This window comes from Thalia democratica, chromosome 4 (genome assembly GCF_965202585.1).
Source record: "Thalia democratica chromosome 4, ktThaDemo2.hap1.1, whole genome shotgun sequence".
NCBI classification, from domain to species: domain Eukaryota; kingdom Metazoa; phylum Chordata; class Thaliacea; order Salpida; family Salpidae; genus Thalia; species Thalia democratica.
In genome coordinates, this window is record NC_139168.1 from 24,676,009 (window position 1) to 24,748,097 (window position 72,089).

Here is a 72,089-nt window from a genome sequence, read left to right on the forward strand (position 1 = left end):
ATGTTAAAATTTAGAATAGCTTTTGTTTAAGATACTTTTTAGGAAAACTTTATTTAAATAAAGAAAATGATAAACTTCTCCAATAGATTTTATGTGTTGTGTTTATATCACAATTAGTGTTATTTTAAAAAAATAGTAGAAATTTCAAATACATCAAAATAATATTAGAAAAAATTGAAAAATAAATTTTATAAAATAAAATCTATACAAGTTTTTTTTTGTTAAAATTAATATCAAATACGACTAAGCATTCACAATTTTTTGTCCAAAAATTCACATTTAAAGTAAATATTATTTATTTAAGAAAATAATTTGTTTACAAAGCTCAAAAAATTAAGCCCGAAAATAGATTGAGTAACTTTTTGAAAAAGCTATCCTCATAGATTAAAATTTATATTACGTTCGTACTTATTTTTTTGTCCAATCTTTTAAAAAGTTTTTTACTCCTTTTCAATTTAAAATTTTCTTTTTTACATTGTTTTGGTTTTTATTTTAAAAAAGTTTACAAAAAAATAAACTTGTCGAAATAATGTACAATTAATTGATAAATGTAACGATAATAAAAATTACTTGTTTTTTGTTTTTTTTTTTAAATTTATCATTTTAAGTAGTTATTCACAATGACAATAATTTGTTAAACGTTTTATTCATCAACAATACAGCAATGCAGAAATAAACTACAAGTTAGTTTTATAGTAACTTATTTAAAAAAATAGGATTTAAAGTGTTTAAAGTAAATATAAATCAAAGCTGCTTAAAACTACGTACTAATTATACTTTTTTCAACTAAATATTACTTTTATACAGAATTGACAGTATAAAAGCATATTGAGTTTAATTAGTTTAACTCATAAACTCTTCTACTAACTAAGATACATGACTTTCAACAAATCATGCTTCTAACTTACCTCTTAGTTTTGTTAACAACTTCGCAAATGTGTGCCTCCCACCATTGTACAAGATCACACCAACTGAAAACCTTCACCTCGCCAAACAACACCGAAATCACCTCATTGAAGTTTATCGCAAACTGGAACGGAAGTTTGAATATTCTGCTGGTGTCCACCTACGGCAGAATACACATGCTGGACTTTGATTGGGCGAAAAAGCAGGTGGGCAAGATTGTCAAGCACAAGGAAGTATTAGTTTTCAGCTCTGAAAAAAACGGTTACTACAAAGACGTTATTGGTTTCTGCCCGAAAAATGAGTTCGGCCGCGTCCGTTTGGCGGGGTTTTTTTGGAAGTGTGCGGGGCGCGGTGCGGCAAGCACGAGTGTCGCTTTTTCAAAAGAGGGGAATTCCACAGCGTCGACGGTGCGGACTCGAAGTTTTCAAAGAAGATAGTTCACGGTTGGTCCCGTCTGACTGTTTACGCGCCAAAAGTGGCCAGCAACGCCTGGATGGAAACGGAAAAGCATGGCAACAATGATACGTTTGTAGCCATGGAAGCGCTGCGGCCCAGGAAGGCGGTACTATTCAGAGCGGACCGGGGAGTGGAGGGGACTCGAGACCACCGGCAGAAGAGAAGGACTTTCAACAAGCCCGAGTTCAAAAAGATCGTGGACCGTGAACAAAGCAAAAAAGTTTTATTGTTTTTCAACGACTTCTCTTACTACGACGAAATGACGGGCGAGTGCAGAATGACCGACTACGCCAGGATCGCTCAGGTGTGCAAGAACGACCTCAGCGACAATTTTTACAGCTACTTGACCCTTAAGTTTCGTTGTGACGTCACAAAGAAAGTAGGAAGGCGTGTCGACGTTCTTCCTTTCAATAAACTGGTCGCCGTGTCGGACGTCGTCACGGTCAGGGAAAGCGGCACGAAATCGGAGGACGCGGTTTTCGTTACCATGGGCGTCCACAGCAGTTTCTACGGGGACTTCGGGTCGGTCGTCGCCATGGTGAAGCTGTCGGACGTGGAAAACTATTTCGACAAAGGGGATTTTATGAGCAAAAAAAAGCTTTTCGACAGCTCTGACACGGAAAGAAAGTCGGAAACACAGAGATACAGTTTTTTGCCTCTTCCTAAAAAAGAAGACCGACCCGGAAACTGCAAAACTTTTTCCAGTTCAGGAGAAGAACGAAAATTCGGTTGGAAGGCAGATAAGTTTATGGAAAGTGCGCACGAAAGCAACATGTTCGGAACTCTTCTGACATCTCCACCTTTCGCACAGGCGAGCAGAGGCGAGGTTTACACTTCAGTGGTTGCGGTTGCCAGGGGCGACGGGGTCGAGGTCGTTCTGGGGAGCAGCAAGGGGAAAATGGTTCGCATTTACGCGACGCCGGAAGACCCCGGAAAAAGTTTGGTGTTCGAGGAAGTGGAAATGCCGGGTTCGGAAAACTGCAACAACAGTTGCTTCGTCAACGTCACTGTGCTGCCGAGGGAGAATCCGGACACGATCGTCGCCACGTTGGGCGGCAAGCTGGTGCTACATCGGATCGACAGGTGCGAGGAGCTCGTTGAATGGCGAACGTGCAGCAGCAGGGTGGAATGCGAGTGGATAGGCGAGAGTTGCAGTAAAATCGAGAGCATCAGAAAAATATTGGAGAATCGTAAAGAAGTACTTTTGTGTGATTCTAAAACAGCTGGCAGTAGTCAATTGAAAACAAGAAGTTACAGTGGGAACGTGGTTTATAATTCACGTACTACTTTACGAACAAAAATTATCGACCAAACATCTGCAACTTTTAGTTCAGATAACACAACTAAGCCGGTTTATACAAACATCAAGAACAGCTCTTTCAAAACAGGTAAAAGCGATCTTTTAATTGTTTCAGTTTTCTGCAGTTTGATAATTGTAGCTTGCTTCGTAGTAATATTTATACAGTATCAGAATAGAAATAATAAAAAAGACTTAGTATCTGTTGATGGATGAAAATTTAGTTAAGTAAGTTAAAAATATACTTTAAAGTAAAAACAAACTATGAAAGTATTTTTAGTTTTTGACATAAAATTATCACTGTGCGTAGTATGGTTTTAGAAAATTGTTTAACGAAAAGATACTTGTTGTTAGGATGTTTTTATGGTCAAAAAACACATTGCTCACAACAAACACATATTTTCAAATTCCGATAAAGTTTACTTTCAATCGCTTTGAAGTACCACTTAAATTATACTGCTCAGGTGAAAAGCTTTTATTGGTAAAAAAATATTAGATGAACGATGGTTAGTATGTTGCTTATTTTGATAAAATGTTTTATCGTTGTACTAAACGACTTTTTAATTCGACTTAATTGAAAAGTTGAACCAAAGTTAATAGCTTTAAAATATTTAAACTTTAATAAACGTAAAGTAAAACGTTTTCGTACAATATTTGCATTCAATTAAATATATCAAAACTTTTAAAGCCTTTTCAACAAAATTAAAAAAAGTTTAAAAAACATTTATGACATATAGCATGGTTTAAGTATACTATTAGGTGAAAACTTATATATTAAAATGGTATGCATTTCCAAGTTTGGTACATCACTACAAATCTTAAAAAGTTATGTTATATTTTTATAAAATTTTAAAGAAGTATTATTTTTAAAATTGAAATTTTAACTGGTTTTGATTATATATCTTAAAAGTGTTTTACATAAACCTGGTCGAAAATCATAAAGCTTGATTTTTGAACTTTTTATTGTGTCAATTTATTTTATTTTATAACTACGGTCGCTATCAAAAGTAAAATTTTATATATAGAGTGAATGGTATTATAAATTTATCACTGTTCAATGAATTACACGTTTCAGCAAATGAAAGCTTTTCTAAAGGACATTTTTATGGAAAAAAAAAGTTTTTGAAAGAAATAGTTCATTTTTTGTTTTATCGTTTTAACTAAATCGTTTTATTCTAAATAATTTTTTCTATAAGAACACATAAAGTAGAACTTTTTAGATTTTTTTTGATTACTTCTCCATAGCTTTCATGAATGTTCTATTACAACATTTATTTAATAAAATTTTAACTTTACGTGTAAATATAGCTTAAACTAAATTGTTCTCGCTGTTTATTGTATAATTCTTTTTTAATAAACCCAAATCAGTTGATGCTATAGACTAACTTATAGTTTATTAACAAGTTTTTTACGATTTAGATAAGATAAAACGTTTGTACTTTATTACAAAAAAAAATGTTAAGTATAAGTAGCTGAAGAATAAAACATACAGTTGCCTGAATGTTTTATATATTACAGTTTAAAGTAGCTAAAATGATTTACACTAATACTCTAACATAAAATGTCGGTTTAAAAACTAAAACTATAGTTTACAAAACTGTAAAAAGTAGTAATTTAAATAATATTAGGATTGTTAGTTGAGTACTTTACTCAGTAGAACTAATCAACAAAATGCAAATAAATAAAAAAACATGTTTACTGTGTTTATAAGGTATTATTCAAACTATAAGTTTAAACAGTTATGTACATACGTTTTATTTATTAAATGCCGTATAAATTGTGTTTTGTTTACAAAAACTTCAACAAATGTATTGAAATGATAACAAGTTAGTTGTTTTTATTTAAAAAAAGTAATTAAAGTTTTGATAACTCAAGTATGATGTTTTCAATGAGTGCAAAGTTCGTTTATAAAAATCTTATTTTTACCATGTAGCAAATTGTAAGTATTTTATTTATTATTCACAACTCAATAAGCATTAACCTCGGTTTGTATTTGTGTCAATATAAAGTTTTAATTTTACTGGAATTATCATCAGATAATATAGAAAGCTTTCTTATCATTAGCTTAACATATTCTAAAAACAAAATATTTTTAATTTAGTAAGAGTTGTTTCTTTTTATAAATATTTCTACTTGAAAGTTTCTTTAGTTTTTAATACATATTTTTATTACAAAAATAAAACTTAAAAAACCATATCAATTTTCAACAAAGATTTTTGTTAAAAACTAGTTCTGTTAAAAATCTACTACAATATCTAGATATGAGTGTAGTAGATTAAACAAAAAGGATTATGTAAATTATTTGCTCCAGTAGACATGTTGCTTAGCTAAGAGATTAAACACTAATAATAACAGCTAATTAAAAAATATTTAAAAATATAAGGATTTGTTTAGACATCACTGCGCTCAATTAATAAATACGCTATAGAAAAAAAGTGAACAAATAAACAATTACAAATTTAGATACGAACTTATATAACATATAAATTTTCAAATTTAATATGGATGATATTATTTGAAAATTTGCTCGTCAAAAACAAAAATATATTTCAAAGTAAGGGCTTGCCAAGAAGAGAACAGGTCAAATATGCACAAAGACATATTTTCACGAAGAAACTTTTGCTCAAAGGGTCAATTTGCACCAGAGTAATAAATATAAAAAAACAAAAATAAAAAAGATTACTGACTGAGAGTAAGGGTTAGGGTTAACAGTAATAGAAAGAAAAGTACAAACCTAATAAAATTTATTGGTCAAAAAAAAAAAACAAAAAAATAAAAAATTAATCAAAAATAAATTAGAACAAAACAAAAAAAATCAAAAAATAGTTACCGAACGAGGGTAAGGGTTAGGGGATATAGTGATAGTGAAAGAATAAATAAAATAAAGTTGAAAAAAAGAAAAAAAGTTAACCCGAGCAAAAAATTCTGCCTGCATATTAGTCACCTACTCTATATACAAAAACAAATAAACTTTTTAAAGTAAATACATTACGTTTTGATACTGTTTATTTATACTTATGAAAAGATTGGAATTTTAAATAATAATATTTTTCACTCGTGTGGCAAAAGGAAACATTTATTATAAGCAGTTATAAATACTGCATTAAGATGTAGTACCTGAGTTTTTTTATACCGTAACATATGTTAAGATACTTAAGATCTTTAACTTTTGTAGTGCACAGTAAATTAAGAGACTAACTACTTGCTACATGGAAAAATTAAATCAATAAAAGCGAACTTTGCTTTCACTGAAAACTTTAATTATTAAAACTGTATATAAAGCTAAGCAAAACTATATTGTAAATTAATAAAAGTTTGAGCACATAAATTTTTGAAAGAGTTCATTATTCACCAACCTAAGTGATTTCAAAATCATTTTAATTTTATGACATTTGCAGAATACTTTAGTAAAGACGTATTTAAGAAAAACAGTCATAAAAAAAGAGAAATTAAATGATAACTAACAATACTAAAGCCTTTTAATGTTATTTTAAAACCAAGTATTCGAATAAAGTTAAACTTAAAAAAGTCTATTAAAACAGATAATAACACTTTTCAATAAACATAAGCCTTATACCGTAACTTGATTGTAAAAAAACTCCATTTGTGTGCTAACTAGTTTTTGTTACAATTTCTTCTAGAAAATAGAAAAAGTATGTCTACACCAAATTGTGTTAAAAGTCTAAATCAGACTCGATTATAATTTTTTTTTCCAGTCAAAATTGTAAAAAGCTGTATTTTAGTAGTAAAAATTAATCATTTACTATAAAAAAACGCGAATTTAATTTCATAACATTAAAGTTCTTACTTTTGTAAAGTTTTCTTACAATTTTGTTCTTATGTTTGTTTAATTTTATTTGACAAAGCGTTTAGATTTTCTAAAACTTCTTTTTGGTAAAGTTCAGAAACTTCTGTTCCGCATTGCTCAGTTAAATACTCACAAAAGTCAGCTACATTTTCATAAACCCAAAACTTTTTGGCATTATCAAAAACACTGAAGTTGTCGTAGTAGTCAAAAGTTGCAACGCAGACTTTTTCCTCGGGTAAACCTTTTATGACGTCAATAATGACGTCAGGAATTACTTCACTGCAATCGTCCAACGTTATAAAAACATAATGAGTTACAAGATGGTTTTGTTCTTTGACTTTGTTCAACCAATCTGTTTGGTCACTGAACCGAAGGTTAAACAGGACCTTTGACTTTTGTTGAATTAATTTGTCTCTCTCATCACTCATTAAACTTCCTTGTGTGAGAAGATTGTCAACTTCTTGGGCAAGGTAAAAAACAAGCTTTTTAAAATGTTCATGTTTATTTTCAACACAGCAGTTTTCTTGTGCCCAAACAACAAACAATTTTTCATTGAATTTTGTCAGCTCTAATACTTCGTCTGAAAATAAAACAATAAGTTTAAATCACAATCAATACAGTTATTTAAAAGTTAACTATTAAACTAATAATAACAGTAATTGCAGCTAATTTAGCAATTTGTAAACTTCTAAGAACATTGTAAATATCTATTAACATTTTTTCAAACTTGCTAACCAACATAAAAATTTAGTAATGTTTAAATAAGTATTAGTTTAAAAAGTATATTTTGCTTGTACTTAAAACTTAAGTTTACAATAAAGTTAGTTTCTATGTAAATTTTTTGAAATTGAAATTAAAAAAAACAAAACTAAAATATATACTTTGGTGTTTTCTCTTTTTTCTTTTGAACATGTATAATAAAACACTACACAAAATGATAAGAACTGTAGTTCCAGCTATTAAACCTAAAAAATAAGATTTATCAATATTTATATGGCAAAGTTAAGAACATTTTAAAGTTTTTATCTGAAAACATTTTTAATGGTGCTCTGCTTTATATTAAGCTTGATTAAAAAAAAGTATATATACCTTAATGCATTGTAGTTAAACAGAAAGTGTTTAATGATACATTCAACTAAGTTAAGAAATTGATATTTAGTTTGTTTCAATAAAGAAAATTAAAGAAATAAACATTTACAACCTTTGTTTGCACAAGACTGTTATAGACTATTTTATAAACTTTTTTATTTATTTTGGCTTAATTTAAAAACACTTAAAAAATAATTAAAATTTTTTAATTGATTAATTAAACAACATTTTTAATAAAATTCTTTGAACCTGCAAACAAATAATTTTTATCTTTGGACACATCAATTACCTCTGGTGTTTTTGATGAAATAACATTTTCCTCGTTTTCTAAAATTTTTAATTTAATTAGAATTACTTAATGCTTGATAAGTAACTGGTTAAAAACTGTTAGTTTAGTAATTAGACGCTCTCAGCTTTCGACTTTAATTGAAAAAAATCTATCTAAGCAAACTGTTATTTTTAATTTTACTTGTTTTGCAGTAAATATTTTTTTTTTTGTAAAACAGTTTAAAAAAATAAAATGTTGTTTTTGTATTCGTTATAAGTTAAAATTGTATTATTTACGTGTTACCACAATTTTTTTAATGATTTTTTATTTATACAAAAACAAAAGCTTTGAAAGTTAATTATAAAGAATTACAATAGTAATACTGCGTAAAAAATACATTAGTATAATCTCATACCTTTTTCATTTACAATATAGTTTTCTTCATCATAGTTACCATAATAATCGATATATACATCATCATAATATTCTGAAAATTTTAAATGTTGATAACACAAAATAAGTTATTAAAATAGATTGTTTTGAAAACTTAAAAAATCTGCTAACTTTTGTTTTTACTACAAAAGCACAAAATTTTCTTAAGTTTTATATGATTTTAAAAGTTAAAAACTATTTATTATCAAAACAATCTATAGTTCACAAAGGTTAGTTTAGACAAACAGTAAAACATTTTTTTCAAAACTAGTTTAGATTTTCGTCAAAATTGATAAAACTTTGAAACAAGTTTAGATCATAATGCATTCAAGTAGTTACTTTTCTTAACTTAGAATAATGTAACAGCTAAAACTTAACATTTAACTTAACTAAGGAATTTTTGCATTTAAACCTGATAAAGGAGAAGTAACAAAGCAAAATACTGCTTGGTTGACTGAAGAACCTTCATACAAGGGTAGAGCGTACAACGCTATTGAGTATTTTTCCTCGTAGTAAATGATCTCATTCGGTTTTCTTCCAAACTCGTATGTGAAGTTTATGTGCTGTTTAACAAACAAGTCTGAACAAATAACTGAGGATTTAATTTAGTTTTAAATATGCCAATACAGTTGTTTATTTCAATATACCTGCCCGTTTTTTAAACTGATAAATAACATAAGATTTTCTCGTAAGGTAGGACTTACTTTCTGTAAACAAACGTAATACAGCTTAACTTTGCAACTTAAAAATAGGATAAGTTTTAATGACTAAGTGCTTAAAACATTAATAATTGCATATACAATTGTAAAGAAATTTTTCGAAATATGTCTATTTTTGTTAGATTAAATTTTGTTTACTTTATCAGGTTAAACTTTAATTATTTTATATAGTTTTTTTTAAAAAGACTAAGCTCATAACACAACATTTAGGTCAAAGTAATTTCACATTTAATGTACTCGTTAAATATACAGATTACAACTAACATTTTCGTTCAATAACTTTTGCTCAATCTCAGACTTAATAAACTTAAATAATCTTCTGTTAGAAAAACTTGACTCATCAGATTGAATTTCCAAATAATAAGCTTCTACATACTTTATAAACTTCTTCGCTATAATTTTATAAAACTTTATGCAATTTATGTAAAGTATTCTTCAATGTTTTTTATAACTATAATCTGCTTTTTAATTTAGGTCACAATATTTGAATTAAAACTTTTAAAGTATTTATTCTAAAACAAAAAATAAGGTGATAAAATATTTATAAACAAAACTAAAAACTAAAAACACCTACTCGTAAATAAAACAAACCGTTTTGAAACCAATTAATTTTCATAATCAATTTTGTTTCATTTTTGATATTTTCAATAAAAAAATTCCCTTCTAGAAAGCTTGGTTTTGGTGCGGCTAGTTGGTTTGATGCTTTGTTTTCAGGTATACTTTGAACAACTATTGAAAAAAATGTTTGTTTTTTTTGATAATTTAGTTCTCAAAGAAAAACGACTAAAATGTACAGAAATATACCTTGAACATTGCAAACATTACTAGAATTTCCTCTGCAATCGACTGAAAATGAACATTTTGCAATGCCTAAACTGCCAATAAAAAATGTCAAAGATAAAATCGACATATTAAATAAAAAGCAAGTTTTTAAGTGTAAAATTTAAGTTAGTGTTATTTCGAACTAATATACATTACTATGTAATGTAGCAAGTATCGTGTTAAAACAAACACTCTTATCTGCTAGTTGTTTGTATTGTACAAACATATACAAAAACGTTAAAAATAAACGGGAGGTGTTATTATCAACTCAATACTAAAGTGATATAAGTCATAATAGACCTGATTTTTTTAGTGTCGTAAATAAGTTTTGCTTACAATAGTTTTTTACAACATAAAAAATATAATACTATAGTTTAATTCAAAAATATAGTCTGCAAGCGTGGGATTTACTGAAGTTTGAACTTTAATTTTTGATTAAAACTTCAGTAAACCCAACGATTGTAGACTAAATTTAAATATTTATATATATATATATATTATAAAAAGTATTCAAGAACTTTAAAGTAAAGCTAAATCGATGGATAAGTTTGCATTAAAAATAACTTTTTATAGATTATTACATGCCTGTATTAGCTAAAACTCAGTCAACTACAAAATTTTTAAACAAAAAAATTGTTGAAGTAACCTTATTTTTTAATAAATGTGAACTATCATCGTAAGTTTTAATTAATTGGTTTTTTATTTTAGAGTTTCAATATCTAAAACAAACGTTTTTAGAGATTTTACTTTGTTAGGCAAAGTTTAATATGTATAGATATACTAACCAACACCCGATTTAAACAAAACAGCGTATAAAATATTTAGTACAATCTCTTAATTGTAGCGCATTCGGCCAATAAAGAAAAAGTCTGTAAATTACGTGTTCTACGTTAAAAACCTATAAAACTTTGAACTCTTAACAATTGACATGGAGTTTACAAACTTTTATATTTACGCAACACAGTTTTAATTATAATTTTAATTACAAATAAGAAAAAGTTGATTCATTTGAAGTAATTCTTAAAGTTTTTAATTGTTTTGCAACAACGCCTTAATTTTACATTGTCCACCACATAGAGTGTAAGAACATGGAAGAAAATCCTATATTAAGAAAACAATAAAGAATTAAATGAAAACAACGCTGTTGGGTGTGGCTAATATACCTGGTATGGAAAAAAAAAATTCGTAATCGAGTTTTTTACATCAGGGACACAGATAAGTTTCTAAGAAGTTACACTTTAGCCTGTGTTTAAGGCGCGTACCTTATCTAAATATATTTTCTGTTATATTTAAATTCACAAATCGTACATCAGGTCCTTAGACCAAACTTTTTGAGCAGTTTTTTTTTTCGCTAAATAAACAATATATAACGTACAGATTAATCTACTTTTAATTTTCATGTAATTTTTAAACTTTTTCTTTTAAACAAATCTACAATTAATTTTACAGAAGAATAGTTTTTCGTCCTTTAAAAAATCGTATAGTTCGAAACCATATAGATTTTATACGTGCAGTCCAGGGGCGTGCCTAGACTTTTTTTAAAAGGAGTTAACTTTTTTTTTGTTCTTAATTTGCCGCTTAAGTACGCATTTCTTAGGTATGCACTGCCAGTTAAGTACGCAATATTTAGCCGAAAAACTCTGTGTTTAAAATGCTTTTTTGCTGCTTAGAAATAAAAAAACATATAAGTAGTAATAGAAAAATATTATATTTTTCTATTTATTATACTGTATTAAATTTAGATAAATTAAAACTAAAAGAACCTGAGAAAAGTTATGACCTTAATTGTATATCAAAGTTTAAATTTGTTATTTAAAACGAAAATATTACAGACATAACTACCTTAATCTATAAAAAATTAACTTTTTTATCAAGAAACAATATTATAAGATAATTAAAACTAGAATAAATTTTTGTAAAGAGAATTTCAATTTTGAACTAAATCTTAGTATAGATGGAGTTCTTACAAATTTTTCTTTTAAATTTTAAACTCTTTACATTCATATATCTATTTATAAAAAAAAAAATTTTTTCAAGTAATTGAATCTATAAAAATTTCACTAAAAACAATGTTTAGATTTATACAATTAAATCAAAATTTCTTTAAATTTTATTTAGATGTTTGCCTGATGGTGCAGGGATTCTAATGATGATTTTGAAGTATCTTTGAGTTGAAAATTTCAAAAAGTCAAGAATCAACTTTGTGGCCAACAGATATACAAAAATAAAACAACTTAAATAAAAATATTAAAATACTATTACATGATTAAAGAATAAATTGCCAGGTGGTGTAGTTGTGTAAAGATGATTGTTAACTCTCTGAATTAAACTTTTTAAGGTTTAAACCCAGTTGGTTGACATATAAACAAACAAAATAAATAGTACAAACACAACATTATTATATAACAACATAACACAAAAGCTTCACACAACATTATTATACATTATAAACTATTTAAAATAAAACTTAAGTGATTGTATTGGACATTTTTTAAGTAAAATTGTACTTACTAATTGAAAAACAATACTTAATCAAAAGTTATTTACACTAATTAACAATTTATAATGGGAAATAAGAGCATCTTAATAAAAAGTTTCCTAGAAAAAAATGCTACTTTAAAACTTTTACCTATTATCACGTCACAATTAAAATTTTATTAAAACCTATTTCAGCTGGGCAAAAACGAGCATTTTTTGTTACTGCAGCTTTTTAATCTTTCAGTGTTATAAATTTAATATTCATTATTCAAAGTTTATCAAATAACCAAAAAAAAGTCAATAAACAACGTTTTTAGTGAAATTATATAACCTTTTTTTTCAGGGGGTTCACAGGAAACCAGTCAAAACACACCCCTGGTGCAGTCTCTTCCGCTGTTGACCTTTGAACACTGTTTCAAGGCCCTGTAAGCTCGCCACCGTAAGTCATCTTGTTCAAGCAAAACTTTTTTTCGGCCACTCGATGCCGTAAGTCTGACAGTCGAGACTTTAGACGCTTTTGTACAACAAAGTTGTACTTATTTTAAGTAAAATTAATTTCTTCATTTTTTTATGTTGCCACCCTTGCTACTGTACGATGTAAAACAACGTGCATATATTTTACTTAATAAAACAAAAGCTATGTAGATTTATCATAACTATACTAGAATATGAGAAGTTTGCTAAACACAACATTAAATGAATCAAAATTTAAACTAATTTTTATATTGTGCTTAAAAATTTCTAATTATCTAACAATGTGTTTTTACATAATTAATTTTTAAATATCTGGGTTGAAAAATTTAATTACATAGTAATTAAGTTTGAGAGTTTAGATAAACTCATTTATATATAGTTATCTTATATATTCATTAGCTATGAAAAACTTGTACACAGGTTTGTCAGTAAGTTTTCAATTTTTATGTTTGCTTGCGGTTAAGTTTACCAAGTTATTTAAACGAACAATTTGTTTAGTTTTAAAAGAATTGTTTCAGTAGTTGTTTTATTATGTAATAACAGCTGAATGTTGTTATAAAATTTACTATAGTTTAATTACAGATAATTAAGTCTGACTTATTTTTATAAAATAAAACAGTTACGGTTTTTGGTTACTTTATTTTCATTTAAATAGTTAGTTTAACGATAGTTTTTAGAGATAATAAGCTTTTGTTTAACTTTTTTTATTAATTTTTTGCTTAAGGTAACAACTTTAGTTAAACAAAGACTATATAAATTTTTAATATTGAAAGATAACTATATTTAAGTTTTGTTTTTTAATAAATTTTGAATTTTTTGTCCTACATGTACACTTTATTTAAACTTAAATCTACTTTATGAGTTAATAACTAAAAAACTAACATGAATTAAAACTTCGAAAAGGAGCTGGAAATAAAAACTTTTATACTACTGAAAAAAAAGCATTCAGTTATTGCTTTTTTATTAGTAGAGCATTTGAGCTTTTCCATTGGTTAATATTTTACCGTTTAATTTTAGCAGCTACCTGGCTATTTTTTTATCAATTGTTTAATAGAGAGTTAAGTAAATTGCTTAGATTAGACTAAAATTTATTGTTTTATTAATAACTTACTTTTTGTAAACTTAATTTTACTTGCCTAATGACTTAAATAGTTAATGACTTAAGTAGTTAATAATGTAGGTGTTTGTTTTATCTTTGTTTGGATAGTTTTGTAAAACTTTTTAAATAGAAATTAAAACATTTTATTAAATATTACATATGATTTAAGAACTTTTGACAACTACAACTGAACATAAGCTTTTTTAAATTTTCTTCTATAAGGTTACAACTAATTTGCTAAAAAAGTTATTAAAAATTGTATTACGGTGTACAAATATAATCTATATTTAAAACAATAACTGTTAAATGTATTTACAAATTATAACTCGTGTAAAAAGAAAAGTTCAGTAGGTTAAGTATTAAAAAAAGTTTAACCTTATTCAAATAAAAACTACACTGTGAATTAAGTATACATTGTATAAAACTTTAAGTAATTTACAACAAAAGAACTAACAAAAAACAAAGTTCTTTGTAGTGGTTAAAAACTAATAAAAACACTTTTTTTTGCGACTTTTTTGCGTTTTATGTTATTTTATTTTTTTGACACTAAATCACTAAATAGGTACAAAAAGGTTTTTTGTATTAAAAAAATACTTTTAGGTAGTTAAGTTTTTATCTAATTTCAAGTATATAAGTATATATTTCAAGATTTGGTTTTAAAGGTGAATTGCAAGGTGACCTTTTAGTTAACTTAGTTCAAGTTTAGTTTCAATTTCTTCTAAAGTGTTGTTTAACATTTTTGAAATTTACAGTATATAATTAAAAAAAAACCAAAGTTTTTATATATAAACAAACAATTTAGTAATATTTTACTAAAAAAAAGTTATTTTGTTACTTGAAAGTTTTTATTAATATAACATTTGATAAAAATTAACGAATTATTTATTTTTATTTTAGTATATATGGTTAGCTAGATGGTGTGAAAGTTTAAGTAACCGTTTTTATATCATTATTATTTTTAGAGCTATAACACAAAATTACTTAAATCAGTTGTGGTAATTTGTGTAACAATTAAAATAGTGATAGTTTGTTACAACAAACAAAAAGTTTTTGTTTCATAATTAGTTTGTGATTTTGTTAATGAAAAGGAAGTAAGTTTTGTAAAGCTAATCAAAACTTTGTAATTTTTATAGTCAAGATTTGTTAGTTTGTAAGCTTTTGCTTTCAATTGTTAATTTTTTTATTTACAATTTGATTTGTTTTTGTACACAATTTTTTATAAGCTTTTAAATAACAATGAAAGCCAAAACACTCTTTATTGCCTATATACATGAGATCATTTCAGTTCATTGATTAATCTGCTTTGTTTTTATGTTTATTTATAGAAGAACTTTAGTTCTTCGTTCAATGAATTCTTTTTCAATTTGATAGAAGCTGTTTATTTATTTTGTTTTTTTTACAGTTGTTCAATTATCACGTGTTTTCTTATAAGCGTTATGTAAATACAAATTAAAATTTCCTGTTTCAAGTTGCGTCATATTTAAACACGATAATAATTCTAAAATTAATATGATGTTTTAAACTTAATTCAGTTTTTACAAGAATTTTGTTAACAGAAATATTTTGAAATTTTTTCATTTGTAAGACGCAAAAATAAAAACTCTACTTTAGTTTTTTGTTCAGTTTTACACATATTATACTTCATTATTATTTTTTAGGAAATTTTTAACATGTATATTTGATAATTTAATATTTTTGTTCAATTATTTTATTTTTTGTTCCAAAATACGTTTGAAGTATTTAGTTATAAATTAAACTGTTTTAAATCTTGTTTAAACATGTTAATTGTCTTTTATTGGCACAATTAGTTTTGTATACTTGAGGAAAACTATAAAAAATAATAGTTTATAATTTGAAAAACACATTAAAAAAAACTAACTAAATCATTGATTAAATTATTCTTAACCAGTAATTTATTTTTTAGTAGCTCGTACATTAATTTTTTTTTAAACTCAGTTAAGTTTTTTAATACTACATAAAAAATAATATTTAAAGCACTAGTTTCAAAAAAAGCTTATTTGTAAGAAGAATATTGACTTTATTGTAAAAATTTACAAAATAGTATAATGTTTTATGTATTTTTTCAATGAAGTATTTTTTTTTGTCTATTATACAACACAAAAGTTTCTTGGTAATTGCTTGCTGTATTAATATAATTTTGAACACTGTTTCCATTTTAAAAATTAATTAAATGTTAAAATTTAGAATAGCTTTTGTTTAAGATACTTTTTAGGAAAACTTTATTTAAATAAAGAAAATAATAAACTTCTCCAATAGATTTTATGTGTTGTGTTTATATCACAATTAGTGTTATTTTAAAAAAATAGTAGAAATTTCAAATACATCAAAATAATATTAGAAAAAATTGAAAAATAAATTTTATAAAATAAAATCTATACAAGTTTTTTTTTTGTTAAAATTAATATCAAATACGACTAAGCATTCACAATTTTTTGTCCAAAAATTCACATTTAAAGTAAATATTATTTATTTAAGAAAATAATTTGTTTACAAAGCTCAAAAAATTAAGCCCGAAAATAGATTGAGTAACTTTTTGAAAAAGCTATCCTCATAGATTAAAATTTATATTACGTTCGTACTTATTTTTTTGTCCAATCTTTTAAAAAGTTTTTTACTCCTTTTCAATTTAAAATTTTCTTTTTTACATTGTTTTGGTTTTTATTTAAAAAAAGTTTACAAAAAAATAAACTTGTCGAAATAATGTACAATTAATTGATAAATGTAACGATAATAAAAATTACTTGTTTTTTGTTTTTTTTTTTAAATTTATTATTTTAAGTAGTTATTCACAATGACAATAATTTGTTAAACGTTTTATTCATCAACAATACAGCAATGCAGAAATAAACTACAAATTAGTTTTATAGTAACTTATTTAAAAAAATAGGATTTAAAGTGTTTAAAGTAAATATAAATCAAAGCTGCTTAAAACTACGTACTAATTATACTTTTTTCAACTAAATATTACTTTTATACAGAATTGACAGTATAAAAGCATATTGAGTTTAATTAGTTTAACTCATAAACTCTTCTACTAACTAAGATACATGACTTTCAACAAATCATGCTTCTAACTTACCTCTTAGTTTTGTTAACAACTTCACAAATGTGTGCCTCCCACCATTGTACAAGATCTCACCAACTGAAAACCTTCACCTCGCCAAACAACACCGAAATCACCTCATTAAAGTTCATCGCAAACTGGAACGGAAGTTTGAATATTCTGCTGGTGTCCACCTACGGCAGAATACACATGCTGGACTTTGATTGGGCGAAAAAGCAGGTGGGCAAGATTGTCAAGCACAAGGAAGTATTAGTTTTCAGCTCTGAAAAAAACGGTTACTACAAAGACGTTATTGGTTTCTGCCCGAAAAATGAGTTCGGCCGCGTCCGTTTGGCGGGGGTTTTTTTGGAAGTGTGCGGGGCGCGGTGCGGCAAGCACGAGTGTCGCTTTTTCAAAAGAGGGGAATTCCACAGCGTCGACGGTGCGGACTCGAAGTTTTCAAAGAAGATAGTTCACGGTTGGTCCCGTCTGACTGTTTACGCGCCAAAAGTGGCCAGCAACGCCTGGATGGAAACGGAAAAGCATGGCAACAATGATACGTTTGTAGCCATGGAAGCGCTGCGGCCCAGGAAGGCGGTACTATTCAGAGCGGACCGGGGAGTGGAGGGGACTCGAGACCACCGGCAGAAGAGAAGGACTTTCAACAAGCCCGAGTTCAAAAAGATCGTGGACCGTGAACAAAGCAAAAAAGTTTTATTGTTTTTCAACGACTTCTCTTACTACGACGAAATGACGGGCGAGTGCAGAATGACCGACTACGCTAGGATCGCCCAGGTGTGCAAGAACGACCTCAGCGACAATTTTTACAGCTACTTGACCCTTAAGTTTCGTTGTGACGTCACAAAGAAAGTAGGAAGGCGTGTCGACGTTCTTCCTTTCAATAAACTGGTCGCCGTGTCGGACGTCGTCACGGTCAGGGAAAGCGGCACGAAATCGGAGGACGCGGTTTTCGTTACCATGGGCGTCCACAGCAGTTTCTACGGGGACTTCGGGTCGGTCGTCGCCATGGTGAAGCTGTCGGACGTGGAAAACTATTTCGACAAAGGGGATTTTATGAGCAAAAAAAAGCTTTTCGACAGCTCTGACACGGAAAGAAAGTCGGAAACACAGAGATACAGTTTTTTGCCTCTTCCTAAAAAAGAAGACCGACCCGGAAACTGCAAAACTTTTTCCAGTTCAGGAGAAGAACGAAAATTCGGTTGGAAGGCAGATAAGTTTATGGAAAGTGCGCACGAAAGCAACATGTTCGGAACTCTTCTGACATCTCCACCTTTCGCACAGGCGAGCAGAGGCGAGGTTTACACTTCAGTGGTTGCGGTTGCCAGGGGCGACGGGGTCGAGGTCGTTCTGGGGAGCAGCAAGGGGAAAATGGTTCGCATTTACGCGACGCCGGAAGACCCCGGAAAAAGTTTGGTGTTCGAGGAAGTGGAAATGCCGGGTTCGGAAAACTGCAACAACAGTTGCTTCGTCAACGTCACTGTGCTGCCGAGGGAGAATCCGGACACGATCGTCGCCACGTTGGGCGGCAAGCTGGTGCTACATCGGATCGACAGGTGCGAGGAGCTCGTTGAATGGCGAACGTGCAGCAGCAGGGTGGAATGCGAGTGGATAGGCGAGAGTTGCAGTAAAATCGAGAGCATCAGAAAAATATTGGAGAATCGTAAAGAAGTACTTTTGTGTGATTCTAAAACAGCTGGCAGTAGTCAATTGAAAACAAGAAGTTACAGTGGGAACGTGGTTTATAATTCAAGTACTACTTTACGAACAAAAATTATCGACCAAACATCTGCAACTTTTAGTTCAGATAACACAACTAAGCCGGTTTATACAAACATCAAGAACAGCTCTTTCAAAACAGGTAAAAGCGATCTTTTAATTGTTTCAGTTTTCTGCAGTTTGATAATTGTAGCTTGCTTCGTAGTAATATTTATACAGTATCAGAATAGAAATAATAAAAAAGACTTAGTATCTGTTGATGGATGAAAATTTAGTTAAGTAAGTTAAAAATATACTTTAAAGTAAAAACAAACTATGAAAGTATTTTTAGTTTTTGACATAAAATTATCACTGTGCGTAGTATGGTTTTAGAAAATTGTTTAACGAAAAGATACTTGTTGTTAGGATGTTTTTATGGTCAAAAAACACATTGCTCACAACAAACACATATTTTCAAATTCCGATAAAGTTTACTTTCAATCGCTTTGAAGTACCACTTAAATTATACTGCTCAGGTGAAAAGCTTTTATTGGTAAAAAATATTAGATGAACGATGGTTAGTATGTTGCTTATTTTGATAAAATGTTTTATCGTTGTACTAAACGACTTTTTAATTCGACTTAATTGAAAAGTTGAACCAAAGTTAATAGCTTTAAAATATTTAAACTTTAATAAACGTAAAGTAAAACGTTTTCGTACAATATTTGCATTCAATTAAATATATCAAAAATTTTAAAGCCTTTTCAACAAAATTAAAAAAAGTTTAAAAAACATTTATGACATATAGCATGGTTTAAGTATACTATTAGGTGAAAACTTATATATTAAAATGGTATGCATTTCCAAGTTTGGTACATCACTACAAATCTTAAAAAGTTATGTTATATTTTTATAAAATTTTAAAGAAGTATTATTTTTAAAATTGAAATTTTAACTGGTTTTGATTATATATCTTAAAAGTGTTTTACATAAACCTGGTCGAAAATCATAAAGCTTGATTTTTGAACTTTTTATTGTGTCAATTTATTTTATTTTATAACTACGGTCGCTATCAAAAGTAAAATTTTATATATAGAGTGAATGGTATTATAAATTTATCACTGTTCAATGAATTACACGTTTCAGAAAATGAAAGCTTTTCTAAAGGACATTTTTATGGAAAAAAAAAGTTTTTGAAAGAAATAGTTCATTTTTTGTTTTATCGTTTTAACTAAATCGTTTTATTCTAAATAATTTTTTCTATAAGAACACATAAAGTAGAACTTTTTAGATTTTTTTTGATTACTTCTCCATAGCTTTCATGAATGTTCTATTACAACATTTATTTAATAAAATTTTAACTTTACGTGTAAATATAGCTTAAACTAAATTGTTCTCGCTGTTTATTGTATAATTCTTTTTTAATAAACCCAAATCAGTTAATGCTATAGACTAACTTATAGTTTATTAACAAGTTTTTTACGATTTAGATAAGATAAAACGTTTGTACTTTATTACAAAAAAAAATGTTAAGTATAAGTAGCTGAAGAATAAAACATACAGTTGCCTGAATGTTTTATATATTACAGTTTAAAGTAGCTAAAATGATTTACACTAATACTCTAACATAAAATGTCGGTTTAAAAACTAAAACTATAGTTTACAAAACTGTAAAAAGTAGTAATTTAAATAATATTAGGATTGTTAGTTGAGTACTTTACTCAGTAGAACTAATCAACAAAATGCAAATAAATAAAAAAACATGTTTACTGTGTTTATAAGGTATTATTCAAACTATAAGTTTAAACAGTTATGTACACACGTTTTATTTATTAAATGCCGTATAAATTGTGTTTTGTTTACAAAAACTTCAACAAATGTATTGAAATGATAACAAGTTAGTTGTTTTTATTTAAAAAAAGTAATTAAAGTTTTGATAACTCAAGTATGATGTTTTCAATGAGTGCAAAGTTCGTTTATAAAAATCTTATTTTTACCATGTAGCAAATTGTAAGTATTTTATTTATTATTCACAACTCAATAAGCATTAACCTCGGTTTGTATTTGTGTCAATATAAAGTTTTAATTTTACTGGAATTATCATCAGATAATATAGAAAGCTTTCTTATCATTAGCTTAACATATTCTAAAAACAAAATATTTTTAATTTAGTAAGAGTTGTTTCTTTTTATAAATATTTCTACTTGAAAGTTTCTTTAGTTTTTAATACATATTTTTATTACAAAAATAAAACTTAAAAGACCATATCAATTTTCAACAAAGATTTTTGTTAAAAACTAGTTCTGTTAAAAATCTACTACAATATCTAGATATGAGTGTAGTAGATTAAACAAAAAGGATTATGTAAATTATTTGCTCCAGTAGACATGTTGCTTAGCTAAGAGATTAAACACTAATAATAACAGCTAATTAAAAAATATTTAAAAATATAAGGATTTGTTTAGACATCACTGCGCTCAATTAATAAATACGCTATAGAAAAAAAGTGAACAAATAAACAATTACAAATTTAGATACGAACTTATATAACATATAAATTTTCAAATTTAATATGGATGATATTATTTGAAAATTTGCTCGTCAAAAACAAAAATATATTTCAAAGTAAGGGCTTGCCAAGAAGAGAACAGGTCAAATATGCACAAAGACATATTTTCACGAAGAAACTTTTGCTCAAAGGGTCAATTTGCACCAGAGTAATAAATATAAAAAAACAAAAAATAAAAAAGGTTACTGACTGAGAGTAAGGGTTAGGGTTAACAGTAATAGAAAGAAAAGTACAAACCTAATAAAATTTATTGGTCAAAAAAAAAAAACAAAAAAAAAAAAAATTAATCAAAAATAAATTACAACAAAACAAAAAAAATCAAAAAATAGTTACCGAACGAGGGTAAGGGTTAGGGGATATAGTGATAGTGAAAGAATAAATAAAATAAAGTTGAAAAAAAGAAAAAAAGTTAACCCGAGCAAAAAATTCTGTCTGCATATTAGTCACCTACTCTATATACAAAAACAAATAAACTTTTTAAAGTAAATACATTACGTTTTGATACTGTTTATTTATACTTATGAAAAGATTGGAATTTTAAATAATAATATTTTTCACTCGTGTGGCAAAAGGAAACATTTATTATAAGCAGTTATAAATACTGCATTAAGATGTAGTACCTGAGTTTTTTTATACCGTAACATATGTTAAGATACTTAAGATCTTTAACTTTTGTAGTGCACAGTAAATTAAGAGACTAACTACTTGCTACATGGAAAAATTAAATCAATAAAAGCGAACTTTGCTTTCACTGAAAACTTTAATTATTAAAACTGTATATAAAGCTAAGCAAAACTATATTGTAAATTAATAAAAGTTTGAGCACATAAATTTTTGAAAGAGTTCATTATTCACCAACCTAAGTGATTTCAAAATCATTTTAATTTTATGACATTTGCAGAATACTTTAGTAAAGACGTATTTAAGAAAAACAGTCATAAAAAAAGAGAAATTAAATGATAACTAACAATACTAAAGCCTTTTAATGTTATTTTAAAACCAAGTATTCGAATAAAGTTAAACTTAAAAAAGTCTATTAAAACAGATAATAACACTTTTCAATAAACATAAGCCTTATACCGTAACTTGATTGTAAAAAAACTCCATTTGTGTGCTAACTAGTTTTTGTTACAATTTCTTCTAGAAAATAGAAAAAGTATGTCTACACCAAATTGTGTTAAAAGTCTAAATCAGACTCGATTATAATTTTTTTTTCCAGTCAAAATTGTAAAAAGCTGTATTTTAGTAGTAAAAATTAATCATTTACTATAAAAAAACGCGAATTTAATTTCATAACATTAAAGTTCTTACTTTTGTAAAGTTTTCTTACAATTTTGTTCTTATGTTTGTTTAATTTTATTTGACAAAGCGTTTAGATTTTCTAAAACTTCTTTTTGGTAAAGTTCAGAAACTTCTGTTCCGCATTGCTCAGTTAAATACTCACAAAAGTCAGCTACATTTTCATAAACCCAAAACTTTTTGGCATTATCAAAAACACTGAAGTTGTCGTAGTAGTCAAAAGTTGCAACACAGACTTTTTCCTCGGGTAAACCTTTTATGACGTCAATAATGACGTCAGGAATTACTTCACTGCAATCGTCCAACGTTATAAAAACATAATGAGTTACAAGATGGTTTTGTTCTTTGACTTTGTTCAACCAATCTGTTTGGTCACTGAACCGAAGGTTAAACAGGACCTTTGACTTTTGTTGAATTAATTTGTCTCTCTCATCACTCATTAAACTTCCTTGTGTGAGAAGATTGTCAACTTCTTGGGCAAGGTAAAAAACAAGCTTTTTAAAATGTTCATGTTTATTTTCAACACAGCAGTTTTCTTGTGCCCAAACAACAAACAATTTTTCATTGAATTTTGTCAGCTCTAATACTTCGTCTGAAAATAAAACAATAAGTTTAAATCACAATCAATACAGTTATTTAAAAGTTAACTATTAAACTAATAATAACAGTAATTGCAGCTAATTTAGCAATTTGTAAACTTCTAAGAACATTGTAAATATCTATTAACATTTTTTTCAAACTTGCTAACCAACATAAAAATTTAGTAATGTTTAAATAAGTATTAGTTTAAAAAGTATATTTTGCTTGTACTTAAAACTTAAGTTTACAATAAAGTTAGTTTCTATGTAAATTTTTTGAAATTGAAATAAAAAAAAACAAAACTAAAATATATACTTTGGTGTTTTCTCTTTTTTCTTTTGAATATGTATAATAAAACACTACACAAAATGATAAGAACTGTAGTTCCAGCTATTAAACCTAAAAAATAAGATTTATCAATATTTATATGGCAAAGTTAAGAACATTTTAAAGTTTTTATCTGAAAACATTTTTAATGGTGCTCTGCTTTATATTAAGCTTGATTAAAAAAAAGTATATATACCTTAATGCATTGTAGTTAAACAGAAAGTGTTTAATGATACATTCAACTAAGTTAAGAAATTGATATTTAGTTTGTTTCAATAAAGAAAATTAAAGAAATAAACATTTACAACCTTTGTTTGCACAAGACTGTTATAGACTATTTTATAAACTTTTTTATTTATTTTGGCTTAATTTAAAAACACTTAAAAAATAATTAAAATTTTTTAATTGATTAATTAAACAACATTTTTAATAAAATTCTTTGAACCTGCAAACAAATAATTTTTATCTTTGGACACATCAATTACCTCTGGTGTTTTTGATGAAATAACATTTTCCTCGTTTTCTAAAATTTTTAATTTAATTAGAATTACTTAATGCTTGATAAGTAACTGGTTAAAAACTGTTAGTTTAGTAATTAGACGCTCTCAGCTTTCGACTTTAATTGAAAAAAATCTATCTAAGCAAACTGTTATTTTTAATTTTACTTGTTTTGCAGTAAATATGTTTTTTTTTTGTAAAACAGTTTAAAAAAATAAAATGTTGTTTTTGTATTCGTTATAAGTTAAAATTGTATTATTTACGTGTTACCACAATTTTTTTAATGATTTTTTATTTATACAAAAACAAAAGCTTTGAAAGTTAATTATAAAGAATTACAATAGTAATACTGCGTAAAAAATACATTAGTATAATCTCATACCTTTTTCATTTACAATATAGTTTTCTTCATCATAGTTACCATAATAATCGATATATACATCATCATAATATTCTGAAAATTTTAAATGTTGATAACACAAAATAAGTTATTAAAGTAGATTGTTTTGAAAACTTAAAACATCTGCTAACTTTTGTTTTTACTACAAAAGCACAAAATTTTCTTAAGTTTTATATGATTTTAAAAGTTAAAAACTGTTTATTATCAAAACAATCTATAGTTCACAAAGGTTAGTTTAGACAAACAGTAAAACATTTTTTTCAAAACTAGTTTAGATTTTTGTCAAAATTGATAAAACTTTGAAACAAGTTTAGATCATAATGCATTCAAGTAGTTACTTTTCTTAACTTAGAATAATGTAACAGCTAAAACTTAATTTTTAACTTAACTAAGGAATTTTTGCATTTAAACCTGATAAAGGAGAAGTAACAAAGCAAAATACTGCTTGGTTGACTGAAGAACCTTCATACAAGGGTAGAGCGTACAACGCTATCGAGTATTTTTCCTCGTAATAAATGATCTCGTTTGGTTTTCTTCCAAACTCGTATGTGAAATTTATGTGCTGTTTAACAAACAAGTCTGAATAAATAACTGAGTATTTAATTTAGTTTTAAATATGCCAATACAGTTGTTTATTTCATTATAGCTGCATGGTTTTTTTAACTGATAAATAACTTAAGATTTTCTCGTAAGGCAGGACTTACTTTCTGTAAACAAACGCAATACAGCTTAACTTGGCAACTTTATTTTCTTAAAAAGAAGATAAGTTTTAATGATTAAGTGTTTAAAACATTAATAATTGCATATATTACGATTGTAATGAAATTTTTCAAAATAAATCTATTTTTGTTAGATTAACTTTTGTTAGCTTATCAGGTTAACTTTTATTTATTTTATATAGCTTTATTTCAAAAACTAAGCTCATAACACAATATTTAGCTCAAAGTTATTTCATATTTAATGTATTAGTTAAATAAACAGATTGCAACTAACATTTTCGTTCAATAACTTTTGCTCAACCTCAGTCTTAAGAAACTTAAATAATCTTCTGTTAGAAAAACTTGACTCATCAGATTGAATTTCCAAATAATAAGCTTCTACATACTTTATAAACTTCTTCGCTATAATTTTATAAAACTTTATGCAATTAATGTAAAGTATTCTACAATGTATTTTATAACTATAATCTGCTTTTTAATTTAGGTCACGATATTTGATTTAAAACTTTTAAAGTATTTACTCTATAACAAAAATTAAGATGATAAAGTATTTATAAACAAAACGTAAAACTTAAAACACCTACTCGTAAATAAAACAAACCGTTTTGGGACCAATTAATTTTCATAATCAACTTTGTTTCATTTTTGATATTTTCAATAAAAAAATTCGCTTCTAGAAAGTTTGGTTTTGGTGCGGCGAGTTGGTTTGATGCTTTGTTCCCAGGTATACTTTGAACAACTATTGAAAAAATGTTTGTTTTTTGATAATTTAGTTCTCAGAGAAAAACGACTAAAATGAACAGAATTAATTAAATAGTATTTGAAGCAAAAATTCACCTTGAACATTGCAAATATTACTAGAATTTTCTCTGCAATCGACTGAAAATGAACATTTTGCAATACCTAAACTGCCAATAAAAAATGTCAAAGATAAAATCGACATATTAAATAAAAAGCGAGTTTTTAAGTGTAAAATTTAAGTCAGTGTTATATCGAACTAATATACATTACTATGTTATGTAGCAAGTATCGTGTTAAAACAAACACTCTTATCTGCTAGTTGTTTGTATTGCACAAACATATACAAAAACGTTAAAAATAAACGGGAGGTGTTATTATCAACTCAATACTAAAGTGATATAAGTCATGTTAGACCTGATTTTTTTAAATGTCGTAAATAAGTTTTGCTTACAATAGTTTTTTACAACATAAAAAATATAACAAGTATAGTTTAATTCAAAAATATAGTCTGCAAGCGTTGTGTTTACTGAAATTTGTACTTTATATTTTAATTAAAACTTCATTAAACCCAACGCTTGCAGACTAAATTTAAATATATATATATATATATATATATTATTAAAAGTATTCAAGAACTTTTAACTAAAGCTAAATCGATGGATAAGTTTGCATTAAAAATAACTTTTTATAGATTATTACATGCCTGTGTTAGCTAAAACTCAGTCAACTATAAAATTTTTAATTAAAAAAAGTGTTGAAGTAACTTTATTTTTAATAAATGTGAACTATCATCGTAAGTCTTAATTAACTGATTTTTTATATAGGAGTTTCAATATCTAAAACAAATTTTTTTAGAGATTTTACTTTATTAGGCAAAGTTTAGTAAGTTTAGCTATACTAACCAACACCCGATTTAATTAAAACGGCGGATCAACTATTTAGTACAATCTCTTAATTGTAGCGCGTTCGGCCAATAAAGAAAAAGTCTGTAAATTACATGTTCTACGTTAAAAACCTGTAAAAACTTTGAACTCTTTAACAATTGACATGAAATTTACAAACTTTTATATTTACGCAACAACAGTTTTAATTATAATTACAAATAAGAAAAAGTTGATTTATTTGAAGTAATTATTAAAGCTTTTCATTGTTTTGCAACAACGCCTTGATTTTACATTGTTCATCACATAAACATGGAAAAAAAATCCTATCTTAAGTAAACAAAAAGAATCTAATAAAAACAACACTGGTGGGAGATAGACCTGGTGTGGAGAAAAAAATTCCCGTAATCGAATCTTTTACATTAGGGACACCGATAAGTTACATATTCTAAGAGAGTTACACTTTAGCTTGTGTTTAAGTCGCGTACCTTACCTAAATATATTTTCTGTTATATTTAATTTTACAAATCGTACATCATGTCCTTAGACCAAACTTTTTGAGCAATTTTTTTATCGCTAAATAAAAATATATAACGTACAGATTGACCTACTTTTAATTTTCATGTAATTTTTGTAAACTTTTTCCTTTCAACAAATTTACAATTAATTTTACAGAAGAAAAATTTTTCGTCCTTTAAAAAATCGTAAAGTTCGAAACCATATAGATTTTATATGTGCAGTCTCTTCCGCTGTTGACCTCTGAACACTGTTTCAAGGCCCTGTAAGCTCGCCACCGACGTGGTAAGTCATCTTATTCAAGCCAAACTTTTTTTCGGCCACTCGATGCCGTAAGTCTGACAGTCGTGACTTTAGACGCTTTTGTACAACAAAAATGTACTTATTTTAAGTAAAATTATTTTCTTCATTTTTTTATGTTGCCCCTCTTGCTGCTGTACGATCTAAAACAACGTGAACTAAGCCTGTTACCCCGAATGAACCTTTACGTAGTAAAATCTTAAGTACTTGTTAAACACATCAATTTAAAAACACGCATCATACTTAAAAGTGCATTGTCAGTATGCACAATTTATAAGTACTGTGCATCTAATGTAACAATGTATACAGTTTTCAAAAATATCAATGTGAAAATACTTCATAAGTATTAAAACAACACACTTACTAGCTTTAACCTAATTGTTTAATATTTTTTTGTTAGAGTAAAAAAAATAACTTTTTAAAATATAGTTTTACATTAATAAAAAAGACATTCCAAAATGTTTGACGTAATTTAACTTAACATGTCATTGTGATTAACGCGCTTTTAAATGAATATTAAATAAACTTTCATGAAAAAAAAAGTTTTTAGCATTTATTTAACAACACTAAGTAAACAAAGATTGCAAAACCTCATTTTAATTTATAATCAAACTTATGTGGGTATTTTCAAACATCAGACAACCTTTGTTTTTACTTCACAAACTTCATACAAGTCGCTTGAGTTCTTTTCAGTTTAGATAAAATTCGAGCAGTAACTGCGAAAGTATAGCGGCGATATCGCTACTTTTTTTAAACAATTGTTTCTAAGAGACAATAACTCTTCATCAATGATTCAGACCTCAAAGTAAGCGAAACCACCACCTTTAGGAAACCCAGATCAAACGGGTAAGTTTCTATTTTAATTGAAGAGATAAATTAGCATTATTGACCAAAAACAGGGTTTCCAAAAACGTCAACTAAATTACAAACATTTTAATTTCAATAACAAAAATTCACTCTAATTTTATGCTCTTTTTACCGCATTTTTGTATTATTATTCAATAGTTTTGTGTACAAAAAAAAAACATGATATACACACTATTTTTGATAAAAGGTTAGAAGAGCAATTTTTAATACATAAAGAAACCATGTACTAGTAAAATTCATACCAAGAACTTATAAAAACAAAGCATATTTCAAAGACCTTCAAGTGTACATAAGCTTTAATAATTTTTAGAATAGATCTAATAATAACCAATTATACAGTATCCTCCTTTTATTACACTGACACGGATTAACACACTTCAAATGAGCTCTGTAGAAAAATAAAAAATACGGAAAAGAATAGAAGCTAAAGTAGGTGTATACATGAGTTCATTAAAATAAAAATAAATTCTACAGATTATTATATGCTAATAATAGCTAAAATACTTAATATTAAATACGACTGTTGTAAAACTATATAATATTTGTAACTATTAAGTCTAACTGTTCAAAATATAAATTTAATCGTTTGCTAACAAAAGATCCTAGTGAAACAAGTTCACTGGAGTATAAATAAAAACAAACTGTACAGCAATCTTCCTTTATTGTACCAACATATGTTTCTGTGTGTTAACGAATCAACACAATTCAACAGGGTTTTTCTTTCTATTAAAAACCCAGTTGAAGTGTGTTAATTCGTTAATATACAGAAACATATGTTGGTACAATAAAGGAAGATTGCTGTATAATTTTAATTATTAAGTCTAAATTAAATAAAATACACAATAAAATAACAAATCATAATATATACTACATACTTAAATGGATTGGAAGTAAGAACTAATCTAAATTTATTTACTGGTTGGTAATCATTGAATAAAAAAATATATAATAATTACGTCACAATATATATAAACATTAGTATTAGCGATTTAACTTATTTTACAAAGTTGGATAATTTATTTTTATACTTGGAAAAAGCAGTAAAGCGCCTTAATTAAAAAAAGTAATATGTATTCTATTGTGAATAAAAACTAAAACAACAAACATTAGTTACTGTTACAATAAATTAAACAACAGTAAAGGTAATAAAAGCCATAGGAGCTTAGTGTAATGTATATTTTATTTATTAAATGTTTATAATGATTAAATCTAAATAAAATTAAAGTTAGATGCAATTTTAAAATTTGAGACCTACCTAATTTTAAATCTATCTTTAAGCGTCAATAAAATACTTATTTAAAAAATTCACTTTAAAGAGTAATTCATTGATAAAACAATTGCAACATTAACTTAGCGTTTTTTTTTTTTCATAATTTGTCTTAAAGAATTGGTTATTATAAATCGAAAAAAAAATTACTCTGTAAATTAAAACTTTCCATTTTGGAAAATCTTTATCTAATTCAAAATAAATCAACATTTTTTTTTAAACTCTTTTTGTTAAAAGAAAACTTGTAAACTAATTTTTAAGAGGAATTTTTTTAAAGACTACTTATAGGGGTTTTTACCTAAGAAAAAACTTTTTATAACCTACTTGGCATAAGTTTTCTATAAAAATGTCATTTACCAAGCTTTGCATTTCATATAAAGCACTATACACCTAACAAAAATTAATATAGCATTGTTCGACGATTTTAAACAAATAATTCAGTTACAAAATTTGATAAAATATTAAAGAGTTTTGTTATCGTTTTTTTAAGAAAACCTACTCTATCAGATGCATTTATAAATTACCTCTAAAAATAAAGGTTTTTATACCTTTAAAGTTTGAGGTAGGCGACTTTTATAGACGGGGGAATTACCTTATAAAGCTTTTGCAGCCCGTGTAAACTTTTCAAAGTTTTAATGCAAGACTTAAAAAAAGTTTTTAAACACAAAATTCAATTAAATTATCTTTTGATATGCATTCAAGTCAATTGTTTATCAAAATCAAATTAAGAGAGCATTTCAAAAAATATTTTTTTCAAGTTTTTACTTATATTCGGATTGCATAAGTTACTCTAAAGTAAAAAAAATATTCGAGGATCCAACCTGTGGACCTCCCCTACTCTAAACTTATTTTCAGTAATTTTCTAAACTGAAGCCTTTAAAGTACTATCAGCATTCAGTATGGTCTTTTCTTTGAAGAACTGTTTTATTTTAAACCATTTTTGCATTTTTGTTCGCATAACTAGTATATAAACCTATTCAGTTGTTTCATATAGACTAACATCCAACAATTTTTTGATTGTTAAAAAAGAAAACGTTTAACAAACACATAAAAAAAACGTTGAAAATGAGGTTTTGAACAACAAAAACGGATTTTTTGAAATTTTGAAAAATAAATTAGTTCAAGTAGCTTTGGTTTCAGAGAAAATAATAATCAAACATTTACAGTACCAAGTCTATGTATACAAGAGTTTCCCAAACTTTTTTTTCATAAGGCCCCCTTTAAAAAATTAAAAAAGCTACGGCCCCTCCAACAAGATTTCTCAAAAATAATACCCTTAAACACGCCTACAACTTTTTTTGCTCTTTATTATCAACGTCAGAACATCTAGTGTAATTTTCGAATTATAGCCTCATAGCCCCCATTTTTAGCTTATATTCCCCTAAATTTCTGAAATGGCCCACTTGGCGAAACCCTTATGTATACTATTTTGACAAGAATACTTTTATCAAAATTTAAGCTATCAAATATTTTTATAATCAAAATTACAAAAACCTTATTATATATTTTTGTAAGATTACTGCCACAGTCTATTCATAATAAATATATTGTAAAATTTTATAAACGGACACAGCGGATCACAAAATGGTGTGAAATTGCACAAAATTAATTAAAATAAATTATCTAAAAGATATTAAACGTAAAAAAGAAATACAAAAACAATAAACTACTGTTTTGAACTTAAAAAAAAAATACGCATGTAAAACTGAACAATTTCAAGCTGGAAGAGAAACTTTCAAAGCTTCCTCGTAAGACAAAAGTTTTTGGTTTTCTTCAGCTGCATTTAGCTGGTTTAAATCGTTTTTTGGTGTTTCTTCGTCTTCGGATATTTGTGTGTTATTGCTGTCAAGATATTTCACAACAGGATTATTTATTGGGCAACTTCGATTGATTTGTTCAGATATTTGTGTATTATTGCTATCAAGATTTTTTACAACAGCAGTTTCCATCGGGCAACTTTCTTTAGTTGTTTTAAATAGTTGTGTATTATTGCTATCAAGATATTTTACAACTGAACTTTCCATCAGGCAACTTTCTTTAGTTGTTTCAAATAGTTGTGTATTGTTGCTATCGATATTTTGCACAACAGAGCTTTCTATTGGACAACTTTCTTCAATTGTATTGTTGCTGTCAAGATACTGGACAACCGAATTATTTTTTGTGTATTTTACTTCCCCTACACCTTGTCTATCTTCTTGTTGGGAGGCTTCTTTCTTGTTGTTTTGTTTCTTTTGTTTTTCTTTCGAAACGGGTATTGTTGATTTTGGCGGGCTTTCGATTCGTTTCGCTTCGTTGGTTTTCAGCGCGCAGTTTTTTCCCGCCAGAAAAGGCCCGCCCCCGTATTCGGTCACCAGAAAGTTCCAGGCGTCGACGGAAATTTCGAAATAGTGGGAATCTGAAATATGTTTTGTTAAAAGTTTTTTTTGGTTTTTAAAAGTTAATTTTGGTTATAAAAACAAAGCAAATTCTGTTACATTAAATATCAAAAACTTTATCACTTGCAAAATTTACTATTTTACAGGCTTGCAATTTATAACAAACAAAAAACCAGCTTAAGTTTCTTGGTTAAGTTATACAAACATTAAACTTAATGTAGTCATTTGATTTCACAGTTAACTTATAATAAATTAAATACTATTGTGCAAAAAGCGTAAAACTGGTGGTATGATCACTATACGGAGACAAAGTAAAGTACTATTTTGTTTCAGCTTAAATAATTTATATATTTTTAATATTTCAGCTAGTTATTTTTACAGAATTCCGTGGAACTATATGTCACTAGTCTAAAATGGCTTACTGTTAGTTTCCATAAGGCAAGTACTTTGCAGATTTTTGTTATTATAATTAACTTGATCAACACGAAAATAAAATAACAATTCACTAACATTTATCAAACAAATATTTCCCGTTTTTTTCCACTGCAAATTCTTTGTTGTTAATTTCACAGTTTGGAGGTTCTAAAAAATATATACTTTATTAAAAAAAATACGCTTCCTCGCCATAAAAAAAAAATTATGACAGGTTGTTTTTTATAGTTTTACAAAAAAGTAAAAAACTATTATCATAATACTTTTAAACAAAGTTTTATTACATAATAAAAAGTAATACCGTGGTCGATATTTTTATACAGATTTACAACTGAAATAAAGAAATTTTATCAAAACTTTGATATAAATTAGTTTAAGTTTTTGTATATTAAGAGAAATAACTAAATTTTTTTAAATTGAATACCCCAAAGTCTCGTATTTTAGGCACACTTTTAGCGTTAACAAAAAGTAAGTAAAAGCATGTAAATTACCTAATTGCTTGTCGAAGATGAACAACTGCCACATTCTGAACCACTTAATGCTGATCCAACAGGTTTGCTGCTCTGTCGGGTTTTCTATTTCTTGCAACTGTTACATATGTGCTTTTTACATACAAATTAATATACTTTTCGAAGTTATTCTACAAACTTTATAAATTAAAAAAAAGCATTTGCATCTGGGACTAAAAGTTATTCTAATTATTTATACCTTTTTTATTTTTGCATTATGTCAATAAGAACTCAGGAGTTTTAGAAAGACATATCTGTCAATTAGTAAGTAGGAGTTATCATTCGGCAAAGCCGATCGTTATTTTCGTATCCAAACCAATGTTTAGACCTGGGGCAAAGATTCGATAGAAGAATTTAAACAAAGTATGGTAGTTTACCAGTTTAAATTCTGTGAAGCTAGTTATGTCGGGATAACCTCAAGACAATTTGGCAAAAGAATAAAGAAACATATTCCAAAAAGTATCGATGAATTTTGTAAGAGTTTTAAGAAAACTAAATCTATTAGAGTAGTAAATGCTTCAAAAAGATCTGCTATTGCTGAACACTTAGTAAATAATCTTGACTGTGCTAGTAATTATAATTAAAAAAAATTTAAAATTATTAAAAATTGTTTTCACATTTCTGATTTAATTAAACTTGAGGCTATTTGTATTTTGTTAAGAAAACCTAAGTTGTGTAAACATAAAGATTTTGATTATACTGTTTCGTTGTTTTCTTAAATTGTTTTATAAGTTGTTGCTCTGTTTTATTAATTTTTTACTGCATTGTAATTAGAAGTACTTATATATTGTTAATTACTCTTTGCTTTATAATTAATTACGTTGATTGCATTTTAACTATATAAGCTAGATTTGAAATTTTATTTTTATTTCTTAGTATACAACTGACGAAAGAAGCATGAAATATATTTTGTTCTGAAAAATTGAGTCTTATTTATATTTTTTGTAAGATTTTTTTTATTTTTCACCTAAATTTAATCAATTCTAAAATAAGCCTAGAAACCTATTTTTTTATCAAAACTAATAGTCCAGCTTTGTCAAAAGTCATTTAGATAACTCACTTCCATATATTTCTTATGCTCGTTTTCCCTCTTACTTTCCCTCATTTCGATCAACCGCACGCACTTTTTGCAACCCCGATCATCCGTCAATTTGCTACCCGCGTATCCACCGTACTTATTATAAAGATAACCGTACATCTCCTCACTCACCCGACACGACCGGTTATCAAGGTCCTCCGCTATATCCGCGTCTATTTCTGTTTGAATTGTTGTTGACTTATGTACTTAATGTTTATTAGCTTTTTTTTGGTATATATTTAATTAATGTTTTTTTCTTTTTTTTATAGTGTTTATACTTTTGTATTCGACTAATCTTTATCATAATTAGTATAACTTTATGTGTAATTGAGGTTTATTTATTATGATTACTACTATAAGTTTGATTTTTTGGTTTCAATATCAGAATCAATATAATTTAAGATTAGTTTCCGACTGGTAAAATTAGCCTTTTTTTTGTGTGTTACTTTCAACTTTTGTTTTAAGCTTGTATCTTTAACTAATTTTATTCATGATTATCAGCCTGTATCTTTACAGCTTTATTTTTTTAAATGAATACTTAACATGAAAAAGTTGTTTGTTAATATATAATCTAAAACCGCTGTCAATTATAAATTTATTTAGTTTCAACACTTTAATAGAAAACATCATTACTAACCAACATATAAACAATTGCTTTAAAAATTTATTCAGTTGTATGTTTAGTTCTAATAAATTTTAATTAATGAATTTAATATACTTTGTAGGATCTCTTAATTGGAAGGCTATTAAGATTTAATTTAAATAAAAATAAAATAGCTACTAATCTAAAAAAAAAATTTTTTTTCATAGTATTTACTTAACAACTTATTATTTGTTTAGATTAAGGAAACAACAACATTTTTTTCCAAGACACAAATTTGAAGCTAATATGATTAAAAATAAATCTAATACTTTTAATTTTGTTTAATTCTTAAACTTAACAAAAAAAATTTTACATATACATACGCACCTAATAAATAAAATCTAATACTTTCAGGATTTTTTTTTGTAAATTCAAGAAGATAACATATACATACATACGAACCTAATAAATATATAAAATAAATCTAGTAGATAAATAAAATCTAATATCTTTAGAATTAGTTTTTTTACTTATTAAATTTAAGAAAATAACTAACCGCCATGATGGCACAGCAGGTTTCTGTTGTCAATCGGACCCGGATGCGAAAAGTTGAACAACTTGAACATCCACTCGTTTGATATCACGTGACTTTTCACGCTCGAGTTGTCACAATTGAGTAATTTTGCGCGCGAATCCAACACTCCACTACTTTCCCGTTTCCTGATTGTTAATTAGTACTTAAGGTTAACATGAAAGCTTAGAGTAAACTTAACTGTTATTTTCTTAATTAGTTTTTAGTTATTTTTGAATTTTAACTTAGTTTAAAGAATGAGTAAAATACAAGATCTCAACTCGCATCAAAGGAGAATATTTACAAACATATTGATGTACTAGCTTATTTATAACACAATGTTTCACTCAATTTAAAAAAAGCATTAATGATATACTCAGTTATAATAAATATCTCAAAATCAAAATAAACATTTATGGAGACATTAAATGCTTAGCTAAATTGATTTAGTTATCAATATTTATTACAAGGTTAACATGAAAGCTTAAAAGTCTACCAGCCATTCATCAGGCTGTAACACAGATTAAAATAGCATTTAAAATCATTTTAATTGTAAACAACTAAACTGAAGAAACTATAGTTTTGTTTGAGGTACGTAGCTGTGGTCACACGTTGGCACCTACACATTGCTGCGGTTATATATGGAACTTAAATTTATTTGTTAAACTTCAAAACATTTTTAGCCTAAAAACTAGATATTCTATACAGCGGTAGTTTGACTTTTTTTTTAATAAAACAATTCTAAGATTTAATTCTTTTATCTTTAGCAACATATCCAAATAGCTTTCCGCAAATACAATTTAAAACCAATTCTAGAACTTTTGAAAAAGTAAAAGTTGTTAAAAAAGCTTACAATAGATCTTAACTAAAAGAAAAATTACTCAGAACTAATAGTTAAAACAAGCTTCAATTTCATTAATAAAAGTACAAAAAAGATAATGTATTATTATTTCTATATTAATGTCTTTAATAAAAAACTTAATTTCTATATAACTTTAAAATAGACTTAATAATATTTCATAAAAAGAAAAAAGTTAAACACAGCTTAGTTAAAGTCTTTAGCACCATTTTATGAAAGACATAAAGTTGTTTATCCTATTTAAATTTTTAGTTAACCTTTTTAATTTTGAAAAATCTGATGATGAAAAAAATGCAATACGAACATTTATATTAAAATAAAAACGCTTTTTATAATTTTTTTTTCTATAAAACTCACTTATACTTCATGCTTTTATATAAAAACCAATTATTAAAAAAAAGTTGGATCGCCTGTGGCCTTCATCAAAATCAACTAAATATCCAAGAAACTAGTTATCAATCGCTTAAGATTAGCTTCAACCTACTTAGCTCGCTGCACTATAAATTTAGTTTGTTTATTACTTAAACTCTTCATGAGTGGCTAGAATTTGTTATTATTAAATGACCTAAGTTCAATTATTGAAAATTTCCTTGATATCGGTATTTTTAAATGTAACAAACGTTTGTGGCTTTTTTGTTGTTTGCTAAACGGACACTTCAGATGCAATATTTTTATTCTTTAAATATTTGTAAAAATATATGCCATTTTTTACAGTTATAAACTATCGGTTAGCAACGTTTGACCCACCGAGCAAAAATTCAGTTGCGACGTATTTAACTTGAAAACAACATGTAAGGTACAAATAAAACTGATATTTTTTACAAAAATATTTTGAAATGTGTTCTTCGTTTAAACTGTTGCTTATCATATTGAACATCTAAAAACATAAAGTTATTTAAAGTTTTTTGAGCACAAACTTAAATAATAAACGAACCGATTGGGCTTATTGTAACAAATCCAGCCTACAAAAGAAATTTTCTAGTAAAAAGTTTCAAGTACTTTAAGCTTGAAATATTTTCATTAACTTCAGGTAAATAAACTCGGTTTTTAAATACTGATTTAATTAATTATGAACATGATTCTAAAAGAGAAATATAATTTGTTATGTGAAAAAATGTTGAACATGTATGCTGTATGAAACACAGTTAAAGTTCGTATTAAACATTTTAAACTTTTTAAAAATAAAAAAAAGAACAACGAAGCACGAAATTATTAAATTCATTTTACGCTTATTATTCTCAGTTTGAACGAGCAGCATAAGCTCAATCAATATTTATGCCCTTTTCTAAAAACTCTTCAATTATTTGACGTCTAAAACCTATGTTTTTTGTTATATATTATATTTGATTAAATATGTTTATGATTTAAACAAAGTTAATTTGAAAAAAAAAATATTTTAATTCTTTTTTCTCAAAAAAATTGACCACGCAACGCCCTGCATTACACTATATAATAACACTATACAACTAAATTATAGCTTTTACTATATTAACAATAAACCAACAAATTTCTTTTTGGATACAAACAAAAACTTGTAGAACAAAATGTAATTTAAAAAAACAAACATGTAGATTAGAAGCTAGGTACATAAACAAAATTGTAGAACAAATGTAAGTTTAAGAAAATATATATTTTATGTATACATATATATTTATTTGAAGATAAGCTTAGCTTATCAGGATCTCCAGGTTTTAACGCCTTTTAACGTTATATCTTATATATATAACTTATTATAAAAATAAGATTTTAAAAATACTGGTACCTATGTTTCATAAGACTAGACGCCTTAATCATCAGCCAGTTAAATTTAAAATAAAAAGCACTTTGCTAAACATAGATGCAAAAGTTATACAAAAAAACAAAAAACAGTATGTCGTAATATTGTGCATTACAAAAATTCAGTCAAAAATCGATCTACCATCTAACTTTCAAACAAATTGATGGCTGATGATTAAGGCGTCTAGTCTTATGAAACATATGTACAGGGTTGCCACTCGTTTTTCAAAATTATTTCCAGGTTTTCCAAATTTTTTCCAGGTTTTTAAAAGTATACATTTTTGGGCCTAATTTAAGTTTAAAGTTAATTTAAGGTAAGTAACTGATAAATAGTATAAAGACATTGAAAAGATACTGTAAAGCTACTTTAAATAAGTTTTTTGTTAAAAAAATTTTTGATGATGACTAAAAATTTTTCTTTAATGTGATAGATTTTTTGAGTCAAATCAAAATTTTACTACTAAACATGTGAAAATTGTTTAAATTCCAGGTTTTTATCAAAATTTCTCAAATTCCAGTTTTTCCAGGTTTTTTTTGCCTAAATTGTCAAATATCAGGTTTTTCCAGGTAAAGTGGCAACCCTGTATGTACCAGTATTTTAAAATCTTATTTTTCTAAAAAATTATTTAAAATCCCTTCAAGTGGGCTCAGTAGAAGGTGTTCAAGTTTAAATAATAACCTTATTTTATATATATGTAAACAAACTTGTAGAACAGTAGGTAGGCTTCAGCGTTAGAAACCGACGCTTCATCGCTCATCGACACCCAGCTATCGTCGTACTCATACCAGCTATTGTCGATGGGGTTCAACGCGTGCGACGTGTAGTGGCCCCCTGCTGTTGTTAATATTGAAAAATATATAACTTCAACTATTTCACAACTTATAAAACGTCGGTATACTATCAAAATCCACCCACGTTCAAAATCCACCCGCATTCAAAATCCACCCGATTGTTTTTTTACATTTTATTTATTTACTAATTTATCTTATTATTTTTTATTTTTTACTATCACTGTTACCCCTAACCTCGTTTGGTAAGCGGTTCTCGAATTTGACTGGGTGGATTTTGATCGGGTGGATTTTGAACGTGTCCCAAAATGTCAAATACAAAAAAAAAATCAGCAAAACAGGCATACTAATACTAATAAATGTCAAAAGCTGATTTGGTTTTGTAGATAATATTTTATTTAGCTGCTGTAACTAATTCTAAGTTTAATAACTAAATATGTTTAATAACTACTTAACATTTATATGACAAAACTAATATCGATAATTATAAAATACTGCTTGCTTAAGCAGCAAAAATATTTAGAAGCTTTTTAAAGTTAATACACTTTTGTAAACTTAAACTGTTCAAACAATTTGAATTTATGTTTTAAGTTTAACAAATAGGTAAAACTAATATAAATAAATATCAAAAAATGGCGCGGTTTGGTTACTTAAAGTTTTTTTAGTACAACAATGTGATTGCATGACTATTCACTTGAAACTTTCGGTTATATAGATTACTGAAATATATACGACGATATAGTTTAAATTTTATGTAATTACGTTTTAAAACGGGCACTTTACTTAGTGAATCATAAAATAAATTTATTAGGTTTGCTTTAGTTACAAAAACAGTTATTGGAACTATTTTCTCACGAGTTTATTTGTAAAAATGTTAACTAAATATAACGAATATCCAATGGAAAGTATACTTAAATGTCAGTCTGATTTGCATATTTGATGAGTCATCAAATTTTTTTTTTTAATTTATACCCTTATCACTAATTTACCTTACTAAAAAAATAAGTTTTAACAATTAAATTTCAAAAACCATGAAAAAAACTTTCTTTTTTGCTGACTCATCAAATACGCAAATCAGACGGAGTATATTAGCAATATTCAATCAAAAATATTGAGCGTGTAGTAACGTACATTCACAATAAAAGAATTGTTAAATATATATTCAAGGTGTGTTCAATTTCTTGTAAGATGGCCAAATGTTTATTTCTTTTACCATTTATAGTGTTTTGAAATGTTCTACCAGGAGGTAGATGTTCCTAGTCGTTCGGCACCTTTCGCTCACTAGTCTAAGCAGCAGGTTTCCTACGAAGAGGCCTTGGTTTAGGGTAGCTTAGGCAGCGATACTCACATTATTTGCGAGAACACCGTGGCAATAAAGCATCCCATTGCTTTTGTTCCATAAACATACCAGTTCTAAGGTGACCGATAACGTGTAACAAAGAGCTTGTGGTGAGCGCTTGGCGCGTCACGAAAAGAGAGAAATAAAAATAATTGTAAAACGAGAGAAGAGAATAAACGAGAGACTTCAAAACGTAAGTTGATAAGAAGCTTTGAGATATCATAATTAATGAATTCAAATCGAAACGTGTTTACAGAAAAGACAAATAAAAAACAAAACTTAGAGCTTACAGTCAACTAATTTTAGTGCAACACATATTATAAATGTAGTTCACATAAAAGATAACAAAGTATGTTTTTCTGATATTATTTCATACATTTAATCTTTTAAATTTCTCTAAAATGTATTTCTTATTTTTTTTTAAATTTTGGTTGAAAAATTAATTATTTAAAACTCATTTTGTTTTTTATTAAATATAATAATATATATAGACTAACAAATAAAGCTTTAGATTTACCTGTAAAACTTATTTAAACTTTTTAAACAGCAAAAAGTAGGTAATGTAATAAAAAAATATATATTAGCAGTTAAAATTCGAGTAGCAAGTTATATTAATCCTTAACTAGCAAATCAATCCTACAAATAAAAAGTATCAGTTTTTTTAAACAGACATAACATCTTATATGATTACAAAACGTTATATAGGTTTTACTATATTTTGTGATATATTTTTGTTTTCGAAAAGTTTTGCAAATCCCTTGGTATTTGTATATTATGGGAATTTTGTTTACAACGCCTAAGCTTATCATACACAACTAGTCAAAAATTAAAAAAATATACATATATAGGTTGTGTCATAAACTTTAAAATCTTTTTTGTTCCTTAAACAAAAACCTTTAAACTTTTAAAACAAAAACAATCATTAATTTTCATATTAGTTCAAAGTATTGCAAAGTTTTCAATTTTCGATCACTGTTTTAATAAATATCATTCTTTTTTAAATTACAAATGTTATACTTTAGCATTGGTAAAGAAACTACTTTGACGTTTAATAATTTTTTTTAATGAATTTTAAACATTAGGAGCTAAAGTGAGGTTTCACAGTTAAATTAAATTAATCATACCTTTGCTTTTAAGAGGTTTTTTTTTTAGAATATTCTTTAAATATATATGGATTATTATTTTTATTAAAAACTTAAACTGCATTATATAAAGTGAAATACTGTAATTTATGTAAAAGGTAGTATAAAATACCAAGATTTTTTATAAAATTACTTGAATTGTTGAAAATATAAATAACTTCGAAGACTTATTTTATACTAGGTACAGAATCACTAAAATTACACATATATATACTCAACAAAATAACTGATTTGATCTTTCCCTCAATAATAACAAAATTTAAAAAAAAACAAGTTTTGTAACAACACATCCAAACGTCTAATATCGAAAACTTATCTTATTTTCATAAAAGTTCATATTAAAGCAATATTATTTGTACAAACCTCCAGAACCACCCCTGTGCACAACAACAGCGAACAAATCGTACAAACTTTCACCTATTTCGTCTGACATGTACGCACTCACGTCCAAACCCTGCAAGTAGAATATAAACATCAGAAACTGCGCAAAGCAACAGTTAAATTTGTTAACTACCACAGCTTCAATTAGTACTTTTGAAAAGAAAATGGATTTAAACAGTAATTAAAACTTGATTAATATTAACTTTTATTTTTGCTGTTTAAAAACAAATTACGACCATCGATAGTTTAACTTAAAAACTAATTACAACTTTGTTTTATTTACTAAGTTATGAAAAAATTATCATTGACCTTATTAAAACAAAAGCAAAACTAAAGCTGGTATTTTGCGAGGCAGGAAATTTTGGGCAAAATTTTCACGAAATGAGTGAAAAAATAACATTAAAACCCGTATAAAACAACATTTTTAAAACACAAATTAAAGACTAATTTGCGTGAGTTCAACTATATTAAAGTTTTGTTTAAGCCGAGTAAAATAATAAAAATACAAAAAATAGTTTCAAAACTAAATTACTTTTTTAATTCAATCGAAATACTTTTTATTTATTATCAATTCAATATGTTGAACAAAAATAACAAACAAAAACAAACTTCCAGCGGGTATTTTACGGGGCAGGATATTTTGGTGGGGTACGAGTTGTACCCTTCGTGCCTGAACCTTTTCAGGTGAATGCACAGAACTTCTGGCAGCCTGGTGATCCGACACTGCTTCACGCCGTTTCGAAGCCTGAATGTGTAAACATGATTATTAGCAAAACTCGTAACAGAGTTGCCTAATTTTTATGACAAAATTGCCGCTTAAATATTGGAAATCGTGCCGAATAGTGTTATATGTGATTTTTTGTTGGTAAAAAGAAACTTTTAATCCAACCAGTAATTTCAATAATTTTTAAGCACAGTGGATAACTAAAACAATTGTTTTCTATACAACACAATTATTATTGATATCAACATAGTAATCTTAAAACAATACGTGATTAGTAACTATATGTTAAACAAAACTATTTTATAACCAGTTTTTGGAACAAATATTACAACATGCTTAATAAAAAGCAGCTATTGCAAAAATTATTATTAAAAAAAAAGTTTTAAACTAACAAAATAACTTTTTTGTTTCGTTTTAAGACATCAACCGACTCTTCTACGTAATTTAAAAGTTATAATACTTGTTTAAAAATATGTAATGTTTAGAGCTTGCATAAAAAACGTACAATCAACAAGTGAAAACTGCATGTTTAATAAAACTTATTGTGTTTTAAATGTTTTAACATTTTTCTAACTTAAAAATACAACAGTACATACTTTAGTAAAAAAAGAAATAAAATAAAAGTATTTTAAAGCTAATATTTTTACTTTAATCTTTCTATAAAAAATTTCAAAAATTAAATAATTTATAAATTAATGAAATTTATCCCTGGCACCATAAATTAATTTTGATTGAAAACCTTTTTTCAATCATAAATTCATGGTAAGCTGTATAAGCTAATCAAGTATATACTTTCAATAATAATTTTTTACTAAGATGAAAAAATTTAATACACTGTATCACAGTTTACTAAAAATCTTGGTTTTAAATAATTTGTGTAAACTTAATCTAAATATATGGAAAGAAATGCTAGTACAAGACTGTAACTAATCATCTAAAATATGAATGTCAAATATCAAGAAAGCAAAGCTTAAATTATTTAACTACTTTTTCATTGTAAGAAAAACTAGGTTTTACATAAAAAATCAAAATTAGCATAAAACTTATAACATTTAACACGGAAATAATAAAGCAAATTTGGCGCGAAAAAAAAACATGAACTAATTGTTATGAACTTCATAAATACTTTTTTAATTTGTTGATAGATACTATTATTAATTTCACTTAATACGCAAACTTATTTAAAACCTTTTACTTTTTTTATTAATAAACTTAGATATATCTAATATTAATATATCAAATTAAATTTTATCATTTCCTCCACTTGTGTCTTGTTTTTTTTAACTAAGATTAAGATACATAAAAATATTTTCAATATAGCTAAAATGCTTTGTACTTGGAATTAAGGTTTATCAAAACTTATTCACAACTTAAATACGGTACTATGCATCTAATCACAAAAGTGTAAAAAAGTTGCAATAAAAACTATGAATAACACATATTAATGATGCATAATACATAGTAAACTCAAACAAAATTCAAGAAGCATGTTTGTAATAATTACAAATTTGTTGCTAATCAAATATAATTTTACTCATAACTAACGGTTCGTTATTGAAACATGAATTGATACGTTTAAATGCTTAATCACTTTTTAAATTATCACACTTAGATATATGAGCTATAACATCTAGTTTAATTTATCATTTTCCTTGTACTTCCACATGTATCTTGTTGCTTCAAAAACAAAAGTAAAAACCTCAAACAACGCTCTTGCTTCAAAAACCCTTCAACATAATTAATTGTTATAAAAACAAACTTTGTGCACTTGTCGCAGCTGTACATGTTGTCGCCGGTGAGTTGGTCGGCTGAAAAGAACGTTTTGAGGCAATCGTCCAATGTCACCGAAGCTGGCCATACCCAACCAGATATTGTGCTGTTTTCATTTATTATCATTTTCAATATATTTGTACTATTTCTTGTTTAAAATTACTTATTTAAATAAAATTTTTTACTGGACATACTGAGTTGCATTTGACCCAATTAGATAATGTGCTGTTTGTATTTTATTTTAACTGTTTTTATTTATTCATTTTTAATTTATATTCTTTATTCTAATATTATTTAAAATACACACCCAACCAGATATCGTACTGTTTGTACTTTCTATTACTATTTTAATTATTTCTTCTACTACAACTTCTTTAAAATTGCCAGTTAAAGATGGATTTTAATATTTACTAGTTTTGAACTGTTGGAAAACACATAGAATGTTAAATATGCTTAAAAACTATAGTAAACAATACGAACTTTAGATGTTTTTTGTATTAATTATAGAATGGTAAATAGGTAGATATTAGAAAAGATGAGCTGTTGTATTTTACTTTGCTGTTTCTTTTAAATGTTTTTAAAGTTTTATTTTTAATTTTAAATATTGTTTAAAATACACTTAACCAGATGTCGTGCTATTTGTATTTTTTCAGCGTTACCAATAGTTTTTAGAATTTTTTTCCAGGTCTTCTGAATTTTTTCAGGTTTTTGAAAACAGTAGTTTGTAAGTTCATTTTTAGTATAAATTAAACTAGAGGTGAACATATATGTCTTATATGGTATAAAGATACTGTTAAACTACTTTAAATGTTTCAAATAAAAAAAAATATTCTAAATAATGTAAAAAAAAGTGATAGGTATTTTATATCTAATCTAAATCTCATAACTTTACACGTAAAAATTGTAGGTTTTTTCAGGTTTTTAGGTATTTAGGCAATTATTATATAAAATATATATCATAATTTTTTAACTTATTATTATTTCTTTAAATTGCCAGTTAACGTTCGATTTAAATAATTACTAGTTTTAAATTCTTGGAAAATGAAAAATGGTGAAAGAAATTGTGTAAAATAATATTTAAAAGATTCTTTTTAATTATACAGCTTTAGTTGAGTTTTACTATTTTACTCTATTTCAATGGTGCTTTAATATTAACTAGTCTTTTAGACTAAACTAATTTAAACCTAAAACTAACCTTAGTTTATGTGTGAAATTGACCGCGTTTCTCAATGCTTTTTACAAACATTATTTGATGTTGAGCTTTTTTCAATAACAACAAAAAATTAATCTCTAGTTGAAAATAACCTCTTCATGGAGTCCCAGTAGGACCATATCCACTCCGAGTATGACATCTGGGAGTATTTGTCGTCCAAATCCAGCATCATCTTCTCGTAATCTTCCTCAATGTCACTAGTAGCACTCTGCTGCGTGGAAACTATCTCGCTCACGTCCGGTATCGGAAGCGAAAGGTCCTGTGAAAATGTAGAAAAATACCATGCACGTTGGAAATGAAAGTTTTTAGAACTTAAGTCCTTGAAAGTTTATTCGTCGTTGTTTTGTATATAATAATAAAAAAAAATTTTTTTGTAATAGTTATGGATTAAAAAAAAAATATTACTGTAATACTTAAGCATTAAAAAATAAATAAAAATGTTATTGTAATAGTTAAGCATTAAAAATAAATAAAAATGTTATTGTAATACTTGAGCAGTAAAAAAATAAATAAAAATGTTATTGTAATACTTGAGCAGTAAAAAAATAAATAAAAATAATATTGTAATAATTAAGGATTAAAAAATAAGTAAAGCAGCCTTTTTAAACGACTTAATATAGATTGTTCTTCGTTTAATGATCGTTTTTTACTCTAGCTAAATAATGAAAAAGTATAAAATAGTTACATACCTACCATATGAAACCAAAGCTATCATTTGTTTAAGCATAAGAACCCTCAATACATTTTTTATAAATAAATGATTCATATCAACAAAACAATTAATAATTTGAAAAAGTTTCCGGGTGCTGGAGTGGTTGTTGCAGGTGAAAATCATTTTAAAAAGCAACTAAAAAAATAGATAAAAATAACTTAAGCTCTTTTTTTTTAAATTGCACATATAGATTGTTTTACAATATAGGAATATAGCAAAAATGGTATACTTACAACTCCGATCCAAAAATATTTTTTATTTTCATTCTATAGATATTTACATTTAACTTTATTTGTTTTTGTAATTTATTTTCACCATCACTGTTACCCCTAACCCTTGGTCGGTATACGGTTCTTGGATTTGATCTAGTGGGAATTGTGCGCGGATTGGAATTGAGCGGTTCTCTAGTAAAATATAATTCAGGGTTACCACAGATCAAGCTGAGAAAAAAATTCCTGACTTTTTGATGACTTTTTACTAAAACTTTCCTGACTTTCCTAAATAAAACTCTCAATTTAAACTTATTCTAAAATATATAATCAAACACTTGAAACTATATAAGGCTTTCAATCTTATTTTTATACAGGTTAAAACAACAGTTTTTTTTTGTGTTAAATTCAATCATTGCGTTAATAAAACAAATAATCAGTTTTTTAAAGGATATTTACTAATTTCTACCAGATGAAAGCATGAGAAATTAATTAATTTCGTAATTTTCTATGAAAATTTTGCAACTTTAATCTGACTTTAATGGATTTTTAGTTTATATTTTACCGTTTGAAGGCTTTAGGAAATAAAGAATCTTGTAAATTTGAACTGACAAAATCTGACGTTTTTTCAAATTTTGTCAAATTTCCTGTTTTTTTTTCAGTATTTATTTCGGCCATCATCAACAAGTTGAGATGTTTTATGCCATCGATAATAAACAATGAACTTCACCGCACGACCAACAACAATAGCATCCGAGACAACCTACGACGTGGACGAAACCGGTCGTAGGTTGTCTCGGATGCTGTTGTTGTTGGTCGTGCGGTGAAGTTCATTGTTTATTACTGTTTTTTTTCACAAACCCCCATTTTTTCCTGACTTTTGTCATTTTTTTAAGTTTTTTCTGACTTTTTCTGACATTGTGGCAACCCTGACAATTTTTTATAGTAAAAAAGCAGCTTTTTTAACAACAACAAACTTGAAAAGGTTCTTGGGTGCTGGACCGGTTGTTGCATACAGTACACTCCACAGTGCTGGTGATAGTACCTTCGAACAGGTCCGAAACCACGCTCTTTATCGCCACCTCGAACTCCGGTGTCTTGTATTTCTTTTGCTGGTGAAAAAAAATAGTTGATTTTATATTTTAGGTACGTAACTAGTCGTAAATAGTTTTTTTTTAATTAATTATGGTGCAATAACTGTCAATTAAAGTGGAAATGAGAAGTTATTTTTGAGAGTTTGTAAGTTAAGAAGTTTTAAAACTAAATTTAATGGTTTAATAGTGTAATAGATCGTAAATAACTGTTAAAACAATATGATTAGTGTTTAGGTTAAAGTGATCAAAAGTTTTTAAAAATGCTTTTTTTTTTCAATTAACCTCTTCAAATATATTTAGATACAATAAAACTTAATAAAAATGGAATTAAGGAGTCATTCTTCAGAGTTTGTTAGTTTAAAAAAATCTTTTTTATTTTAACTTACAGGTAAAGAACTTACAGTTTTAGAGGAGATGTATTCTTTTTGTATCAACAAACGTTCCGTCGGTTCATTTCTGTGCAAATTATTTAATTGTATTATAAATTTGTTAGTTTTTAACTTAGTTTTGCTTAAGTGCAACTTTGTTGACTTATAAATTAAAGTTTTAAGAATACTTTTCACAAATAAGCTAGCACATACATTATAAAGAAGCATAAAAAGTTTAAATAAACGTATCATTGTAAATTTAAGTATTTGAGAACAAAACTAATACTAACTGAATTGAGAAATCAAAATGGAAAATGTTTACAAAAGAAGCTCAAATATTACTTATAACTTTTATTCAGCATTTATAAACCTAAACTTAAAAAAACTTCACACTTGCTTACTACCATCGAGAATTTTAATCATAACTCACGATCATTTAAACTTTCAAGTTTATAAGTTGATTTATTTAAAATTTAATTAGTTTTCATTTGTTAAACACAAAAAATATTTTAATTTTTAACTAATAGATACAAAACAAATTGTTAAAGATCAAATTCTAATATAGTTTTAGTTTTAAATCACACAATAACTTTTCAAATTTAAAGTTTAAGAAAAGACTTATATAAGTAATTTTTTATTTTGGTTTAAACATTAAATAAAGAACACTTAAAAACATTTTTTAGTCATGCGCAAACATGTTCAAGTTTATAAATAATCAGTCGATAAATATATGAAGTCATTATGATGTAAAACTTTAAATTTTTATCAAAGTTAAGTAAATTCTAAAAATTGTTTTAAAAACAGTTGTAATTCAAATGCATAAACTTTTGTTATATTTTTATATGGTTAGGTAACTTTCAATCTTATATCATTTTATTTTTTGCCAAAAACATTAGAAAAAAAAAGTTAAACCTCTAATTAACTAAGAGGAGATACCAAGCAAAAATAAAAATAGTTACAGTAAATATAAAAACATACTAAAAATATATATTCAGAATGTTTTTGTTTACAACTCAATAGAAATTGCAATAAAAGTGTGTTTAAAAAGGTCAAAAACTAACCAATTACGAATATTAAATAAGCAATATAATAAAACATATGAACCATCTTAACATATTATAGACTTTACTGGTAAATTTGTAAATGTATTTTTGTCCAAGTAATGTAGAAAATAAAAAAAACATATATAAACTGATTTTGAATAAACAAAAAATTGTATTGGAAAATCATTTATTTTTGTATCTAAAAAACTTATAACTATGGATAGTTTAGTAAACAAAAAACAATTATTGTTGTACAATATAATAACGACTGTAAATATAAATTAAAAATAAAGAAGCATCGAAAAAATTAAAATACTATAATTTATTTCTTAACAAGCCTTTGCTTATTTATCTAATTTAACTAAGGAATTTAATAAACGTACAAAAACAAAAACAATAGCTGTTTTTGTAAAAGTAAAGAAGTTAAATTAGTGTATTTTTTTTGTTTCTCAAAAACATAAAAACATGCAGAAATTAATTTTCTTATAATACAGATATAAAACTTAAAAAATATAATATGTTTCAAACAAAAGAACTAGCTCAATAACAACATTTGTCATCAAACTTCTATACATGCATTAAAATTAAAAGCTGAACACTTTTACTATACCATAATAACTTGTGCATTTTATTATTCAAAATTTCAAGGAGCCTATTGCTTTACCAAAAAGCAACCTCTAATGTAGGGGTCGGCAGGTCAAAAAAGAAACGGTTTTTATGTGCTTTAAAAAACATACTTAGAGATATTTTTTTGAACAAAAAAATTTAGGCCATAGATTATCTTTAAAAGTTAACACTAAAACTTAATTTTGGTTTTTTGAGAATATTAATATATTAAACTAGTTGAAAAAAAAAAGTTTAATGCGGCCCGCGGGCCGTAGTTTGCCGACCCCTGCTCTACTGTTTACTTGTTTAGATATTTTATTATACAACAAACTAACAATGCGGCTTTGCATCTTATCACAATATATTTTTTTTTTGAATTTCAAAAAAGTTCGTTTGTTTTACCAAATATCATCCTTTCATACAGTTTTTAGAATTTACCAACATTTTGTTCTATTAATATTTTTAATATATTTTAACAAACTAACAACGCGTCTTTGTACTCCATGTCAACTTCCATTTTTTCAATGTAGTTCGCTTCGTCTTGCAGCTTCTGATGAGCTGCTGAGTCTCCCTGTAGTGAAATTCATGTTGAAATATATACCCAGAAACAACAAAATTTACTGCATATCGCTACAAGTTATCACTTAAAGAGGGTGGTTTTTTTTCAATATCTTTCAGTACAAGTTCACAGGTTTCTTATAAGGAGAAAAAAAATTATGGTTTAAAATGTATTTTAACTACTAAAAAGATGCAGTCTCTTCTTTAATTCCTTTAAATAAATAATAAAATTTCAAATACTAATATGTAAATTTTTGTGTATTTCTTTTCAAAATTTAATCTTATAAATAAAAATTTTGAACAAAACTTGTTAGTTTTTTTTTAATGCTCGGTATTTATGACATAGTTAAAATTTTCTTAATAATAAAACAAGATTAAAGGTAAACTTGAATCTGAATTAGTTTATTGATCTAGCTAATAAAAAGGAATATAATGTAGGCTACTTACACTTAAATTTTATAATGATACAACAGTCTATAACAGGGGTCGGCAGGTCAAAAAAGAAACGTTTTTTATGTGCTTTAAAAAACATATTTAAAGATAATTTTTTTGAAAAAAAAAACTTAGGCGATAGATTATCCTTTAAAGATAACACTAAAAGTAAATTTATTTTTCAGAATATCAATATATTCAACTAATTGAAAAAAAATTTAGTGCGTCCCGCGGGCCGCAGTTTGCCGACCCCTGGTCTATAACATCATAAAACAGTTAATGATGATTCTTCAAAAATTAAAGTTTTCTTTAAAAAGGTAAAAGTTGACTTTTAATTTATATATTTAAAAATATCACTTTTTCAGGCACAAAAATTTTCATAAAAAAAAACAGGTCTGTCTTGTTTTAAAAATAATATTTCATAACAAAAGTTTTTATTAAATAATGATTAACAAAAAACGTATTTATTACTAAACAAAAAACACATAAAAACAAAAAACTAATACGATAACAAAAAAGTATAATTGAAAAAAAAATACATTACAAACTTAAAAACATCTTAACTTTTACAAATGCCATCGCTTATTTTAAATAACAGTTGCATTTACAGTGCCTTGTTTATTTGTTACAAAATCTGATTTCCATCTAATTAAACAGCTTTGTAAAACTGTAGAAACTAAAATCAAGTAATAGTTCTTAAATGAAACTTTTTTTACTTCTTTGTACAAATTTATTAATATCTTAGGTATTTAATAGTTTTTTAAGTATAGTATATTTGCTAGAAATATTAGACTTTGATAAAAAATTAACTCTGAAACTTCAAGTTATAATAATTCAAGTTATTAAAATAGTATCTATTTCAAAAATTTTTTTAATTTTTTTACCATCAAAATATTGTTTATTAGACCTTCTGGTAAAATTTTATTTCTTATAATTTAAATTAATATTTTGAGTAACGGCCTCTTAAAATTTTTTATAAGAATTTGAAATTTCATGTAAATTTAAAGCAAATTATCAAACAATTTCCACTTCAGTCCGATTATTAAACAAATATTAAAATTTTAATTTTCTGAGAGCTTATGGTATGTAACAAAAACAGAATAATTTAATAATGCAAATAGGACTAATTTAACATATATGAAAAAGTTTGAGCTTGATATAATAATATTTTTAAGCAGATAGAGTTATACTGAGTTTATAAAGGACGTTCAAAACTTTAAACTAGCATGAACTGATCAAATTTGAAAGACGACTATTAGAATTCGAACAATTAAAATTCTTCAAAAAGTCATTCATAAATGTTTAAAGGTCCACAACTCAAAAAGTAATACATTTTTGAAAAGATAAAAAATTGCGTATGTTTGTATAATTAATACCTACAAACACTTATTTTTGCAAGAGTTTAAATATTTTTACAGATGTGGCTAAAAAATAAGTTTTAAAATATAGTAATTTAGGTGTTATAAATAAAATATTTTAATATTTTATATATTTTTATATTTTATTTAATTATTTTTTATTTCAATATTAAAATATTTTTTTACTAACATCATAAGATCTACATACTTTTTTTTCAAATATATATAACTTTGTGAGTTGTGGCCTTTAAACATTTTATTAAGAATTTGAATTGTTCTAATTTGAATTGTCATGTAACCGTTAGTTTTTTATTATTTTCATTCCATTGGTATTTTTAATGTTTTTAGCTAAAAAATTTATTTATCAGAACTATTTGGAAAGAATTTCAACTTAAAATTAATTTCTATAAGGTCTGACTAAAGTAATAAATGATTGTTATTATAAAACATATTATTAAACAACAAACTAACACAGGCATCTGCGTCTTGAGATTTTTCGGAGGAATTTTCAGAGGAAATTTCGGAGCAATTTTGTTTGAGGAGGGGAATTTTATACTTCATTTCGTTTTGTAGGCTGGTGAACAGACATCTTATAAATTCATGTGCATCCTGTTAAATAAAATATTAGAATACAGTCATTTAAAATTTATAACCTCAAGTTCACATAAAGCAAGCTAGTTGTAGTTATTTTATTTGTATTAGTTCTTTATCATACTATTAACTGTCTGTGGCTAGTAACAGGGTTGCCAAATGTTTTTGGAAAATTTTCTCCAGGTTTTCAAAACTTTCTCTAGATTTTTTAAATACATTTTTTTGGGTGTATGTTTAGTTTAAATTTAAGTTTAAGGTAAAAAAACTGTGTTAATAGTATAAAAACATTGAAAAGATAATGTAAAGCTACTAAATGCGTTTTTTAATGAATAATTTTTTGATGATAACAAATTGTTTTATCTAATTGATATTTTTTTGTGTCAAATCAAAATTGTTCTACTTGATATGTGAAAATTGTTTAAAATTCCAGGTTTTTCCGTTCTTTTTTCGAAATTGTCAAATTCCAGGTTTTTTCCAGGTTTCCAAGTCTTTTGGAAACCCTGTAGTAATGATGTTTATAATGTGTAGCACTATTTATGTACTTGTTAAAAATTATTAGCTTATTAAAAATGATTAAAACATATTGAGTTGTTAAATAGTGTTATTGAACTACTACTTTAGACACTTAAATTGAAATTTTACAACATCAAACTATCAAATTTTGTTTGAAAAAATACATTTAAAGTATAATTTACACAATTTAAATTTCGGCAACACTTAAGCACAGAGAAAGATTATCTTTCATAAATGATAAGCAGTAAATATACTACTTCTTTAAAATGTAAAACTAATAAAACAATTTCTTTTACAATTTGAAATGATAATAAAACATGTATTTAGCCAAAGTATAAAATAAATTTACAAGAAATATTTACAAACTAAATTAAGCTTGCTTCAAATACAGTATACATCTTGTTAACTTTGAGGTATAATTAACAAAAATTAAAAAGTAGGCTCAAATAAAAATCCATAAAACTTGGGTGAAGTTCCAAACTTATAGTTAAAAAACATTTTTTATCACACTTCAACACATACAAGAATATATTTATGAAAAATTATAGAGTAAAAAATCTCAAAAAGCAAATATACATACAAATAAACTGTGATTAAAAATAACGATTTTAAGAAATTAAAGTATTTTATTTTAACTTTAATTAAAATAAATTAAGGTAGTTAAATAAATAAAATAAATAAAATTATTTTTACATTAGCTTATACATAGCAATACAATGCATAAACATACTAAACAAAAAATTCTTAAAGTTTAGTTTGTTCAAAAATAAAACTAACTCATACAAAAACTATTTTTTCATACATCTTTAAATATAAAACACCTTAACTTTGATTCTATTTCACAAAATAGAATTTTAACAACTAAATAAAGCAAAATTATCACATATTCTCTAAAACTCAAAAAAATACCCTGCATTAAGTTGGTTTTTTTTTCGACCACAGCAAATAACTTATTGCGTAATTAATAAAAAAAACTTAAATAAAACTTCCGACTTGTTGATGGTATCCCACAAGTCAGCAGTGTCAAAAAAATCAACTAAATAGCACGCAATAAATTAAGAATCTAATCATTTTTGTCAATGTATTAGTTGACCACGTTAAATAAATTGTCGAGTAAATAATCAAACACAAAAGCTTTTTAAACACAAAAGTTAAACAAAACTAGTTACTTGTTGATGGTAGCCCCTGAAAGCAAGGTTTTGTTTGACGAAGGCGTTTTGGAAGGAGTTGGGTGGAACTGAACGAGAATTTGTGTCCTGCCACAATCTGTTTGTTAACTGCAAAAATTATAATAACTTTCACCACTAACCAAAGTATTACACATTTACTTGTTGTAAAGGAAGCTTTAAAAAATAGTTTGTATCTTTTTTAGTTGTCAAACTGTTGTGGTAAGAAAATTGTGAACAAAAAAAACATTTTACATCCTATTAAATCTTATAAAAATTAATCCAGTCTTTTCAAATATTAACTGGACTAACTTTGACGTATTCTGAAGCTAAATGGCTGCTCGTTCTGTCCACACTGATTTCAGACATCATGTAGTTTGTCAGTTGGGGACTACAAAATTTATATGTTTTAATTATTAACAATTTTATATTATCTATAAATCATTTTGTAATTATATTGCTGCTGTTTAAAGTTGATCAGCTAATTAAGATTACTTAGTGTTAAATTTATCATTAAATAGTGCCTTGTTTCAAACATGAACTTGATTTAATTAAACTAAATTATTGTTTTTAATATGACAACTACCAAAAAAACAGACTAATTTCAAACGCTTAGAAATAAACAAACAGGCCAATTGGAAATACAAACCTGCTTTAAAAAAAAAGTTATTTTACAAAACATAAACAAAAAAAACAGATGTAATAATATTTGTAATAGAAACAAACAAACTGACCAATTGGAAAGGCACTGAAGTAGATTTTTTAATTTCTTAAACTATTTTTTAATTTTGTTATACACATAATCAAAAAATACAGATTAATTAACATTTTTAAAGGTTTTGATCAAACTAACCAACTGGAAAGGCACTGGAGTGCTGCGTTCATGTAGCAAGTATTGCCAAGATTGTTCAAACCCACCCGACGGCCGCACAATCTCTCACAATTTGCAAGCGGCTGCAAGGACTTCAAGGTGCAACAAGGTTCATCTGATGAAAAAAAATAAAAAAAATTGTCAGATGAATTAAAATGCTAATTCTTTGATAAAACTTTCTAGAAAACCTTTTTGTAATTTAAAATATTAAAAATAACCAGTTCTAAATAACTATTTGTATAAAAAGCATTCGCAAGGACTTTTAAGTGAAACAAACATCTGTAAAACCATTGTGTAAAAATACAGTATTTATTGTTAAATAAATAAAACATTAAAGTTTTTATTAAGCTTTCTTCAACAAACTTCTTATTATGTGGTATTTAAAATACATAAGTTCTAAAAAAGTATCTGTATCTATTTAATTACAACTTAGTCAAAAACTTCCATTTAAATATTTTTTTAAATAAAACTGTATATTATATTGAATTCGATGTAGTAAATATGAAACTGACAATAATATCTATTTTTTTAAGTAGATAACAAAATACAGAATTAACTTTTAAATAGCTTTTAGTAACATTACCAATTCCAGCAGAATTTAACGCCTTCATTCCTTTATTTCTTCTCTTTTTTAATCTTGATTGCATTGATTTCTATACAGTAATAAATTTAATTATTTGCTAACAATACAGAACAAAAAAAGCTTTTTTAACATAAATTACATTTCAAAATTGTGATTTCAGAAACTAACTTTTTTTAATTTTATTCAATTATCTTTAAAAACTATTGGTTGACATGGGGACATAGTATAAAAAAAAAACTATAAACATTTGTAATAACAAAACTATTCTGTAAATAAGTTTTATGCTAATAAGTTTTCAAGTTCTATATTATGCTTCAATAAAACTATAATTTGTTTTTTATTTTAAGTTGTGTCTGAGGATATAAAACAAATGAATATAATTTAAGAGTGGTATCAAAAGTCAAAAATTGTTATCATATTAATTAAATATGCTAACCAGCTTAGACTGTTTTAACTGCCCAAACATGACAACTTCCTGATCGCAAGTGATGCACTCAACAGTGAAACTTGATAGGTTCATGTAGGCAGGGTGTAATTTTTCCTATAAGAATATCAACATCATTTGAAAAAACTAAATAACATTTGTGAGTTTAACCTAATCTTAAATATGTATATAATTGGAAGAAATCATAAATCTTATACTTGTGATAATTTTTTTCAACATATACTTTTTTAAACTATATATATTTTTATAACTTATTAAACACTCTATTCATAACTCAAGGTTGCCACTTGTTTTTTCAAATATTTCTTCCAGGTTTATAAAAGTACACATTTTTGGGTCTATTTATAGTTTAGAGTTAAGTTAAACGTAAGAAAGTGTGTTAAATAGTATAAAAACATTGAAAAGATACTGTAAAGCTACTTTAATTATGTTTAAAAAAAAATTTTTTGATGTTTAAAATTTTTTTTATTAAAATGATAGGTTTTTTGAGTAAAATCGAATTTTTACTACAAAACATGTGAAAATTGTTAAAATTCCAGAATTTTTTAGTGATTTTTGTTTGAAATTCCAGGTTTTTTTCAAAATTTCTCAAATTTTAGGTTTTTTTTGCCTAAATTGTCAAATCTCAGGTTTTTAAGGTTTTTCCTGGTAAAGTGGCAACCCTGATAACTACTATACTCAATTTTAGTGTAACCAGCAGTTTTTAACCTTTTTTGCGAAGGTATTCAAATTTACCCCTTTTAGGAAGGTTATTATCAAATTTACCCTAATATATAAAATTTGTTTAATTTTGAGGAAAATAAAACTAGATTTTTTGAACTTTAAGCTTATTAAAAAAAATAATATTAAATTAAAAGAACTTATTAAACTTAAAAAAAAATTACAGTTAAAAACTAATTTATAAATTACAATAAAAATTAATAAAAATCAATTTACATAACTTGTACAAAAAAAATTTACCCCCTAAAACAAGGGAATTTACTCCCAGGTTAAGAATAGCTGGTTTAAACCAAGTTTAAATTTACTTAAAAATTAATAATGACAAGGTTAAACTAACATGGTAATGCTGACCTATGTGATCTTTCCATTTACTACCACAGCCCACATAGAAGCAATTTTCCTGTAAAAAGAAATGTTTATTACATACTCTTGTTTCAAATTCATTGATCATTTAAAACAAAGCTATTATCATTACAGAAATTCACAATTTGAACTTTTGAAAACTTGTTTAATCAACTTCTACACATTTTTTGTCAGTGAGTTATTCAACTTATTTTTAACACAAAATATTAAAGATACCTTCAAACAGATCCACAAATCTACTCCAGTAGCACTACAAGATGAACATGTACCCTTAAAAAAGTTCAAAAAAAGTTAATTTAATGATACAAGTACGAGATTTTGATAAAAAATCTTTTTAGATGTCATATATATTTTATTATGTTACACAATAAACACTTTTTACTATTTGATCTTATTTTATATAGTTTTAACTAAGCTACAAGATGCTTTTTACAGATTTTTAAAATCAAAAAAAAAATTTGAGATTTAGCTGGTCAAAGTCGGAGGCAACAATAGGTTACATATAGAATGCGCAAACTTAAAACGGCAAAAATAGACTATTTCACTAAAAATCTATCTTCTCCTACGTTTTTTGAGATAACTACCTCAAATTTTTAAGAAGTGTTCCTTATTATACTTAAAAAATTCTGTCAGAAAGAATTTTAGAAAAATTAAAAATTTTATTTACAAAATATACAAAAAAACAGTTTTTTTTTTATAATAAAATTTTAATTTTAAAATTTTTATAAATTTTGTTTTCATAGAACTTTATAATTGTTGCAAGGAACATTTCCTGTAAACTTGAGATAGTTATGTCAAAAAGAGTAAAAGTAAATAGATTTTTAGTGACTTCTAGTTATTTGCCGTTTTAGTTTGCGCCTCCCATAAGGAACCTATTGTTGCCTCCAACTTTGACAGGCTATATCTCAGAAATTATTTTGAATTTTTAAAATCTGTAAAAAGCATCTTGTAGCTTAGTGAAAACTATATAAAATAAGATCAAAATATGAAAAAGTGTTTGACCCCCCTATGCCCTTAACTATTGAAATTTCAAACTGGAAAACTATTAGTTAACTAATATATTGTACAGGTATATACTTCACAAAATTTAAGAAGCAACTTGTTTATTAAAAAGTTGGTCATTATACAATGTTAATAATCTAAATACTTTTGAGCTATAATTTTTTTTCAAAAAGTATTCTTAAATTTGACAGCATAGAACTAAAACACTTTAAAATTTTAATTGGATTATTTTAATTTGCATATTATACTTTCTAGTTAATATTTTTTTATTTCTAGTAAATACTATTTATAGATTTTTAAAACTAATGAGCAGAACAATAAAAACATATTAAAAACTTAATGACAAAGGTTTTGAAAAATGTTTTGTCTAAATAATTTTATAACTAGTTAAGAACAAACTGAAAAAATATTAAATAGAAAACTGTAAAATGTTTTCAATAAGGTTTTTATTTTTCAACTTTTTAGTTTGAATGTGAAATTAGAAGCTTTTAGGAATTTTTGTTTTTAAACACCTTAGTAACAAAAAGCATAAGTGTTAAAAAACTTAGAAGAGCTAAGACAGTTAATTACAAAATAATTTTTATACATACCCTTACTTTACCATCAAGTTTGTAATAAAGTAGTTTAATAAGTACTACAGTTAAAAATGAAAATACTTAAACTTAAGACAAAAAAAAAACATCAATGTTTGTAAATATTCTAAAAAATTTAAGCTTCATACTAACCAAAGAGGCTTTAACTATGAAGGTGCTATCTATCAAACTTGGAGATACATGTTTACAATTCATCTTTTGTTTCTTTAAAATTAAGTAGCATTAAATAATTTGATAAGCCTAAATATGTAAATTAAATTTAGTAATAGTAATTAAGTTCATTTAAGTTTAAAAGACATCAAAAAAAAGATTTAACAACAATAAAACAACAAAAAATAGTAAAATTATATATTCTAAGTTTTATTTACATATTTTGCTTATATTAAAACATATCCAAATAGTCCATTTTTCAAGGCATCCTTTTGTAGCAAAATAAAAAGAGTCACCCAAAACCTGTGAGATTGTAAAAAAGTTGGATATATTACATAAGGGTCTGCACACTTTTTAACATTATACTTGGTTTTCTTTGTTTTCAACTCTTTTGAGTGCTCATTAAAACATGATCACTATACTCCCAAAGGTCTACAGACATTAGGTGGGCTGCAGTTTTGGTTCTTAGTCTTATTAAATATCTAATGTAAGGTCAAAATTCCAATATCTACCTAAGACCTTCATTCTAGATGGTTACATTGATAAGTTAAAACTATATAGGTATAAACTAATTCAAACTTATATAATTTAAAGATTTTAACCCTTGTAGAATTTAGTATATTTGACGGCTTTTAATGTAATTTCGAAGAGTGTCTTAAATTTCTTATTGTATTTAATCCTAGGTATGACATTAAACTGTTTGATAACTGAAAGGTTTTTTGTACACCAGGTCCTTTGACCAAAATTTTAAGATTTTTTTTTGTTGTTCAATATACAATAAATCTATTATATCTGATTGTTTAATATCTGCTAGCTTTTTCATTGTTATATATTTATAAAATACAAAAAACTCTTTTTATTTTGTAAATGAGTAAGCCATGGGTTTTTGCAATGTTCAACTCAAAGAGTTTTCAAATCCCCTTCACCAATATCCCACAAAAATTCAGTTTTAAACAATAAAATCTAACAACATAAAATGTCAGACTTGTTTTAACCTGCTTAATGTACATAAATATAACCATATAATCACATCTATTAATGTACAACGATTTAAAAAAACAAACTTTAAAAAGAAATCAAAATAAATAAACGAATAATAATAAAATAAGTGAGTTTAATAAAGTTCACACATAAGGTCTCTCTCTATCTTACAAAATGGATATAAAACTTATAAATTTAAATCTTTAGTTGCAATTTTCATACAATTTAAGCAAATCATGCATTCATTTGTCTTCAATAAAATAATAAACGTTTAACAGGGACTTTATAAGTATTTATTCACTTTATATTTAGTATACCATATATTGTTTATTGAACTATAAAAAAAGCACTCAAAATGTTTGTTCTAAGGACCCGGTGTAGGAAAAAACCTTTCGGTTATCGATTCGTACACCACAACTATATCATGCATTATTTAAATGTTTTAATATAAATTGTTAATAATCGTTTATTATTAAAAAACAATAAAAATTAATTCGTTTTAAATTTTATTTAAACTTTTATGCTAATTGTTTTTAAAAAACTACTTTTTTTTTTTGCTTTACATTTTATTTTCGCTTCTTAAGTAGAAAAATAAAGTAAACTTTTTATTAACTTTACAAATTTTAGTTTTAAATTATCAATTGATACTTTTTTTAAAGTGGAAGTTTAATAGCAAATTATTGCATTTAAATAGTATTAGCTTTTAAAATTTTCATCTAAATATTAAGTTTCGCCGGCTTATATACTTAAAGATGAGTTTACTGTAAATTAGTTTTTGAGCTGCAATATAATAAGTTACAAGTGCGTTATAGCTTGACACTTATCCGCTTAATAAATATAATAAACTAAATATTACTGCTAAAAGTAACAACTTTAAATACTTTATTTTATACAAGTATCAAACGCCTAACACTCTAACTCTAATAAATGTCTTTGTTGACAAAGATAATGAAAATATGTGTAATGGCTGCACCAAGTTACAAGTCACCTTTCGTTTAACTTTTTTTCACTTGGTGTATTTAATTTGTTTATTTAAGTTTTAATGTAGTTTCTATAAGATTTTAAAAATCTAAAAACTAAGTAGTTCATTAAACAATAATTTAATTTAATCGCAATAAACACGTTTTTGTAAAAAATCAATTGAGCTTATAACTCTGATTCAATAAAGAAATAGCATCTTAAACGATTCGTAATGCTTTGTGGTATGACATTTTTATTCAATAAACAAAAACATCAAAAATAATGTTTGCTGACCTAAAATTCCAACCGTTTTTTTTTTGTTGATTCTATATATAACAAGCAAGTTTTCTATAAAGTTTAATGTAGCTTATAATTCTTATTTAATTTACACAAAAATATCTTAAGCACTTCTTTATGCTTTTTAAATATAACAGTTTTTGTTCATATTATAAAAAATAAATAAAAATTCTATAGTCTAAAAGATTTTTTTTTTCCTTATAAAACAAACAAGTTTATAGAAAAAAAAATTATAGCTTCTAATGTAATATCTACAATGTAAGACTAATCGTTTGAGATTTTTTTTTCTAAGTTGAATAAGAAATGTAAGCTCAATTAAATTTTATGAAAACCTTTTTATTACCAAAGTTTTCATTTTACGCGAATATCTGATTTGAATATCTGAAAAACTTCATCTACCTATAGAAAAGCGTGTTTTAAAAACAATTGATGCATTTTCAAAAAAAAAAAGTATAATTAAAGTAACATGAATTTAAAGTTTTTCTTAGATTTTTTTTTTAATTGAACGAATGAAAATGTTTGTGCACGGAAATTAAAATTGATCAATATTTTAAAATATGCACATATTGGCTTTCTTTTAATCACAGTAGTAATGTGTAGTTTGAAATGTATAGCAACTAGCAACAGTAGTTAATACTTGGAAACGAATTTTTTAATATAAATTTAGTATAAAGCACTTAATACTTATAGAAATATGAGAGTAAAAAAAATTATAGACAGTATATATCATGAAATCTTTGAGTAAATAATTATTCTATTTATTCTACTTGCTCACTGACGAAGCATGCATTAAAAAGTACTTCAAGCAATTAATGTAAAACAAAAACTTTGTTAATATATTATAAATATAATAAATTTTTTTTAGTAGTTAAGATATAGACAAAAAATTACTAACAATAAATAACGTACCAAAAGGACAACTTGAGAAACTTAAATTTTATAATATTATTAAACTGAAGAAAGTCTTACATACTATTTTACAAAAAATAAGTTAATTGTATGCTATCCTGCTTTAAAAAGCTATATCTGCTCAGTCTTGTAGTATAAAAGCTCCAGCTACAGTACTCTTTAATTTGTTTGTGTTCTATCAAACTTTTGTTCTTGCAGTTTTTTTAAAACTATATAACAAGTTCCTGAACTGTGTCATACTTTTATTTTGGATACATTTGAATATTTTAATATTTTAAAAACAGTATTTATTGACCTTCTAGAATTTCATTCCTAGGTCTTTATTTTAAAAAAATAACTGGCTAAAATGGACAACCCTTTTATTTGACTTGCATTTTTTTTACAGAAATTTTATGTAATCATGTTTGAATATAATTTTCAGTATACCGGCTATTAAAAATATAAGTAAAGCTATTGTTTTACAATAATAAAAGTACTTTACAAATTAAATTAAAATATTTCTAAGTTTTTTAAAAACAACTATCTATGAGTAAAAACTTTGGGAGAACGAAATTTAACATAACATTTTTCATTTACTTACAAAGAAACACATATAGATGTTGCTGAAAAAAGCTAATTTACGCTTTATTATTGGCGAATTAAACATAAAAAATAACAAAATATAACTAAAGTAGGTTGTACAACATAAAAATTATTTCTAGTACGATATTTAGCAAAAGTGAAATTTTGGAAAGTTTATTTTCAGACTTGAAAGCTAGAAAAAAGACAGAGCTTTAAATTATTTATTAAGAAAAGAATAACTAAAGGTATAACAATCAAAAAATATAACAATGTACATTTAAGCTTAGCTACACAATTAGTTTGTATAAGTCAACACCTAAAAATAAAAAGTTCAAATAAAGTTTCACATGTAACACTAACCTTTAGCAAAAAAAAAATAGCTGCAAGACATTTAGTCTTAAGGTATGTACAAATACTTACTGGAATCTTCTTCATCAAGTTGAATGATTTCCTTCTCAATCAACTTTTCCACGGCTTCTTCGATCTCCACAACTTCCGGCGTGAACTTCCCTTCCAACGCTTTTCTCACTTCCACCACCAGAACTTCATGCTTCAGCGACTTTTCCCTCTTCATTATTCTCACCACAGCGGCTCTCACTAGAACTTTGCGATCCATTTTGTGGCCGGAAACAATTTTTTTCGCTCTTTTCTTCTTCTCGTCAAGCGACGCTTTCATCGGTATCATGACTTTCATCCGATCGCTCGTAAAGTTGTCATTTACCGCGAAACCGTCTTCGGGCGAAATATTCTCTCCCTCGGCGGTCACTTTCAACAGCACGTTGGTCGCTCCGAAGGCGAGAGACTTTAGTGCACTGACCAGAATGCTCATCGGCATTTCAGTTTCCTTAGCGACTGCTTTCACGGTCCAGTGATTTTTGACGTTGAACAGCATGAGAACGGCCATCTGAAAGTCGTTCACCTGCAATATTTTATCTTCCCTTCCGCGCGTGTAAAATGCGATCTCGGCTTGACCGAGGTAACCGTTGAGGCGCAAAGTTTTCTTATGGCTGGGCATCAAATTGTAGTAGCTGTGAAAACCGTCAAAGTGCTGAGCTATGATCGGGGGCATTTTGACGGGGCAGGTGCTTTTGAAGGCGCAATCGAAAGAAGAAAACACTTTTACGGTAAAATCGAAATCCGTTTTGTGTATACAGTTGTAATGCTGGTTTATTTTGACGTTTGTGTCATGAGCTTTAAGCATTTGTCTCATGCTTCTCGTATAGACGTCCCCACAATCTTCTCTTAATCTACTCACGACCATTTTCTCATTGTCTATTGAACAGCTTGGGTTTGCAAGTCTTCTGCTGAAATGGTGATTGAAAACTAGTCTGAAAATTTCCTTGTTTTGAACGAGCTTGAAAATTTTGAAAAAAAGTTCAACATTTTCCTTCAACCGATTTTGAGATATTGGGTTAGAGTTGTTTTTCAAAACTTTGTCGAGGAAGACAGATAAATCTTTTATAACTTTTTCATCGTTAAAAGCTTTCGAAAATTCACTCCTTATAGAGTTTGAAATGTTTTTACGCTTTCTAACTTTAAAAGATTTTTTTATTAAAGTATGCATGTCAGTTTTTTGTTTGAAAATTTTGCGAAAATTCTCAACAAATGCATGTTTGCCTAAAGTATTTAACTCTGTCTTAACTTTTTCAACCAAGTATTTAGACAAAATATTTATAATATCTTGCATGTTGCTACGTGTGTTTTTTTCGATAGTCTTACAAATTTTCGCAGCCCTGTCAATCATATCTTTTTGTAGCAGAACAACGAGACCACCATTTTCATTATGAAGAATACTTTGCACTTGTTCTACAATAAAAACCTGTTTTACTCTTGCCTTTATTTTTTCAATAGTTTTTTTCATTGCGCAACGGACCGCTAGTGCTAACTCGACCCTCATAAAGTTCTCAAAGTCGATAATGTAGTCATAAGAATTGGATCCTGCCATTCTTCGATCGGCGACTGTTCTGTAATGTTCTTCCGCTTCTTTCAAGTAAACTTCTTCGAAAACCCTTTCATACAAATTGACTTCGTCACAACAGCTCAATTTTGAAATAAATTCATTGAAGTTTTTAATTGACTCGTAATTAAAAGTTGAACCTTTTCTAAGTCTGTCAATGGAATCTACAACAACTTTATTGACTTTTTCTAAGATTTCTTTATCTAATACGACTTCGTCAGCAAAAATTTTCGATCCAAGAGTACAAACATCTTTTTGCTCATTCTTTACACCCGATGATTTGTTTGCATGTTGAAACAACGCTTTGAACTTTTCCATGGAATTCTTGAAATCAGCACCTGTTTGTTGGAGAACAGCTAAGAGATTACTCTCACTCACGCATCTCAGTTTCGGCAACAAGTTGTTTTTCGCATCGGAACGCACCGCCTCTTCGAACATTTCGTAAAACTGCGCGTTGCAGCCGTGCACTGTGACGTCATAGCCGTCTGATAAGGCAGCGGGAAGCTGATTCAAGTTTTTGAAGTTTGTTTCCAAAAGATGTCCGGTTGCCAACTTCAGTCTTTTGAAGGTGTTTTCCTGAATTGCTTCAAACCTCGCCTTGCCAGGGTTCCAGCATTCTTCGTTGAAATACTGGATTTTTCCTCTGTTGATCATTTCTGCTCGTCTTTTTCGATTCATGTTTTAGTTAAATGTTTAAAATTCTAAAAAACAAATACAGGTTCGTAGAAGTTATTGATAAAAACTAGAAGTAACTGTTTTTTAGGAGTGATTAATTAACTTAATTAACTAGGTTTAAACAACAATCTTAACAAAAATAAGTAATATTTTGCATGATTGTATAACTTGCTTCCGAAGGTTAAATATGAAATTAATTATGTTGAAGTTTTTTAGTGAAACAGGTAAAATTCAAAGAACTAAACGTTGTACAAAAACTTTAGAAATAATTAACTTTCTTGTATCAAATTACACTTAGCTTAAAAAAGTCTACTTAGTATATGAAGTTTATAATAACGAAGGAGTTTTGTTTAAAAAAGAAATATTTTATCTTAAAAAACATAAAACTTAACAACAAAAGCTACAGTTGTGTTATAACTGCAGTTTTGTTAACATAAATTCGCTGAAGAATTCTTTTCGATTAATTGTCAAATTTGTTTTACTGTTTTATATGATTGTCAACATTAAGTTTGTATTAACCACCCGCAAATTTTCAAAAATATTTCTATATTTTTTGCCTGCTTCAATATCTAACTGACTAAAAAATACTTAAGCAAACAAATATGTTTAACTAATCGAAATTCTAAAAGTTGAAAAATAAACTGTACCGTATAAACAGTGTTTACATTCATTTACAATATTTAAAGTCAGTAATTAATTATCATGAATTTAAAAAGTTTAAGTTTTTTAGTTTTAGAAGCAGTAAAATACAAAACTTATTTCTTATCAGACCCTTACCAAATGGAATTTGTTTTTTTATGTTGGTTTAAAAATATGGAGAAATGACTAGAAGAAAAATGTTGAATGTTTTAGATATTTTGTGTTTACAACTTAAATTCATATCACAACAGGTAATCAAGTAAATATATTTTCTAGGTACCAGCATAAGGTAAATTATATAGGCAAATTTATAAATTTTTCAAAAAACATGAAACTTTAATGTTAATTATTATACTTATCTCAAAAGCTTTCTAAAATTATTTTATTTTATTTTAGAGAACGCACCTTTGTCTTTAATTGAAAAAAATTGGTTAGGTGTTTGAATTATTTCATGGGGTCCCTCCAAAAATAGAGGGTTTTTTTTTTCATTATTATGGTATTAAAACCAAAAATAAATATTTATTTTATTTTTATTTTTCTTCCCTTAGTTTGCATGTTATTTAAACTCTTAGATGTTTATTTTAGAAATAATGTTAATATCTTTTACAATTTGGCCCCAAAGCAAAATGATGTACATACACTATCATTTGCCTTGGCCATTTCCGAGATAAAAAATTGATAAAAGAAAAAAAAAGTTTATAAGAATGTGAATTACAACAAATTTAATTAAACTAAAATAATTTAATCAAATTTGTTGTAATTCACATTCTTTATATTATTTTTTCCTTTTATCAATTTTTATCTAGGAAATGGCCAAGGCAAATGATAGTGTAATATACTTCATTTTGCTTTGGGGCCATATCATAAAAGATATTAACATTATTTCTAAAATAAACATCTAAGAGTTTAAATAACATGCAAACTAAGGGAAAAAATAAAAAATAAAATAAATATTTATTTTTGGTTTTAATACCATAATAATGAAAAAAAACCCTTTATTTTTGGAGGGACCTCATGAAATAATTCAAACACCTAACTAATTTTTTTTTTAAAATTAAAGACAAAGGTGCGTTCTCTAAAATAAAAAAAAATTTTTAGATAGCTTTTAAGATAAGGAAAATAATTGACATTAAAGTTTTATGTTTTTTGAAAAAATTATAAACTTGTCTATAAAATTTACTTTATGCTTGTTTTCTAGGTTGTGATATTTCTGTTACATGCTTGAAATTATTACTATAGTTGAATCTATATAAATTAAAATCGCCACAATTAAGTGTGGCCTGATGGTGTAAGGGTCCTGATAACAGCTTTAAAACTCACTGAGTTGAACATTGCAAGTTTCAAACTTATGGCCAACACATACACAAAAAATCAATACAGCTATAAAAAAAATTATTGAGTGATGGATTGAACACTGTTTTTCTTTAATAAATTTCTTCCAGGTTTTCTGATTTCATTACAAATTTCAAGTTTTCTTGCCTACTCTAAAAATAAATATAACTTTAAGGTTTATATCTGTTTAAATGGTACAAAAATATTGAAAACACACTGTAATGCTACTTTAAATAAATTTTATAATTGATTAAGTTCTCAATAAAACACATTTTTTTGAATGCATCAGATATAACTGACAAATGATACTTTAATACTTGTTTGGTTATAATACATTTACAACACTACATACCATAAATTTAAACTTGACAGTTTAAATATACTTAAGAAATTGTACTTATGAAAGCTACTAAATGCTTCTCAATATAGACTAGGTATGATATTGAATGAACATGTTGTATTGAAGAACATTTGCAAACACTAAAAAAATAAAAGAACTATTTACAATATAAAATACTTTCATTTTGGTCAAAACTAATACACAGAAATTAAATCTAACAGGAATATACTCTAAGAATGTATAATAAAGTTGGAATTCAAATGAAAATTAATTATGTAAATACTAAATATTATTTAAAAAACAACTTTGCAACAAACAACCAAATAAATTAAGGCATAGGGGGGGAGGTAAAACACTTTTTTTTTTTGAAATTTGATCTTATTTTATTTAGTTTTTATTAAGCTACAAGATGCTTTTTACAGATTTAAAAAAATCAAAATAATTTTTGAGATATAGCCGGTCAATTTTGCAGGCAACAATAGGGAAGCAAAAACTAAAAAAGCAAATAACTAGAAATCACTAAGATTTTATCTCCCAGTTTTTTGAGATAACCACCTCAAATTTTCAGATATGTTCCTTGCAATATTTAGAAAATTCTGTCAGAAAGAATATTAAAAAAAAAAACTATAACAAAAACCATAAAAAAAAAACTTTTTTTTGTTAATTTTTTATATAGTTATTTGCCTTAATTAAAAACGAAAGCTCAATTTACTGGGGTGTAAGAAGCTTTTTTTGCCACCAAAACTGGTTGCAAATAAAATATATAATTTGCATAAATCTATTTAATTATTTATATAAATTTTTAATTTTTTAATTTTATAAAAAATCTTTTAGACAGAATTTTTTAAATATATCAAGGAACACTACCTAAAATTTTGAGGTATTTATCTTAAAAAAGGTATGAGAAAAAAAGATTTTTAGTGAAATAGTCCATTTTTGCCGTTTTAGTTTGCGCCTCCCATAAGGAACCTATTGCTGCCTCCGACTTTGACCAGCTGTATCTCAAAAATTATTTTGAATATTTTTTAAATCTGTAAAAAGAATCTTGTAGCTTAGTAAAAACTATATAAAATAAGATCAAATTTCAAAAAAAAAGTGTTAACCCCCCTATGTACTTAATAAGTACAAATCTGGAACTACATCTGAAAATTCTTGACTAGAACTCACTGTAATCACACTGTGGCTGGTTTATATAGCTACATCTTAAAAATGTAAACTGAATTTGATCAACTAATTTCTACCTTAAAAAAATGAATTATTTCTAAATTGAAATAAATAACTTTATTTCTGGTTGACTGATTTATAATATTTGATGTTCAACTAAATGCATTACCAGTCCAAATATCAGGTCATTGATTAAATTTGTAATTTTTTTAATTTCTACAGGGTTGCCACACATTCAGGGAATTCAGGGAATTTGATTCTTTTTTTTAACTCAGGGAAACTCAAAGTTTTTTCTAAAAACTTTAAGAAAATTTTAAAAAATCTCAGGGAATTTTTTTTCTAGATCTAGAATGAGACTTACTTAATCCAGTTTCAATATTTTGTTCAAAAAAGTTAATTTTATTTATTTAAGGGCTTATTTTGAAATTTATAGTCTTACGGCTAGTTTTTCAATATTCGTAGAATTAACATATATTAAAAAATTATAAAGGATTTGAAAAAAAACTCAAGGAAACTCAGGAAGTTTAAGGTTACTCAGGGAAGTTTCTGGTCACACAGAGAAGATTTTTTGACACAAAGAGTGGCAACCCTGTTTCTAATAAAACTATTTTTATAATCAAATTAATCAATAAAACAGTTTGTAAAATTGTATTACAAACTTTTTTAAGATTTCTATACTGATGTGAACCTAATCAAATACTTTACACTTGTTTTGTATATTTTTTATCATTATCAGTATTTGTTTCATTTTATAATTTTTGGAGGTTGATATAAATGAAAAAAAAAAAATCAATAAAGCAGATTTCCACAAATTTTTTAACCAAATGTTTTATTTTTATATTCTTGCTTTATCAGTTTTCAGTACTTATTCTCCTAGTTCACTCAAAACAGATCATTCAATTTCAACTAATAACATTTTAAAAACATATTATAGGATGGTGACAAAAAAACTTAGAATCATAGAAGTCAAAAATTTAAGCCAGAATAACCTGGAATTGAGAAAATTGTGAAAAAACCTGGAGTTTTGAACAAAAATCACCAAAAAGCTAGTATAAAATTTAATATAAAACAATGAACTTTTTAGGCAGGAAAAATCTATCTTATACAAGATTTTTTGGTGTCATAAAATTTTTAAATCATAAAATACTTTTTAAGTAGTATAGTATCAGACCAAGTATCATTTCAATTTTTTATACTATTTAAAAGTACCAGTTTATTAACTAAATACTAATAACAAAAAAACTGGATTATACCTCGAAGCAGTTTAGAAAACCTGGAAAAGTTTTTCAAAGAACCTTTTGCAACCTTTTCTAATGACATTTAAACATTTTCTTTTGACTTTATCTTAATTAGAAAAATGCATTCTAAATAAAATGATATTAGTTTTAACAAAGTGGTAATTTAACTTATGACTTGAAATTTTTCTTTTATGAAGTTAAACTTTTTAGCCCTGGTATATTAAATCATCTTTAGAAGAAAAAGTAACATTGAGTTAAAATTGATGTCAAGTTTAAGAAAAGTGTTCTAATGTCACTTGTTATATCATAGTAAAATACTTGAGTGAACTTAAGAACAACATTATAATAGTTATGAAAATCAAAGCTTAAATACAGTGCTATAAAAGTGTGTGTGGTTCTGCTTTAAAATGCTAAAAGAATGTTTTCTCTAAATGTAATTTTTATCTAATGCATTTATGTAAAAATCTTTGTAACAAGTATTTGACAAATGAATTTTGGTCAACATTGTTTTTACAAGGTTTGAAAAAAAAGTGTTATGATAAGTAATATAGTTACTCAACCAATCTTTTAATATCTAATAAATCAAAAAGCAAATCATTATACTGTGTATATAAAGTGGGAATTGGTCAAAAATGCTCAAAGCGTCTTGCACGTAGGGTCACTTTTGCACAAAGGGTCATTTTGTACAAGAAAAAAAAAAACTAAAAGGTTAAAAAAAAATAAACACGAAGAAAAATAATTTACAAACCAAGGATAAAGGTTAAGGGTAACATTAATAGTAAAAATTAAAATTGACTAATGAAACTTATTAAAAAAAAATTAATTAAAAGAAAGGAAGAATAAAACTTTCTGATTGAGGGTAAGGGTAGGGGTAACAGTGATAGTAATAAGAAATAATAATAACAATAATTAATAAAAATGAAAAGAATATAAATAAAATATAATAAGATAATCAATCAAAAAAAAAAAAATTACAGACCAAGAATAAAGGTTATGGGTAACAGTGATGGTAAAAATATATTAAAAAAAATAAAATAAAAATCAATCTATGCAAAAGTGTCCCTTTGCGCATATTTGACACCTACCCATATAAAGCATGGTCTATTACATTACTCAGGTTTTCTACTCTCCTTGATTTTCATTTACATTTCTCAATACTTGCAACTTTATAAAATAGTCCTGGATTTCTCTAGATAGGAATGAAATAATCATAAAAAGTGTTGAATTTCCCTAGAATTTTTTTTTGCATAGTCCTTTTCTAATTTTTAAGTAAATTATACAATTGTTTATGATAAAATATATTTTTTGTTATATGTTGTACAAACATTAAGTAAATTAAGGTATTAAGTTAAAAAATATAAAAGTTAGAGTTCTTAACTTGAAAAAAGAATGTGTACAAGATTTCATTTTTGAGTTAATATCAAAGAGTTGGCCATTTTACCTTGAAAACTGGAAAACCTGGAATTAATTTTAAGCAAAATTGTAACTCATGGATGTAAGTTACTTGGATAATAACTTGTAAGGTTATAATGTATTTACAAACCACATTATAAACAATAATATTTAAATAATTAACTTCAACTGGTGTTAAACAATACTTTGGGCTACTCTATATAAAACTAGGCATGATATGAATGAACATATTGTATTTAAGAACAACTGCAAACACTTACACTAATATTTAGTTTTAATTAAGGAATTAAAAAAAAGTAAGTAAGTACTAAACATTAATTGAAAAACAGCTTTAAAACAAACAATTAAAATAATAACTAAGTCCAAATCTGGAACTACATCTGGTAGGTCTTGACTAGAACTCACTGCAATCACACTGTGGCTGGTTTATATAGCTACATCTTCAAAATAAAAACTTTCTTCAGATCAACTTGCTTTCTGGTTGACTAATTTTATATTGTTTGATGTTCAACTAAGTTGAACAGCAGTGGAACTGGTATTCCATTACAAAATAAAGTAGAAAAATTTAAAATTTTACAGTTAAAAAGAACAAAAAATTGTAAAAAAACTAAAAAAGCCTTGAGTTTTGAAAAACTTCTGATTTTAAAATAATGAAATTTGCATAAAATAAAAATCAACTAATATAAAAAAAAGTTAAATAGTTCTAATCATAAAAAAAACTTAAAAAGCTTTTTAAAAATAATTTTTGTTAATAATTTACAGTAAATGCTATAATTAACAAAGTTGTTACAAAATATGAATTTATAAAAACAAGTAAAATCACTTTTTTTATCTTAAATTTTTATGTTTTAAATCTAAATAATTTTAAATTCTAACATTCAAAATTTTTAAAGCTGTTTTAGTTAAGGAATAATTTGATTAAAACTAAAGGTCATCATGCTTGAAAAATTACAATATTTTTTTGTTATATTTTAAATACTATAACAAATTGACAATGAAATATTTGTGGTCTATATACTTCTATTGCAAACTATTCACAAAGATTATTAATCTCAAAAGTTTAAGAAAAAAAAAAAGAAAAAAAAAACTAACTTAGAGTCAATACTTGGCTTTC

General features: G+C 26.2%; 2 protein-coding genes across 2 annotated transcripts; both read right to left on the reverse strand.

The window, feature by feature from the left end:
- Window positions 1-31,161: 31,161 nt before the first annotated feature.
- On the reverse strand, window positions 31,162-56,806 carry LOC145834726 (ubiquitin carboxyl-terminal hydrolase 20-like). Its single transcript, XM_082942230.1, has 20 exons — window positions 56,739-56,806; window positions 55,673-55,777; window positions 55,237-55,306; window positions 54,636-54,768; window positions 54,095-54,173; window positions 53,786-53,893; window positions 51,984-52,121; window positions 49,650-49,735; window positions 47,549-47,603; window positions 47,031-47,165; window positions 45,225-45,391; window positions 43,909-44,025; window positions 42,035-42,170; window positions 41,408-41,498; window positions 38,480-38,609; window positions 35,125-35,288; window positions 33,968-34,164; window positions 32,890-32,986; window positions 32,477-32,548; window positions 31,162-31,986 (listed from the first exon to the last, which is right to left on the reverse strand). Exons 2-20 carry the CDS (start codon window positions 55,754-55,756, stop codon window positions 31,307-31,309), a joined length of 2,739 nt encoding a protein of 912 aa, XP_082798356.1. The 5' UTR covers window positions 55,757-55,777; window positions 56,739-56,806; the 3' UTR covers window positions 31,162-31,306.
- A 5,808-nt stretch (window positions 56,807-62,614) lies between these two features.
- LOC145833159 (cullin-3-A-like) lies at window positions 62,615-64,852 on the reverse strand. The gene is made up of 2 exons (XM_082940360.1): window positions 64,037-64,852; window positions 62,615-63,571 (listed from the first exon to the last, which is right to left on the reverse strand). The coding sequence occupies exons 1-2, from the start codon at window positions 64,850-64,852 to the stop codon at window positions 62,615-62,617; spliced, it is 1,773 nt and encodes a 590-aa protein (XP_082796486.1).
- Between the last annotated feature and the right edge of the window lie 7,237 nt (window positions 64,853-72,089).

What these genes read in the sequence shown, in the direction of transcription:
- LOC145833159 (XM_082940360.1), bottom strand. Translation starts at nt 64,852, where the DNA reads ATGAATCGAAAAAGACGAGCAGAAATGATCAACAGAGGAAAAATCCAG. An exon ending in TAAAGGCAAGAGTAAAACAG is followed by an intron (nt 63,572 to 64,036) that starts GTTTTTATTGTA and finishes AAAATTTTCAAG; the next exon opens with CTCGTTCAAAACAAGGAAAT.
- LOC145834726 (XM_082942230.1), bottom strand. Translation starts at nt 55,756, where the DNA reads ATGAACCTATCAAGTTTCACTGTTGAGTGCATCACTTGCGATCAGGAA. An exon ending in CATCTTCGACAAGCAATTAG is followed by an intron (nt 32,549 to 32,889) that starts GTAATTTACATG and finishes TATATTTTTTAG; the next exon opens with AACCTCCAAACTGTGAAATT. An exon ending in GAAATATTTGTTTGATAAAT is followed by an intron (nt 31,987 to 32,476) that starts GTTAGTGAATTG and finishes AACATATTTCAG; the next exon opens with ATTCCCACTATTTCGAAATT.